Genomic DNA, 57,734 nt, shown 5'->3' on the forward strand with positions numbered 1-57,734 from the left:
CATAACTCCTCTATTATCAGAAAAGTGATTCCATAGCATATCTAACAAACAAACCACCTAATTACAATTGCCTGGGCGCAAGTATTCTGTTCTTCGTTGTCATTTCTTTCAGTATTGTACATACTTTAGGTACGTTATTATTCCCGTTCCAAAGACCTTGTTCATCTCGAACAATGACGCCCGAGCTATTTTATTGCAAAAGTAAATATACTCGTCCGTAGAGCAAGTTAAACTATAAGGGCTCTCGAAAAGCGCTATGGCGTAGTTATCCGATAGGTTTTGTTAACGTCAGTAAGCCTGTATCGCCCAGTTCATGCATACCTGTGATCTGCAGCAACATAAAGCTTCTATCCAACTTCTGGCACGGGCTTTGGAAACTGTTGGTTGTAACACGCCGATCACTTTTTACTACCCTATGTAGCATTGAATCAACAGATACCGGGACAGCTAAAGTTAGTTAGTGTTGATACAGAATTGCTAGCATACTTGGGTATGTGATAGTGCTCCATTCATGTGTATATGTACTAATTGTTGTATTATATATGTATGTGGGTTACAGTAGTACAGTCAATAATGAGAACGTTCGCTATATTGAAGCAAAGTGTGTATGATATCTTTCAAAATTTTAAATCCAAAATCATGCAACATATATACGTTATCAAAAGCTGCAGATCGAAAATACGATATGGACAAAGATTGCGTTTGTCGATTTTTAAGGATGAAACACAATGGGATCGCAACATAGCTCACTTATTAGTGGGAAATCAACACAATGAAGACAATGTGATATACTGCTGCCTGTATGCCCAAAGCTGTACTACTGTATGTAAATTTATATAAATGTTCCCTTGACATCTGATTACCTATCAACATTATAGGCTACTCCCACTTCTTTCTTTACTTAACTTACTCAACTACAACTACAGTACCCTTAGCCTCCTCCTCATACGTACATATTCAGTGCGATTTTAAGCCGCCATTAATCAACTTTCGTTGCTAACCACCTGCAACTTATGTATACGAGCTGGTCAATAGAAGATACCATTGTCAGTTCGGAGCTGAAATGGTATCGCGTCAGTGACCTGATCGATTATATATACACGGTACAAGAATAGTTATTTACCATTGACTACCAAGGCGAGAAGTTCAAGGCGCCTTTGTTGGAGCACTTGTCTCCTGCGACAGAACAGCGCAGATTCGAAAAAGGAGATACTCTGATATGTCTTCCCCAATTGATTTACACGGCAAGCCTAGTAGCAAAGACGGCCCAGGGGAAATATTCTACATTCGGCGCTGCTGCTGTTGATGAAGACGGTAACCATCTTAAAACAGTCTTGCTTGAACTTCTTGCACAAGCTCTCCAATATATCGAATCTTGGCAGGGCGTCTTTGACCGAACGGCTTTTGAAAAACGGTACAAACTTGACTGGATTGATGATGATGATGAGGCCTGTGATGTTGACTATCACGACGAAAGCGACGCCAAGCCAAAATTTTCAAAGCTATCTAGGAGTGGTGACGCATCGAAGGACCAGAGACGAAAAAATGGTGGTCAGCATATCGTGCCCATTGTAAAGCCCATTGAAGGAACGAAGCAAGAAGACAGAAAAGAAGAAAAACACAATGGTGAAACCAGAGCGGATTTCAACGATCCAGTCGAGTCGACAAGAATGGAAAAGGAAAATTCATCTACAACGAACAACCTCACACCCGACCAAGATAATCCGCCGGAAGATATGCAGCACTGTAGCAAAAGTACAGAATTTTGCACTGTATTGAAGTAAAAGGTTCCAATAAGAATCCAAATTAGCGATTCCTCATAATCTTTCTTAAATGGCTTGTTATGATACAATAGTACTCCTCGAGAGACACGAAAAATGGTGCACCGCCGAAATGGTGCACCGAGACTTGTGACAGCGATGTGACAGTGGTTCGAGGCGCACAGAAAAAGTGCACCGACAAAGTGCCAGAAAAGTGCACCCATCATTCCTTTTTCTCCTGCGATTTCTACCATTCGTATATGCATCTTATACGTTAATTTCTCTTCCAAATTTCACTTTAGCTCTGGCACTGTGTAAACCGAAATTTATGATATTTAGTAATATTTAATAAATTCTATTCTGCTATTTTCATATGACACTTGTGCCAATGTCTATGAAAAATTGTTTCTCGTTTTCGGTCAAGCGTCTTCTATGAAGATACCGCCATGTAGTCTTGTAATCTGCCTTAAGTCCAAGACGATGCCAACCTATCTCATGATAAGGTCTGACGGGTGGCCACTCCATATGTCGTGCTCTGGATGGAACGAGGTCGATTGCGTTGAAGTGATTTGAGCTAAGAAAAAGAGTTATTGGCTGCGGTTGCCGATTGGTTCCCTTTGGGATAGTAAAAGGCAAGTACAAAACACTGTTCCAATCCAAGCGATCATCATATACTGCAATCGGCACAGTATATGCATCTGCAGCAATTTGGGCATCTATTATCGCATTGAACCAATAATCCGAACTGCAAGTGTACTTCTGGTATTGTGCTGTTTCTGGTGTGATACCATATTCCATTCGTTTGATCGCATTTTGCATTATGACCTCACGTCCGTTCCATAGAGTATCGCGATAGAAATCATAGTTCGCAAAAAGCTGATCAAGAATTGCTTGTTTGACCTTAATATATTGATCTTGGTCACCATGAAGTTGGAGAGCAAGGGCACGATATCCACACCATCCGTCAGCTTTGATTTGCTTAATTCCCAACGAGCAATCGAGCGGGATCTCTCGATGGACGAAACTATTGAATTGAAATCAGTTATACTGCCAATCGCTTCCAATAATCTATTAATATTACCATGGTTCTCTTCGAAGACTTTTCCTGTTACTTGGCCATAAGTCCTCAGCTTGATTTTCCGTGTGTTTTCGTTTCTTCTGCTTGTTTTCAGTTTTCTTGTCCATCGTTTTCTCTGTTTTCTTCTCCGTCTTCATCTTTTCTTTGGTCTTGCTCATTGCAATTTTCTCCTTCACTTCTTGCTTCTTCTTTTCATTCTTCATCTCGCCACCCATGATATATTGCATCATTTCGTCTGACCCTGTCTCCAAGTTCTCAGCCATTGTCTCAATTTCTTTCAACGTGAACGGATCAACTTTCATATCCAAAAGGTGCAGGGCGCGTTCATCAATCTTATTCAAGATATCTTGCTGTGATACTGCTTTGATATCCTCTTTCGAAAGTCTTTTGGCGAAGGGCATGGTGCTCTTGTTGGAGGTTTTTTCTGCTTGTGATAGTGTCTTGCTTTCAGCTTGGTCGTCATAAAGAAAATGGTCCAGTTGTTGTTGATCGGTGGTAACATCATTAACAAGTTTACCGAAAACATCCGGAGCACGTCCATCATTGTCAAAGTTTTTCTTTGATCGTTTTCGAGTTTGTCGTGGTGCTCTGTTGTATGAAGCAGGCACCGCATTTTGTTCATAGTTTTTCAGTGTCAATTCATCTGAGCGGATATAATTCAACGTTTGTGGAAGCGCTAGAGATATAGGCAAGTTGTGTACAGTATCTCGGTATAAATCTCTATGGAACGCTTCCACTGCATTTGTGGTACGATAAGGGTGGCTGCGGAGGGCGTCATTCATGCTGGAGCGATGTCGAAAAATCATGCTGCTTATAGATGGTTGTAGCCACCATTTGAGCCATTTGAAAGTATGCTTGAAATTTGTCACCAGTTCCTTACAACTACGGCAAAATTCATCAGCATCTTCAGTTGTCCGAATGATGCAGGTCAGTTCACGAAATCGTTCGCTGGATTCGGGTAGAACGATGCTGTGATTGCTGTTGAGACGTTGAACGGATTGCATCCAGTGCATATAGCACCCTTTTAGGAACCGCATGCCGTCATCCTTACTGGTGTACTGTGTGTAGGCTTGCAGAAATCCATTCCTTTGTGCCAAAGAGAAATCCATCATCATACCGAGAAAGGAATTGTTGCCTTCAAACTTAACGTTGTACTCTGTGAAGAATGCAAAGAAGTATTGGGCAAAGTAGGTTTGTGAAAGGCCATCCAGGACAGCTTGGAAGATCACTGTGTGTTTTTTCAGCTCAGGAACATAGATCACTGTTGAGCAGAGATAGTATCCTTTCTCAAATGCCTTGAAAGTGACATCGGTAACAGCCGGAAAATCTTGAAAGTGAACATATTCTTTAAGAGTCGGTGACCGATACGCCAAAAAGAATGAGCCTGGCAGAACGTGGGCGTGGAGGAAGTACCCAGGGAACTCATTCATAATCTTGCCCAAGTCGCCGAGAAATTCACCTTTTCTTGGAATATCTCGTTCCTCGCGTACTTTGTTGATTTCATACTCGGCTCTGTCCCTCGTGCCAAGAATTGGGTTGATCTTAATGATCGATTCAACGATTTCCCCAGTTCGCTTGTTGTTGCCATGAATTGCTGCCTTGGGTGTCACCGTTGGATCACTTCGAATTCTCTCTGCCAGTGTTTCCTTCTCTACTTCCGATAGATGCTTCGCAGTATATTGTTCGTGGTCATGTGTGCCGATCTGCTTAACAGTGCATTTATTGCCGTCGAAATAGTAGAACGCCTCTGTTTTACAAGTGTCAACGTGCTCTAAATCGCCTCCGCAGCGCATACACCCAAGCTGGCATTGTTTATGAATTTGTTCAAAATCGCAGCGCGGGCGCAAATGTTTGCCATAGAATTTGCAGGCCTCTCTAGTGCAGCGGACGAAACCATTGCATTTCTTCTTGTAGCGATGGATATTGTGCTTTTGTTTTCGAGGACCATAAACCTTGCGCATAGACCATCCAATGTCCAAATTCAGTTTTACGTACCTGTCAAAAATCGAAAAGTTTTGAGTAAGTTTGATTGAGTGTCGTGAAGGACTAGATGCTTTGTCGAAAATAGTACTTTTCGCTTTTGGAGTCAAAATAGGCGGGAGCCTCCTCTTCATAGGAGTCCTTAACAAATCTTCTTCGAAAAAAGGTAATGTATTTGGACATTGTTATATTTTGAACAGTAGATTTTGCTTGGAATGTAGTTCAAAGCGTTCTTTCAGGAACCGAAGAGAAAAAAGCATATTTTCCGAGTCACAAATCTCGGTGCACCATTTCAGCGGTGCACCATTTTTAGTGACACCCGTACTCCTCTTTTTAGTTTCATTTCTGAAAAAAAAAGTCTTTGAGCGCTGACACTTCTTTTATCTGTTAAACAGTTTATAGCACATCATACACTTCTTTAGCTGATATTTTTTCTGGTAACAATATAACGATTTACACTGAGACGGCAAATTAAAAGACAGCAACGTCTGCAGTATTTTCTACATCCAAGAGATGTGACTATATGCAAGAAATCTTTTTAAGAAGAGCACGCACACAAAATACAGATTCAGGACATGATATAGACAATAAGAGAATGGCATTGAATAAGCATCAATCACTCTAGCAGGAATACTGCTCAATTAGATAGCATCGAACGTGTAGCATCCCAAAACAGTACAGCAGGTCAAAGCGACAGTACGATCTCGTCGAAAGAATCAATCATACACTCGGTTGCCTCTTTTTCAGGCACACGCAAGGAAACTCAGCTTTGCTCTTTTTTTTCTTTCTTCGACATAATATAAAAAGTATAGAATGGATAATATGGCATCACCGATTCCTCTGGACGTGGAAATGTTTCGTACCCTTGAAGCTCGTGCCAATGAATTGTCAAACAATCTGAGTCAAATGGTTCACCGTTTGCAAGTTGAAATGAAACAAGTAAGAAGAATAGTGTGGTTCTTCACAACTGTGTTCTTCTCGTTGGCGTCTCTCAATACAAGCACACCTCATACTAACAAGTGTGTATATTCGCTGTAAGATGTCAACTTCGACAACAGAATCTTGTAGCGTTTACAAGGAATCAGTACAACGATTATCTGAGCAAGTAGACGCTTGTACGGGGAAAACAGTTCAACTCATTGCTGAGTGTGACGAACTCGATAAGGACCTAGCTCAGCTACATATTATAGCCAAGCAAATGTAAGGTTCATTTTCCTCGCCGTTTATGATATGTCATGGGTACATCATAGTCACATAATACTCAAAATGTCGCATGCGGTTTGATGTCATATATAGCAAAACAATTGATAAAGCGTTGGATCGATTACAGCAAGCCATCTAGTAATGGTATACACTATATTTTTTCATTGCTGTCTTTTTTCTTGCATGTGAAGAGGAGGAAAAGGGCCGAAGAAGAAGGTGACGGGGATGGATTGAGAGCTATACACAACGACAAATTACAATAGAAAAATGTGATGACAAAGAAGGGAAGAACAAATAATGTCAAATGAAGGAACCGAAAACCGAGGGATGAGTCTCATCTACCGCTGCATTAACGAAGGCGGCATAAACACATGCACATTTTCATCCCAAGCACATGTCGCGACTTGTCCTTCCATGTACAGATTGTAATCCAATCCAAGCACAAATTCTGTATGCGCATCATGCACTTCCATCATATTGTTGCCGGGTGGTGCAGCCGTGTCCCAGAACCGCACGCTCATGTCATAACCTGCACTTGCCACAACGTTGGGTCTGTGAGGCGAATACTTGACGCGTCGTACAGCATACTCGTGACCAGCAAGGCATACCACTTCTCGGTTCGTTTGACGCATATCCCATATCTTCACCGTGCGGTCAACAGATCCAGTGACAAACATTTGATCCTGATACTTGTTCCAATCCACAGATAAAATCTCGTTCTGATGGGCGCGGATGGTTTGCGCAGACCGTGGTGCTTTGAGATCCCACAGTTTGACGGTTTGATCTCCAGAGCCTGACATGAGTAGCGTTGGATTACGTGGTGACCATGCTGTGCTGTATACACAGTGGGTATGTTCGGTAAATGTTTGAAGCGATCGTGGGGCTTGAGGATTCCACTATACATAATCACGGTTAAAATTTTCACATGCAATATATGCCCCGCACGCTTGGTTATAAACATGACGACATACGATTTTGACGGTATGATCCCAAGAGCCGCTTGCAAACACGTCTTTACTGATCAAGTTCCATTCTACCGAGAATACTTCGCGTTGATGTTCTTGCCAGTTTTGAATTGGAAAGTCCTAATAGTTTCTCCTTATAAGCAAGCTTACCCTCCCCAACATGTAATTCACGCATAATACGCAAACGCTCAAGACTTACCGAAAGCGTAACATCCCACATTTTTATGGATCCATCCCCACTCGACGTAACCAGTTGATTTTCGTTTATTTCACTCCATGCCAAATCAAAAAGGCCATCTTGCGTATCATATCTATGAAAAATTTCATGCACGTTTAGCCTTACTGCATGTCCATATGGGTGTATCAAACAAATATTACAACTTACACTCGTTCGGTTACTAAACCGTCAGGTCCACCCACAGCCATTAGCCATAACCGTCCATTACCAACGAGACCGAAATTAGACGCCGTTGCTACGGCAAGTTTGTTTTCAAAAAATGGACTCCATTGCACCTATAAAGCACACACACGCGGAGAGAGGACAACTCCGTTTTTAGTCATTGGAAATGCACACCCTCAAAAAAAACTATAGAAAAAGGCCAATTTACCGAGTAACCATTATAGCCTTCGGTTCTAAATTTTAAAAACATGTTTGTCAACCAATGAGGTTATATCAGGTGAAGGAAAAACAAAAGGCGTAGAGAGTAAGGAAAGAGGCAAAAGAATGACGGAAGTGGTGGCAAACGGATATGGAAACTTAAACCCCCTTTTTCGCCTGTTTTTTTGTGACTCCACAGCCGCCTTGGAGTAATTGTTGCTGACACAACTTTTTTTATGCAAACGTTCTTTCACACACATTTCATTCTACCTTTCTCCTTCTCAAAAACGTTGTGTGCTGACACCATTGTTTGATAGAAACTGTTACCATACGCTTTTCAATTACACGTCAGTTAATCGTATGAATTGTATCGACGAACACCTCCATGAGCCAAGAGTATGAGCACATCCTTCTCCACTATCCGCTGGCTCTAGGAAGCTACCGTACTATGGATGCTGCAACACAAATTCTCTGAGTGAATAATACACTGATTTGTTTTCCCAAGCACCAAAACAAAGATCGATTTGTTATACATTCGTGCAGCAAACCAGTTTCTAGTCTTGTCATGATACCACAATGCATGCTGATTCATGCTGCTGCTACATAGTTGCCTTGACTCGCTACAGTCTAGACTCCAACTTCACTAGGTATTTATTACCATGTCAAACTGGTTTGATGCACTCTTTTAATAATGTTGAATTGTAAATATTGGCAACAGTTATTAACTACTTGTTGATGGATCGTTACACAAGGTTCGTTTTCGTTGTGTGAATGAAATGCTATGTTGCCATGTCAAAAGGCATGTAGCCAAGTGTTTGATTGATAATCTAATTTTCCGGTTAAGTTTTATCGTTTCGAGCATTGAATAGATCAAAGCTAGCGTTTTCGAGTACATACTGTGCTTTTACTTGTTCGTGAGAGCTACTAATACGTAGAGAACAGCAGTCATTTCAACTGTACTGCGAACGAACAACATCCACTCCTTGATAAAAGCCGCATAGCATAGCTTTGTAAGCAACAGACCGTGTTTTAATCTGAATGTATAGTAGACTTCCCGATATATTGTATGTTAGACTTTGAAAGCAGAAGTTCAATGGGGGTGGTGTCCGGCCCTCAGGCCGAGCGACTCTACAGTGAGGTGCTTTACATCAAGAACCATGTCATGATAGTAAGACATGCTGGTAAAAGATGCCTAGACAAGGACATCATAGTAGAAACCGTCGTAACATAAAAAAAGCCAAGTAGTGTGCCTAACCGTCAATAAAGTTGATAATTTTTAATGATAGAAAGAAAAAGAAGGTTGACAGAAATGATGATCTCAAGCTGGCTATTTCAAGTATAGAATTTAAACTGGGATGATGTCACAGAAAAAGCCAAAAACACGGTCAAAACTTTTTCTTGTCGGAACGAAAAATCTCGGATATAGGCCCATTCTGAAAAAAAAAAATAAAGAGAAAAGCAGACGACAAAAACTTTCTCTCTTTATAAATATATACTATATATAAGCCATGGCCTCCGCACAGAACCTTGCCACGCCACCCCCGGGCCTGTACTCGCCACTGTCCGCATTCCCTCAGAAGGATCAGACTCCTGCTGGATCGCCTTACAATCCCTTGCACTGGCCCCGTTGGTTCTCGTACCACAAGAGCCGCCTTGGCTTACCAAACCCAGGCAAATTCGAACGTTTGCACGGTGAAGTCAAAGGTAATTAGTGCATATATTCTTATTAGACAAAAGAAGGAAAGAACGACGCGTTATATATGCTTACTAACCGCCCACTGGCTTCAATTCACTGTTTTTCTCTGCATAATAGAAACGTTTGTCACAAACTTCTTGTTCGACGGCGCACAGGCGAACATCATTAAGGAATTGTCGCCCCACTTCCATGTCCAGCACCAATTCTCGCTTGGATCGCAAGTTATGCCACCAATGTATAACTTCATGTCGGGTTACATGACGGAGAGAGTAAATATCGACGCATAATAACAAAGAAGAAGAAGGAAAAAAGAACATCAAGGTTATTAATAGTTTGTGTTTTTTTTAGACCATGGCTCAGGGTACGATGGATAATGATACCAACTTGAACGCGGTTATTCGACACATGTGGTCAATGAAATCGTTGACCAAGGTCGTTGCTCAGGTGCGAATTTACAGAAATTGATATGCGCACGGAATGTACGAGGGAGAAAGAGAGAACTTATGATGTAAGTTATCGGTTCATATAGATGACACACATGCCCGGCCACTCGATGCTTCAGGTTGAACACGACTACACCGGCGCGGATTTCAGCATCAACTTGAAGGCCATGAACCCCAACCCTATGGAGTTCACTGGTTTGTACGTTGCCTCGTACTTGCAATCGATCACACCCAAATTGGCACTCGGTACCGAAGTTGTGTTGCAGCGTCCTACACCCGACATGGAAGAGACTGCCATGTCGCTTGTCGGTAAGTACAGCGGCAAGGACTTTATTGCCACAGCACAGTTCCAGGGCTTGGGTGCTATCCAGGCCTCGTACTACCAGCGTATCAACGAAAAGGTCGACTTTGGTGTCGAAATCAACGCCTTGGTGCAGGGTCAGCGAAGAGAGGCTGTTGCTACCGTGGGTGGCAAGTTCGACTTCCGGCAAGCTACTTTCCGTGGCCAGATTGACACCACTGGTCGCGTCTCTGCTGTGTTGGAAGAAAAGATGGCTCCTGGCTTCTCGTTCTTGATCAGTGGTGACTTGGATCATATGAAGGTAAGGAAGAATGGGCTACAGCAAGAGTGGGACTTTTCGAGGAAGGATGAGATGGATATGAAGATGATACAGAGAGGGAAGGAGGGCTAAGCATGCATGTATTGTATATGTCCAATTCAATAGGGTCAAAGCAAGTTCGGTGTCGGTATCATGTTGTCTGCTTAGAAATAAAAAGTATAAAGTACCTTTCCTCTTCTCTTCTCTTTCTCTCTCTTTTCACCCAACCTCTACCCCCCTTTACACACTTCTACTACACAACAACAACAACAACAACATTCGACACACTCGCACTATATTTTTGTACAAAATGAGAAAAAGTTGTATATGCTTTCAGTTTTTTTTAAACCGCTACAGACAGAAACAAAAAAGAAAAATGAACCTTAGAGTTTCCTAGTACACTAAAGATTGATATATTATTTGTACTTCTGGTCCCTGTTCTTTTGAATCTAATTAGTTCCAGTGCGCATCGAAGGGTCTAAAAACGTATTTGTGCGTGTGGGCTTTTCATATAGCAACGCTGTTTTGTCATGGAAATTCCCATGGTAACCATGCTTAGTCAAACAGTACTGAAAACGGCTGTTTTATCGCAAGTTACTGCACATATAACCAACCCATAAGGATGCGTAATGAACCATTTACTGGGAGATAAAGCAATACAAGAAGCAGATGTAAAGGGATAGAAGATTGAATGCTTGCAGAGGGTTCTGCCGGGTATTCAAACCCTGTGGATGAAGCTCATTACTTAAGGTGAGAAACGATATGGCTGTGATTTAGATGATTTGTCAGTGTAAATTCTCAGTTGTCAGAATAAATAGGCGCCCGTATATGGATATCCTAATTCGGCAGTTCTTCTTCTTCTTCCATAAACGATCATGACTACTGTCTCGATTACAAACGATCGTGGCGAAACCATTGTTGGTATCCTAGAAAAGCGAGACGAATTTGACGTTGGTCGTAATCGCCCACGTATGGTTTTGATCGGACATGGTGTCTTGGGTATGTTATATATATATATAGATACGGAAATCGTTTCTCTCACCATTTTTGCTGATTTTTTGTTCCTGGAATTTGTCTAAAAGGTCACAAGAATTACTTATACCAACGATTGCTTGCACAGAAGCTCCCTTACTCTAACTTTCGTTTCGACTTTCGCGGTAACGGTGAAAGCACTGGTCAAGCTGGTTATGCCAATATCGCTGTATGCATATAACTTTTCCTGCTGCTGTCAAATAATCATATGCCGATACTCTTTACTCACTCACGCTCACTCGAATTGATACCGCGTATATAGGAAGACACTGAGGATTACCATACGGTAGCTAATTATTTTGAGAAGGAAGGCTACGAGATTTTCGCCGTTGTTGGTCATTCTCGAGGTAACAACGATAACTAGTTTTAGGGATAGTCAGCAGCAACAGTAATAGTAATAGTACTAGAAAAAGGAGGGAAAGGTCCGTTGGGCGGTGCTAGTCTTTTGGAAAGGGAAGAGGCGTTAGATGCACTACTTTGACGTAAAAAAATATAGGCTCAACTGCAGGCTTCAAATATGCAACTACGTGCGAAAAGCCATTGCCTCACTTTGTCAATGTATCCGGTCGTTATAAAATGAACGATAACCAGATCTATAAAAACCGACCCGAGATAGGCGAAGCTTTGGATCGTCAGGTACTGCCTTAACACCGTTCACATCAGCTTTTGATCAATTTAACTGATCTGTTGTGGATTCTGTTAGGGATATTTTGATTGGAAGGTCAGAAGACGTGATTCGTTTATTACGATCAAGGTGACACGAAAGGAAGTAGAGAAGTTCATTACCTGGGATAACTCGCATGGTAAGAATTTACAATCTAATTGATATCATTCAAGAAATTTAATGTGTAAATGTTTCGTCAATCTTAGTTGCTCGTATGCCCAAAACAACCTGCGTTCTCACGTGCCATGGTACCAACGACGAAGTAAGACCTCACAATTTCAATCTCATTACTGCTATTCTTTGAAGCTTTATACTTACAATCGAATATAGATCGTGCCCGTTTACAATGCCGCCATTTTCTCAAACATAATCGCCAACCACACATTAAAGCTCGTTCCTGGTGCAAACCATAACTTTATTGGTCAATATGAAGATGTTGTGCAAGTCATTTTGGAATACTTTGCTGAACACGAAAAGAATGCATATGAAAAAGGTATAATATATCGGGACAGTTGGCTGGATTTGGGATAATATATGGATCAAGGTGGTCGAGTATTGAGCATTTGATTACTAACATATACATGCTTGTTATTATAGCACGTTGCATGGGTCAGAGCGTGAGCTTATGTACCCCTCGATGGATTGACGTTCAAGGCGTAAAAAACTTTCGAGACATCGGTGGATGGCCCGTGCGCGACGGCAATGGCTATATTCGGGAGCGTTTCGTGTTCCGATGCGGCCAGTAAGTTTCTATTCTCTTCATTGTTTGTCCTATGTGCACGTGTTATCCCTTCCCTGTCTGATGTACTTACTGTAAAACAGCTTAGTGAATGCCACGCAAAAAGGCAAGGATGTCTTGAAACAATTAAACGTAGTTGCAGCCTTCGACTTCCGCTCTGATCCGGAACTGGAGCGACAGGGTATCATGCCGTAAGTATCCTGTTTCGCTATTGATCGATGAAGATTGGCAGAAATAACAATACTAATTCTGCCGTTTTTACAACCAAAGTGAAATAAACGATTTGACTCGTTACCCATCAGCAATTTTCAGCAAGGATGATTATTCGCCTGCTGCCTTGGCTACACGTTGGCAAGGTTACTTTGAAGGCGCTACCGGGTTTCCCAAAGGTAAAATAATAGTAGAGGAAACCCCCCAATTTGAAAGATTACACTTTACTGATTTGCGTCTTGCTTAAATAGTATACATGATCATTTTGGAAAAGGGTGGTCCTCAATTCCGCAAAATCTTTTTGCATATGCTCGAAAACCATTCTCGTCAATCTACAAAATCACTTATTATCCATTGTACTGCTGGCAAGGATCGCACTGGTGTATTCATCATGTTGCTACTCAGCTTATGCGGCGTGGATGATGAAATCATTGCTCAGGAATATGCCATGAGCAACCTTGGTTATTGGGGTAAATGTCATGTCTCTTAAGAGCAACAACGATTAGGACTCACCATTCAATGTGTATGTAGAAGCGGAAAGCGAACTGCAAGCCAAGGCCGACATGTTGGGTGTCACTGTCAAGGATATGCGTATGGTCATGTCTGCTCCGTATCTAGCAATGCGTGAGACGATCAATTGCTTGAAGGAGAAATATGGATCTACCGAGGAATATATAAAGACCATGTGTGGACTGAACAAGGAACAAATAGAAGCTCTGCGTGATTTGATGATCGTGCGTATTCCATTTGAGGAACGCCAGCTTTTCCGTCCAAAGATCTAAAGAAACATATTTCTTTTTTAAATAAACAAACGATATATTATACACACATTTCTAAATGAGTAATTGTTCGCATTTATACATGCAGATTATGAAATTTTTTAACACTAGAACATCTTTCAACTGTCACATGGATATTCAATTGGCTATATACCGAGCCAGGGAAGTTGTGAATTTGTCGTCAATTGTCGCAGTAGACGCTCCTGTACAGTACTGTTTGTAGGATGACCGCTTGAACGATCGCATCCGTTAAAATGTTGTAACATATATTGAGCTCCTGACATATAAAACCATTATATTTTATCAAAGCTCGTTTGAGCTGCTAGGTAACAAATTGCGCGAACGGAAAAAGCAGTGCTCTTTCGAACACTCTCTATGTAGGATAGTATCCATCACTATGACGAACATAATGTATCGATCCCATTTAATATAGAGTTGCCTTCTTCAATCGTGTACCAGTGCATCTCCTCGTTGTAGTTTTTTCCTGCTTGTTGATTTGATTCTTGTGTCACCTTCAACGGCGCGTTCTTTGTTTTCCTTGTACATGCTTTTATACTGGATGGCATCGTCAAGCCTATCGAAATAACATGGTAGATACGCAACGCAATACAAGGCTTCATCCGCCGATCTAGTCAGATTTACCCAGCTGCATGTAGGCAGGAAAGGCCTTAGTAGATATGACCAGTTACTGTGTGCCATTTCGAATGTCTTAACGTTTAGGTCTTCCGCAAGCTGTATTAATCCTTTCAACTCGCCTTGTCTTCTTTCTCCCGTTTCTAGCCAACATATTGAGGTCGCTTATTACTTATGCTATGTCAATTGGCTGGGATACATAATGGCAGAGTATATCCTTTTTTTTAATACAGCAAGTTCAATTAGTTATTCACGATAGATCCAAGTATTTGAAACATTGATCACTCATGCAAAGCTTAGCAACAAACGACACGCACCGGATGCACATCAAGTTGTTTGTAAGAAAAAGCGGATAGAATGTAACGATGCCAGAGAAAAAAATGTTTATTAAAAAAGAAAAGAGATTAAAACAAGACTTTTTACTGTTCAGCAGCAACAGTAGCGTTTCTCTTATCTTCGGCACGCTGCTTGCGGCGCTCACGAAGGGCCTTGTTCTTAGCACGGAGGACTTCAGCCTGTTCAGACAAGGTCTTGGCTCTCAACTTCTCGGCCTTGGCCTTGTGAATGTATTCCATCAACACACGCTTGTTCTTGAAGCCGTTACCCTTGGACTTGAGGTAAAGGTTGTGGTACAAATGCTTGTCGATCTTGCCGGCTTCTCTATACTTGCGCAAGAGACGGCGGAGGACACGCATGCGGCGCATCCAGAGGACCTGACGAGACATACGGGCGTTGGCAGTACCCTTTCTCTTACCATGGCCCATGTGACGACCAAGACGCTTGGCAGCGTTGCGCTCACGGACACGGAAACGCGACTGGCTGATCTCGGGCTTGCGGATGATCAAACCGTCCTTGACAAGCTTGCGGATGTTGGCGCCTATTGTCATATCATTGTTAAAAGAACAGAGAATACATACACTTCTTTGATGTTCAGAGAACCCATCCCCTCATCAAAAGCACTTTCCGTTTTTTTTTTTCCAAAAAAAAAAAATTCTCCACCGAAAATATATCAAAGTTGAAAGAAGAACTTACGCGAGTTGGCGTTGGAGATTTCGTTGACTTCATTGGGGTCGAGCCAAATCTTTCGCTTGCCGCAGTTGAGGACGGAGGATGCAAGACGTTTCTGGGAGCGCAAGTTAACCCTATTATATAACATACACACCTCCTAATCAGTAAACAGGCGATTTTGACATGCGCGCGTACAACAGGTTCCGAGTGCTCGTTATAACGGCTCCAGTGTTCCTTCTTTGTCTTTCTCCCTTCCTTATTTCCTTCCACGTTGTTAATCGTCCAACTTTTTAACTTGTTGCAATGTTTTAAGAAAACGGTTGCTGGTTATGGTGGGCAAAAATGTTGGAACGCAAAATTTTTTTCGTTGTTCGCATTCGTAAAGAAATGAGCCGAGTTGCTGTAAGAGGGTCGTCGCATAGGAGTGGAAGAAAAACAAAGAAGCAACAAGGCCAAACGATGGACGAAACGAAGCGTGTTTTCTTATTTGACTAATATCACTTCAACTCACATGGCGTAGGTGCTTGGTAGGGAGAAGAGGAAGTTCACTTAGGTACCGGCGGAACTGCAAAGTAAAAACTTTTCGAGTGAGACGGCAAAAGCCACTGAAATTTTTATGGTACAAGTACGTCGGACTATTAGGATCGCACACTCAAAAATCAATTGCTTACTTTTTCTCACTAGAACACAGAAGCTAGCAAATATCGATTGCTGTCATCAGCTGGTAATATATAGCAGTAATGCTACCGAAGGTCTCTATTTACTTTGCACCTGACTATACCAGATCTCTCAAGTTTGTATGCGCTAGGCTACGTGGATCAACAACTTTCAATAACGGCACTCTTGATCTGTTCTGTTATGAGCAATATAAGATGGTTTGTTACAGTTTATATATAAAAATCTTTGTTATATCACGAAGTGATTACAAAATCATGACCGTTTTATGGTCAGATATCATGTATAGCATATTCATTGTGTGCGCATTACACCATACCATACGTCAGATATCTAAGACTGCAATTCGATGCTATTGGAAACATTCAACAACATTTGAAAGCTTTCCAGAGCATTTAAAATCTTCCGGAAAACATGAATTTCTGGCTTATGATGTTATGAAGTTATTCAATAAATGATAAGATACGCAGGTAGACCAGCAATTAGTAGACATGCAAATATGCACATATGGGGTCCTAGTGATTTTGAGCTATAATCTCATCACCAAAAGCAGATTCCTATGATGGTGATGATGCTTGTATACCACTTGAAAAAGGTGGCTCCTGTCAGCTTTTTTTAAGCTGGTGCTGGCAATACAGCAAGCTTGTATGGTTGCAGTCGGAAAGAGATAAAAGACACGAGGGACGCTTCTCGACCTAATATAGTCAACGAAATGGCGATGAATAGCACATCAAGTTGAAATTCATCTGTCGAAGGATAAACTAAGTAAGAGCAAGGACGAATCCTCAAATCTCATTACTTAATAGTAGCAGTAGCAGCATGTTGAAGCAGCATAAGCGACAATAGCATTGGAAAAGGGCCATGGAGACTCCTCAAAGCCAGAAAGGCACACTAGCACGCTGCTATCTTGATAGCCTTATGAAATACTGAATGCACAAAGAAAATTTAACCCAAAATAAGTTACGGCAGCTGTCAAACCTGCTGTTTGTAATTTATTGTAAAAGTACAGAGTATCTGAACTAAGGTTATTGATAATGTTTGCGTGCTGTCCATATCCGACTATCATGCTCTTATATTATCTTGTTTGTAAACTAGTACAGTATATGTATATTGGTTCAGGAAGCTGTCCTTTGTGTATTATTGGGGCAAACTGATCACGATTTGTAGTTTAATCCTCTTTTCACTCCTTTGTCGCCTTCTCTTATGTGTACCAGATATCGCACAATACAAACTCGCTAAAAGCAAAGCAAAGCAATCAAGATGCATACATCAAAGTTGGAACCGTACTCTATGTCGTTATCGTCCTTGGTTTCCTTTAGTAACGACGATGACTAAAGATACATATTGTTGCAGAACCTATTTTCATCAGGGGAAGCATATTAACTGGAAACCGTTCTTATAAAATATAATTATATCACCTTCATTCAATCCTTATTATTTCATTATCTTGTTAATGCTACTACATACTGCTACTACTGCTACTACTGCTACGACACAACGCTCATCACCATCTCACTACTTTGTCGATCATATCCGTCAATAGTTTAGCAAAATAAGACAAGAATGAAGTGATGAACATCAAGGATTTTCCTCAAATTATGCTATCCCCAATTGATTATTGTTATCGCCTGCTCTCCCATCTAACTTGAGAAAATGAGAGAGAGAGAGAGAGAGAGAGAGAGAGAGAGAGAGAGAGAGAGAGAGAAATACCACAGTAATCGGCACACTATTTAAGCACACGTCAACAACTTTTAGATTTACGATTTCCAATTCCGTCCTGCATAGTCTTTTTAACACAAATACAACGGCAACACATGATCAATGACATGACGTTGTTGTGTACGTTTGTTGTTAATACATAAACTCTAAAACCGTTTTACTCTCTTCCTCTCTACTGAATTCCATAAAGGAGCCGAGAAAGTGCAGCAACTATTTAGTTATTCACGGTGACACTCATCGCCACAAATGAATGCAGAACGCTTTTATTTCGTTCCAGTTTTCAAGTTCATGCTGTGTAAAATAGCACTAATAACTAGTACATTGTGGTAAATGATGGGATCATGATCAAAGCTTTAGGGATCAAACAAATACGGCAAAAAAGAAGATTCTAATTCGTGCGTATCATATGTAGATTGTAGGAACCACAGATTTGGTTCATCGTTGGTTTTTGGATGTATAATACCAAATATCTTAGCGGAACTATTACGTTTGGTTTATGGATAGCTCGTTCTCACACATGGATAAACTTCCATTACACACGGTCTCTGTATAAAAGATTGACTATATTAGATTAGTAGCATCAAGGCGTGCGTTGACCAAAAGAATTACACGAAGAAAGGTGGGGTGCAGCACAAACACGATCGTGAGAGGGAAGAAATCCCCCGCCGGGATACCAAATAAGGTATCGAGCGAATGATCTAAATATTTGCGCATCTATGTGATTGACCGTACCTGAAAAAAAGCACACGCCAAAGTTATTAAGGAGTATCATAGTGGTTGGCAAATAGAACGGTCTTTCTTCGTAACAATAACAATTGTCATTAAGTACAAAACAATGAAAGTAACTTCTCAAAGCATATGGAAACACTTTTTAAAGGGGGTGAAAGAAGCAGCAGCATGGACGAACAGGGCGGCGATGAGAAAAAGAAAACCGGAGGGGTGACTAGCCAATGGCTCAGCTGCAGACAGATAGAAGACGATCGACTCTTTCTCTCTCCTCTCTTCTCGAGAAAGCGGGACAACCTGCCCCGTCCTTTGTATTTCTCTCCCCAGAATGTATAGAGTGTAGCGATGATGATATAATGATTTACAGCCGAAACACAAAGCGGGAACCCATGAGCCAAACGGATACGTTGACAATGATCAGGCGGGTGCGTACATGAGCGGTACGACGACAGAATAAGATATATAAAAATATTGTTGTATGTATGTCACATGATTATTGTCATTAAAGGCGCATTGTCGGTGGTGGTGGAAAAGAAAAAAAAAAGAGCGGGTAGGTCGTGATCAATTCACGCGATCAGGGTGTATGGTTTGCACATAACAGAGTTTGGGAGAAAACTGGAATGGTGCAACAGCAACAACGGTGTTTATAGAATTAGAATATTGGAAGAGAGATCGAGATAGGAGGAGGTAGATTATATTAGAGATGCTCCGCGGCCGATACATGAGAGCATATGGATGATAATATCTATATTAAAAAGTAATAAAAGTGCCGATAGCATCATCAACATCATCATCTGCCTTCTTTGTCATGAATATAATCAATGCTGCTCAATGTATGCGAGGAGCAGCAAAGGCGGGGTTGTGGAACGGGCGTCGTTGTAGTACATTCTGCATTGAATAGAGTAGTGGTTGCATAGCTACAGATGCAGTGCTGCAAACAAGACAAAGGCAGCGGATATGTGTGTATTAGTGTTTGGGGAACGAGTGCATCGATGGCGGTCAGGGGAGCATGGAGGTCCTCCCTTCACGCGCGGTCATCTGAAACAGCCAGCCGCCTGTTTCCGAGAGGGGGAGCCCTATGAACTCATGACAACGAGTCCCGATGGCCCTCGGTATCACAAACACATACAAGTAATCTCTCTTGATCTTTGTGTGTATCTTTCCTCTCTCCCTCTCTCCCTCTCTCCTTCTCTCTTCACTCTTTCTTACTCTTTGTTACCCGCTTTCTTCTCCTCTTACACACTTGCACGTATATAAACTACATCGTTCTATTGTATTTGGCTGTTTCTCTTTCTCTTACTGTCTCGCGCCCAAACAGCTGTCTGCACTATTTGTATTACCGTTACCGACTACAAACTGCCCTTTTAGTATTAGATACTACATTATACCTTTCTGAACTATTATCGAAATTTAAAGCAAGACAATGCGAGAATCCACTGCTTCGGGTGATACCAAAGTCCTTGGCTATCCTGCTACTACATCTACCACATCATCTCATCGCCATCATCATACTCGCATCACTGCCACTCCTCGGTATCCACATCAACAACAGCAACTCCATCGTAGCACGACAAATAATGCAGAAATTGTGTCACTGCCGTCAATGAACATTGAAATGCCCGAGAATATGATAACTCGCTCGAGCCCTTGTAATAGCATTAGCAGCAGCAGCATGAGCAGTAGCAGTAGTAGTAATGGCAGTGCCATAGCTATTACCGGTCATCATAACTTGCGATCCAACACATCCAGTCCGTCGTCCAAATCGTCGTCGTCGTCGTCTTCTTCTTCTCATGCATTCCAAGCCCAGTGGCTGTTCTTTAGCAATTCGCGCTGGATCCCATTGGACACCCAGAGCCACAGCAAGTTGGAACGGACGCTGCAGCTTGGCGGCGTTTTTGTAGACATACAAGACAGCCATTTCCCTGACGTGCAGCGCATTAGGGTCTTTCCCGGAGCCGATTACTTGTCGTATCTCGGAATCCGGTATCGCATTAGCCGTGTTCTGCTACCAGCACTGTGACATTATGGTTTCTGTCACTACTGCAACGGCTGCTGTCTGGGTTCTTCTTTACTACACGCTTATATATATACTTTACATACTCATTTACCCTCTTTAATATTGCCTTTTTTCTTTTCTTTTTTCTCACACACATGTCTTTTTTTTCTTCTTATAACTTGTCCCTCCTCCTGTTTCCGTTCGTTTTGCGTCGTTTAATATTTTATTATCGTATTCTTTTTCATTATATAGTATATGACATTCACAGTTTGTTTTGCTGACGAGTAGCAATACTGGCTATCATTATAATAAACATACTTGTAGAAAAAAAAAGAAGAAAGTTCTGCTTGACCTAGTTGAATATTTTAGTGCTGACAACAGCAGGAGCAGCAGCAACTGGGCTGAATGTACATTTATGTGCTTTTTTGTTGTTGTTGCGAGTGCGCGTGAACTGGGGAGAAGGCGAAGCGCACCAGCACCATTTCATCGCAAAAAAAAAGGATCATTTGTCAATGCTGACTTGAAAAGAGAGAATAGCCACACATGTGCTTTGTTTTGCACCACCATTTTCCCATTTATATCTCCACACACAAATAGTAATGTATGTAGTGCACACTGAGGGGGATGATCTTGCCATTCAATCCGCGTCTTTCTTCTAAAATATACCTCTCTCTTATCAGAGGATGCCCATATTGCTCCTAGTTATTACTCAAAGATAAGTAGCTTGTTCATGTTAACTGTTACTGTACGCAGAAGGTTTTCTCGGTTTGCCAAAAACAATTTAGTATTATTGCTACACTACAACAAGCTATCAGGCTATCCTTGATATTATAACGCACAACACTTCGGTACAGACTCTTACTACTTACACCGTGCTGTTCTGCTCCTAGCAAATATACGACATCACATGAGCCTATTTTAAAATAAAAAAAAGTCGACGCATGTGCCAGTAGAGCGTTGATAATCTCTATTTTTTTTTTGTTTTTTTTTGCTATCTGAAAGAATAATTTTGATTATGATGGCACGGGTATCTTTGGGATACATGTATCTGTATTGTCACTTCTGACTACTACAATCACAACAATCACTCATCCTGTGCTGTAAAAGTGTGATATAGACAGGGTGCGTGTGCGTGTGTGTATGCATGTACTACACCATGGCGTGGCACGATGGTGGATGGTACCACAAGGGAAAAAGAAACTCTAATAAACGCGTGCAATTATACTGTCAATTATCTCTTTGTTACCCCAATCTCAATCTGGACTCATGCTTCCTTTGGTCAACTACAATGGAGGATGACGAAAATGCTAATAACACCGCTGCCGAGTGCGTGCGTGCCTGCTTCCGTCAGCAGCGGAGAGATTTATCACAAAAAGTCACGAGGTCAGTTGCAGAATCCTAAACATTTTGTTCAAATGCAAATGATGCATAACATATAACCCCATTTCAAAAAAGACCCCTATTTTCAGCAGATAGTGTCGTTTTTTCATCGATTTTCTTGGGTGAATCCGAACGTGTAACGCAAAAGAAAAAGCGGTAGGTTTGATGTTTGAGGTAGTATTGTTACGTTGCTGTCGGTCAGATTATGTATTTCCCCGAACTACACCACCATCGTCACCCTATGACCCTATAACCTTGTTGAAATAAAGTAGTGATAAGTATCACATACAGTACTATAACAATATGATCTATTTCTGATCAAAGAAAAGGCTGTGTACTGACATGATATGGTGAGACCAAGATGTTATGCCAGCAGCATCTGACCCGTGAAGGGATGTTTACCTCGTCCGATAATCAACCAATCAACCGAGTGTATTCCATACAGATATTTATTAGCAACATATTGATAGAGGATAAAAACGACAGAGTCATCATCATAATCATCATTGTAACTTTCTAATTATACCTGAAACTGTTTATATTATTGATGGAAGAAGAAGATTGTACAATAAGATAGGCACATGGTTAGCAGAATGATCAACAACAATGATGCACTATCATAAAACACACGCTGCTCTTGGCAACTCTGTCCCGTCGTCCGGCCTTTTGATAGAGAACGTATAAGCAGAGTAATACTGCTTATAAGTTATTCTGTGCGTGTAGCAGTATCGATGATTCTGGTCCGGATTTAAAGACGGCGATGTTGTATTCCGATCGTCATTGAACAGGAGAAGTTTGCAAATCGAATGGTGATGATAAATACTCAATCGATATTATTGTAGGGTAGTTTTTTTCTTGTTATCACGGCAGCCAACTTGCCGCTTTTATCAAAGGCACGGGTGGTGGCTGTCTGACATGATGGGTGAACTGTGCTACAATAAGTAGATGTATTTACGCGCAGTCGCTTCCACATAAATAACGCATTACACCCATGATAAGCATACTTCCCAGTAACATGCGCCTCGCATAATCTATAAGCGCAACAGTATGTACCAGGGAAGTTTTTGACTGTTGTTAGTACCGTTCTCTCCCATTCCATCTATAGTACTTGTCAGAAACTTAATGTCAATGATGCACAAGGGCAGTCTCTTGTTTTTTTTTAAAACTTATCAAGTAAATCATATGCTGTCACCATAGTAAATATATCAACACTCAAGCATCCCACTACTGTTTTGTTCCTCCGAGGTCACGGCTTGGATTCGTTGTCGTTGGCGATATGCATTGTATCCCTGTTTAGCTGCTTACACATCATACAGTTGTAACGCCTCCGGTGATTATATCATCTAGAGTTCTTGCAGTAGTAATACGTATTATTGTGACGGGACCGCTACAACGAGCGACCCGTAGCGACGTTAGCCGCTCAACCTCTTTGAGGTGTTCAAGAACGTCAACATCGATTCTGTCATATACGTAAACAATCTATACACTTAAAATACCATCAAGAGATTAATGGTAGACGTAGTCGACTTTCAAACAAAAAGGAAGAGGTTCCTTTTCACACATCTACAGTAAAATCACATTTTTAACCTGTTCTATTGTGGTGATGTTATCTACTCATACTGTATACGCATGCATTTATTTTCCCAAAAGAAATGAATGACAATAGAGATTCTCAAAGTTTGCCATCGCTATATTCCATTACATGTTTGTACCGGGCCGCGGCGATTCATCATCAAGTGCTAAGCCAACATTGCATCAGGCAAGCGATTTTGTTTTTTTATAAACAATGAAGTAAAGCAATGAGTGTTGTGAAAGAGCTCTGAGTAAAATTAGTCTATTTACTAACAATATTTCCTAAGCTAATTTCTGGAAGATACGGAGAGAAGGGATGTAGTTCTTTTTTGTCGACAAGAAGCATTGCATACATTGCATATGGGTTGCAAGGAATACCAGCAACACATGGCGAACATCTAACATGATGGATATCCCCATCTAATGGTTATGTAACTAGTAGAATTATACTGTATTTGCTATCATACAGTACATGCGCTATAGATATCCACAGCATTATATATTTTATTTACTGCTAGAATTGCTATATCTCGCACGTTTCTGCACTATATAACTGAAGAGGCTTCCTCCGAATATTTAAGCTATACCTCCTCTAAAGAGCAAAGCTACATAGAAGATACGACCAGCTTCTTTTCAGGCGATACGCAAAAGTCATTGGGCAATACATAAGGACACTCATAAGAGTAATGTAGCATATGGTACTGATAAGAAGATTGTCATAAAGTTTGTCTATAGTACATGATATATCGTAACAACAAACTAAGATCGTCTGCTTTATAATTTGTGTTAGGAGTATCTAATCCAGTATATCGCCAATGCAAAAACCGCCGCATGCAACCAAAGAAAAACATATTGTAAAGAAGACAAGCGTCCATTTACGCCGAATTTGCCAAATTTTGCTACAAAGGATAGATGCCTCTATTTCTCCAACATCATTGTAGAACTGATTTATTTTTCTCGTATGTCAACTCATTATCGAACTCAAGTTAATTAGTTTCCATAAAGTTTACCGATGCTTAATGCAAAAAACGGGCTTATCAGATCAATCGGACTTTTATCCTTCGATCTGTGTGTGAAAGAAATAAATAATATGGCACCATCTATGGCAACATCGTTTTCTTCCAGCAAAAATGTCAGCCGACGATGAAGAAGCCAACCTAATTACTGAACAGAGACAAACACCTTCAAAGTCGGAACAATGCAAGACCGTACTGATTTGGATTTGGCGAGTGATTATTTTTGCCATTACGGGTTCTTCCAGTGTGGCCGTTACCAGATCAATTATGCAACACATTCTCGGAATGACCTCGCCAGGTTGGTTTCGGTTAAATGGATGTCGTCTACATTTGCAGTTGCTAACTTTTTTTTTCTCTGGGGACACGCGTGAATGCGTGTTTATTTTTATCAGATAATTGGGTATATTATGCATTGTTCTTTGTATTGGAACTGATAGTTTACACGGTCATGATTGTTGTCATTGGATCTTGTCTCGGCCAATGGCGGTTTTTCTGTCTCGTTGCTTGTAGGATGTGGGGTTGGCTGCTGCCTGCGCAAATTCGAGAAACGCTTCTTATTCGACTTCAATCAGATTAAAGACAGCTTTGAAAGGCATATCTCACGTCGCTTTTGGTTAATTTCGGCAATCTCCTCCTTTCCCTAAAACCCACCACTATTTGTAGATCCTATATTCCTTCTTTCCTCTTTTTCGTTACCCGCGACAAAATGTTTATACCGTATCATTCTTTCTTTCATCTATTTGTTGGGCTTCAGCAGTAGTCGAAGGATTAAAAAAAAAGACGCGTACTGAGCACGTTGCTTAAAGATTCTTAGTGATTGGTATACGCGCGCGCTGTTCTACGCGTATGCGTGCAATAACTAAAGTACGTGGTCAGATATCATACGTGCGCCTTTGAAGTTCATTTTTAATTTGGAAGAACAATCGGTGGTATAGTATACCACTTTCTCGCTTAGTATATGCACAAGGCAGTAACAATGAAATAATAACCTTTTGAGCCCGTCTATTTGCAAGGGATCGAATGCTGCCAACTTTGAGTCTACATACTCTTCATCAAACCTTTATACAAATTAAAAACAACAAGGCTCTTCTCATTATATAGCCATATTAAACAACAGCAACATCGCACAGCTATAAACATAATTATTATCTACGAAAGAACCCTGTATATACATATTGAGCTTTAGCAATGTATGTCGTGTTATATAATTACAGTACTATCATACCGTTTATTAAAAAAGAAAATCTCATCAAGAAACATGCTATATCTTAAACTTTTTAACATAATCTTGCACTAGCATTAAAACTTCAAAATAGCTATCGCACATACAGTACATCGATTGTTCTTTTCAAAAGACAAATGCGAAAATTAACTGTTGTTCTTTAAAACATGACCGTGGTAAGTTTATAGACGACGCTGCATTGTCAGCACTTAATATAAGTTGTACATGGATCAACAAATATGAGCGCTATATTGAATTGTCATAAGAAATTGTAACTGTTCCACATAGGTGCAAAAATAGAGGAAGATGATGATAGTTTAAGCATAATAGTTGAAAAGAGCAGAAGACGTCGAGGGAGCTCCGTATCATTTATATGATACGATGCATTTCTCTTTTGTTTCTCTTATGCAATAAAGTCGACGCTCAAATGTCATTAAATTGACTAGAAACACGTTCTTCGTCTGTGCATTTTTTTTCTAAATGCCACAAATACAGTATTAAGTGTCGAAGGAAAAAAACGTAGTTTTGCCACGTGTGTACATCAACCTAAACTATGATATGAAACGCAATAACGGCTCTATGTATCATAGTATCAGAAATTCTAAGGCTTGATTATTTGTATGTACTTTATGAAATATATAGTGACATAGCAACGCATACTATAATGTCGGCGACAATGATGGTTTTTGGTAGTAGTATCAATGTATTGCACCATGCTTTTTATTCTGATCAACATTAGTAGTTGTCTTGTGATTATGAACCGAAATATGTATGAATAGTAAGCGTGTCTATATACATACATACTTGCTGGTTGTATGTATAACTACAGTACAGTTGTTTCAAGAATAGAAAGAACGAGCATGTCCCATTATATAAACTGGTTAATTTGATAGCTTCTTAAAATGTTGTATTCGCCTATAGATGTTTAGTGCACATGTTCTTTTTGGTAAGTCGTCGCGACGATGTCAGTTGTAAGTTCAGGAAGTATATTTCTCCACAAGAGTGATGGCTTCGGAGTTGGTGTTCTTGGGAATAAGCATCTATGAAACGCCACATCCTTCCTTAAAATCGTCTAATTAATGTAGGTACTTTGTTTGGAGGCGAAACAGTATACAAGAACTTTGGTAAGTTTTCTTTTGAAGCTTTGAAAATGTGTTTTTTTCTCTTTGCGTTTTCTCTTGTGCTCTTCTGGCGCTTTCTAAGTGGTGGCATCTGGTGGAAGGAAAAGGGTGTGGTCCATCTCATAGCTCTTGCGAGCGACAGTGTATATAGGCATTAGATTCTAGCCAAATTGGGCAATTTTACGTGAATATTGTTTACCGAAATGTGCATCAATTTTCCCCTTCGCCTGCAAAATTCTGCCAAACCAGCCGACTTTGACGACTATCCTCTCCTTCCCAAAACATTTTTAGAGAAGTTAGCCAATTGAAGTAGACTAAATATGCTTAAAAAACAATTGATCTGGTTGCTTTTGTGGTATCTTTTTTTGATGGATGCTGATAGCTTTCAATTTTGGGGAAAATTTCGGCAATTATAGACGAAATACACCATATTTATGCTCAAAGTAAAGTCTAATCGTGGTCGTAGAATCTTCCATTAAATAGTGAATGGTGCATAAGGAATTTTACAGCCGGTATATAGTCTGTACCTTTACCTGTATGTCGGTCGCTGCTGCTACAGAAATATAAATTCACATATCATAAATCATCTACATGTATGTTGATCGATACCTCATGTTACAACACAGACGCATTAATAGTCCCACACCAGCATCTATATAACTCGCCATTCATTCCAATGATACTCGGTATACATAGACAATTAGAATTCTATCAAAAGAAAACGTTGGATATGCGTGCTCTCGTCACGCAGTGATTATACGCGGCGGCAGTACTAGTGATTCCAGTTCTTTGCATTTGCATTTGCATGCATTAATATCTATAAGAAAATTTTATAGTATCTGAAATAACGCCTTGGCCATCAACATTTCTTGCTCTCATGTGGCGTCGAAATAGAAAGATCGGCAGGTTGTCTGATTGCCTACAGCAGGTATACATAGCAGCAACACTTATCATCAACACATGATGACTATCAAAAGTAGGGTTGGCTTGCATTTGCAGCATGTAAATAAAAAGAAAACGTCAACGCCATTTAAAGTGGCATGCGGTTATCTTGGGATTGTTTATTGGTGTCAATATGTGCGTTAGTCGGGAGGAGAGAAAGCATTGGGATTTTTAGCCCACGTATGTATTTACTAGATCTTCTTGTTTCCATAATCTTGCTGGATGATGGACCTGTTATAAGGTATATGAAGAACTGATCGACTTGATACTTTAAAATCAAAAACGTACACACACTCGCCCTTTTTCGGCTATGCAGACTAGCAATAGCATAGCTTGGTTCGGCAAAGGACGTACGTGGTGAGTTTTTTCTCTATCTTCCTTGGCAGCTCTTTCTCTCTATCTCTCACGGATACACTATTTATGCACACTTCCCCCTGCTTCTGTTTTTTCCCTCATCAGGCGATTCGTTAAACAATTTATCCATACAGTCAAATTCTGCGACGCAGTTGAAAAAAGCAATGTCACGCGATCCAAGCAGTATCATACCTTCCATTCGCTCCCTTTTGATTTTTATTATTTTGACAGATATATAGTAAATGGGAATTATTATCGGCGTGGAGGAAATAAAGATGCTGTAAATATACACACTATTCGTATCGAAACTCGTGTATCATATGTAGAATAATCGTGACTGTAGGTGCCAAAGCCGTGATGATAACATATATGTATATGCTCGCTGACGATCCATCTCGTTCTCCGCACGGTTACCACTGTAAGAGAAGACCGGAAACAAAGAAAAAAAAAGACTTTTTTATTATTATTATTTTTCAGAGATTTGGATGTAATGACGAATAATACGGATCTCAGCACTGCTGAAAAAGTGCTTACAGAAGCAAGTGTTCTGAGCAAAGAACAAAATAAAGGGATAAAACAGAATATATAGATAGAAGGCGTTGCACGTTGTGCATATGTTTTTTACGTAAAAATGATGGAAGAGAGATGATGATATATTGCTTTGGGGAACAGATGTGAGTGAGTGATGAGTGAGGGAAGTATACAAAGGGAAAAAAAAGACACACAAATGGAGCGACAGTCGTGGTCTTCCATTTAAAGTACAACTACTACTGCTATGCTAATTAATTGTGTATGGACATCTATATGAGATACCAAGTAATGGGGCCGACACCCTGCTTGAACTCGCCAACGACTCTTTCAAATACGTATGGCGTAAGATCCTGCATTCAGCAAAAATAAAGTAACGAGAGAGATTTGAGTGATACGCTCTGAGGATGTGAACGAATGTTATGGTCTTACCAAGTCGCCGTAGTCACAACCAGGACATGCTTATCAAAGAAAAATATGAATTGCTTCAATAGTTATTATATGCCTCTTAGAGTACAAGTGATATTATGAAAAGAGTGTAAACGATGCCTACCATCATTGATTTCAAGGTCCATCGAACCTGCTTCGCCTTCAACACGGATCTTTTTTCCGCACCATGAACTTACGGCGTCCATATTGCCGTATTGTGCGTGGTTCAATGCAACAATGCGCGAATTTTTGTTTTCTTTTTTTCCACAAGCGCCGTAGGGCCCACCTTCTTTTGCTGGAAAGAAAAACGTGCCTGTTCCGTGATACTGTTTGCCGTCACCACCTCGTTTTGTAATAGGTGCGGCATGTGCTACGATATTGACAGTGATGAAGGGTGCTGTTACTGCGATCAAGAGTAAAAGTAACGCAAAGGTATTTCGCATCATCGTTATCCGCCGTTGTTACAAGAAGAAGAATGTGTATTGAAGGAAATTGTAAAGTTTGCTGTTCACTTTCTCTTCTGCCACCAGTAGAGAATTCACACCTTTATATACTGTATGCACGAAGCATAGATAGCCAAACCCCCTTGCACCGTTTGGCTTCCGCCCTACCCCTTTCTGCGTCTGGCGCTTAGTATAAGACTTGTTCTGTTGTGTGAGATGGATAGGATCTTTGTACTGATGGCTATGATTTTCCGTTTCCTTTTGCTTATCTTTACAGAGAGTCTTTCTTTGTAATCCGAGAAAGATGCTCACCGGAGAAATGCTGTTTAGTAGTAAAAAAATGTGCCTTGCAAATGATACTTGCTGCGAACGTCAAAGGATGGGTTGAGTCCTGTGCCGTTTTCTTAGTCCGCCCCTTTTCACGGAGATGCCGGACCAGCCAAATGTGGTTACTACACCCGACACACATAGGAAGAAAAAGAGAAGGCGATCTTCCTCATACATTTTTGTCTATAGTAGCCATTGCTGTTTCTGGATCGCTTCCACTCGCTATTATGTGTATGTATGTGTTTCTTTTTGCAAGGGGGCCGGATAAGCAAGAACGGATTCCTGTGTTTCAGATTATGATTCCCTTCTCTCATTGTCCTAGCGCTTCTCCTCACTCCTTTCAAAATTCATTTAAAAAAAGTAAAACTGACGTAGGGGTTTGTCAAGCAAATGATAAAGTACATGGAGATGAGAAGCAGCATTTTTCACTTTGGACCGTATCATTACCAGAATCAAGGGGTGGCGGATTTTTGTACTTCAGCGGCAAAGTCGGCGGCGGGCAGCAGCACAAAAAAAGAGGTCACAACATCATGCAAAAAGCTAAAATAAGACGTTCCATTCGTCGAGAAATAGGTCCGATTCAAGATGACAAGAATACACCTTTATTGCCATACATACTAGCACATTCGCATCCGCTATGTTGTAATACTTGTCGGTGGCTAGGATGATGTTGTAGTAGCTTTTACGCTTTCACTCGCTTAGCGAATAATACGGCCACTCTAACATCGACGCATCTGTCAGTTACATCCTACAACAAAGGTCGTATCCTACTTGTAGACACTGTTAACGGATTAGGAAACGATGATAGTAACTTTTCTTTGTGCTCACGGCGATGAGCCCCTATTTCCAAGATGTAAACATAAAAACACAGCAAAGTTAAAATAGTCCACATGAACGTAATAAGTAACTTGCTACCATGAACACTGTAACTCTTTACAAGTTCGCTATCACGTTGTACCACTATAGTATAGCTATAATCATGGATCTACTACTTATAAATGACGATGGGCTAGCAACTAGCATTCCTCACTAGAGCCTCACTCATACGTAATACAATAATAGCATGGTGCATATTGTACTATACGCGGGGGGGGGTGCACACACAGAAAGGACATATTGAATAAGGCAGACAAACAAGCACCGCAAGCAGCAACCGTGCAACATATTTTCCATGTCCGTTTCCTTTTGGTCACAGCACTGATCACAGCACAAGTCTTGGTAACGAGCCGTCATTTGCCATTGCGTAATGGTAACAAAGTGGTTTACGAGCCCGCCGAGATAGCGCTTTCAATTCAAAGCATCTCTATCTTCCATGGACTTCTTTATGTCACTCTCTTTACACTCATACCTATTATATAACTTTTGTACAGTCACAGCGAGATGACCTAGTAGAACTCTTTGTCTGCCATTCGCTGATAATCTTTCGCCAACTATCGTATGCTGAAGGATCGTTCAAGAGTGAGATTAATTCATGTGCCCTTGAGAGTATGTTTCTTTTCTTGCCTTTTAAGAACTGCTTTTGCTATTTTCCTATCAAACGTATTACCTATCAAACGTATTAAAGTTTCTCTCGTTCTTTTTTAATTTAAATGGTGGAGGATACTCTTTTCTTTCTTAAAAAGCGGTGGCGACGCAACGCTATATGATAGACAATTATAGAGGTGGCAACATCTAAACGCCTCCTGTATATGTCCGTAACTTGTTATAAGCGCACTTGGAAACAATGCCCTTGCTCTAAACCGATCGCCGCGGTTTTTGTGTTGCTGCATTAATCCAACAGAAGGGGGTGGGAAGTTAATCTTTTTATTTACTTGTCAATTTTTACTGCTATTCTACACACGATGGCGATGAACAATAACAGGAGTGGAATTACTGCTACTACTACCACTACTGCTAATACAGACGATCTCGACCTCTCCTCCCAGCTTGATTCCGTGTCCTTTTCTACACCCGAAGAAAGATTATTGAAACAACTCGATTCCAGTGCTCGGATCAACTCAGTATTTCAACGTCCAAAACAGCAACCACAATCGACAGCACCAGTAAATACATCTGAGTGGAATACGCCGCTTCGTCAATTAGATTCTGCAAATAATAATATTATTACAACGAGTGCTGGCCATGGTGATGACGGATGGGGCGATCTACCACCTGCCTATACGGCCATATCGCACAACTCAACGTTTGGCTTTAATTCGATTATTGAAGCCGACCCTTCGTCGCCTGCTACTGCTAGCGCTAACACCGCTGTCAATCCAAACTCGGGCTTTGCACGGTTTCGCAATGCGCCTGTATCATTCACAAGCACGCTACAACAGGATATGCAAAGCAACAAGAACGACGGAACAACAAAGTGAACAAGATAATCAAGCATCAAAACGAAAAAATATACCCACCACCTCTTCAACCCTTGGCTTACTTCTGACAAGACACTCAAACCATGCTTATTTTATCCTTTTTTACCTACGAGAAGAGAATAAAATAGCGACTTTCATTTTCTTGATATGCTGTATCGCACTGATGCCGTCAATATGAGTCATGTACGATACTGTTGCGCAGTAAAGCTGTTGTGCTGCGTACTCGACAAGAGTATTATAAATAAGTGTAGTCATTCCCGAATTTTTATATTTCTATCTTTAATACTCAACACACACCCACTTGTACGCGCCCGCACGTCTACACAATGGATTCAATCCCGACGATTCAACTTGCTAATGATCACACTGCGATTGAAACCTTGCTTGAGATCCAACGCAACGATCCAAAAAAGAAAAAACTACGGTCCAAGGAGTTTGTGATTGACGACGGCAAGATGACTTGGCGCAGTTGGACCATGCGCGAGCAAATTTACAAAAAGAAGAATAATGGACTGTCGACACAGGCACGCGGATTGTTTACGACGACTGTAGGAAGCCAACATGTCGTTGCTGTACGCGGATACGACAAGTTCTTTAATGTGCTTGAAGTAGAATCCACTCAGGTATCCTTTTGGATTGAAGAGGAGGGTCGGGAGAAGTTACTTTATTAGACAAATATAGTGGCAGGTGCTTTTTCATGTATGTATGAGACGAAAAGAGGGCGTTGATTACTAAAGTGTATATATGCATATAGTGGCCAGATCTGATGTCGAAAACACGAGGACCTTATGAAGTTACAGCTAAGGAAAATGGATGCATTATTTTCATCACGGCCCTATCAAAAACAAAGCTCGTCGTCACGTCAAAGCACTCGCTTCCTGATCCGCAAGACGACCCTACTGCTCACGGTGGTGTTGGATACCGGTGGATGATCAAGCATTTGGAGAGCGTCAGCAAGACTGAAGCCGATCTAGCAAGTTGGATATATGACAAGAAATTGACCTTGGTAGCAGAGGTAAGCTATACAAAGCCAATGCGAAAAAATAACGGGAATAAGCTTCTAATAAGACGTCATAAATATATATAATAAAACGACAGCTATGTGATGATCAATTCGAAGAACATGTCTTGGCATACAATGAAAAGGAAAGCGGCCTGTACCTCCATGGCATCAACTACAACACAACACTCCTCCACACTTTGCCCAGCGCAACGGTTCAACAGGTAGCCGAACATTTTGGCTTCCATCGCACTGAATTTGTCAAACTCGAAACCATGGAACAAGTCCGGAAGCTGTCCGACGAGATTGAAGAAACAGGCGAGTTTCAAGGCAGACCCATCGAAGGCGTGGTCATCCGTTGCAAGCGGGACGAGAAGGATTTCTTTTTCAAAATCAAAAATGACCATTATCTCTTGTTCCGAGAGTATCGAGAAATCACCAAAGCGCTGCTTGATGTTGATAAGGATACCAATCAAGTTAGCGTCAAGGCAGACGTCAAGCCGCGCTGCGAGTATGAAAAGTCAATTTACTATGTGTCTTGGGTCAGAGAACGGATCGTGGACCACCCAGAATGGTTCCAGGATTATAAAAAGAACAAGGGCATTATTGATGTGCGGGAACGCTTCGAGCGGTTCTGGCAAACGGCGGATTTGAAGCAATTAAAGGGGGATCCAGTGTGTGGCATTGCTCAAGCGAAACGGTGACGATTATATCAACACATACATAATTTTTGTTCCTCTGTACTAATTATTATGTTTATATCGTAGTGAAACTTTTACACAATCTTGTAAATGCCTTGGGATATATATAAATTTCTGACTCTTTAAGCGGATGCTTTTGATATGATTCACTAGTATAAATGTTTATCCAGTTTTCGCCGTCATTATAAAAACCATATTCGTCAATTTCAGCAGCTACTGGTGCGTCTCCTTTGCTTCGATCATCTTCTGGTTCTCCAGGGCTCACACAGTCATCAACATCTTTTGCATCACCAAATAAATATACTGGAATCCTTGATTTGCTTTGATCACCACGAACAGGTGAGTACCATGTCGGTCTCTCTCACTCTGTTTTGGTATTGCCTGGTAACGGGGATTTAGGTCGACCAAACTGTTTACCTATTGATCGTCGTCTGTTTTCTAACTCGTCGATTGCAGCCTTGATATCATTGGCATGTCCTTCCATCTGTGTCTAGAATAATAGCAAACAATAAATGAGTACATACATATCCAGCCATATTTATTTTGCGTTGCATTTTAGAAATATTTAAAACAAATGACTTCAAAGCAATAAACGTGTCCATTAGAGATTCCAAACCAGATGTACTTGTAGGAAATCCAAACTTGTATTGGGGTATCGCAACATAAAGTCCCTTTCGTATTAAATGCAGTGACGAGATTTGGCCTTGAAGACCACAAATCTGAATGATCCAACCGCTCGCCCTCTCTGCCGTAGCGTCCTCCAATGTACAACCCAGAATGCCATCAAGAACGTCCTTCCCTTCACGTAAGAGCTTTCCCAGATCATGAAAAAGTTTCGGTGCTGCTGGTTCCATCGATGCTTCCCCAGCACCAACATCATATTCAACCTTTTCAGTATCGTATATGAAACGTAAGTCGATCTTGAATGCGCGAATTTTATCAGCGTCGTACAGCTCGCCTTTACTCGTGGTGCTAATAGGATTAATGCTTTCCCCACTAGCAATAAAATCAGTGATCAGTTAACCAAATGACGGTTCCTATTTTCAGTTTACGGTAATGTACCTTTGAGTCGGACTACGCCATTTATTGACAAGATTGCTTCAATGATCGGGCCCCATATTTTCAATAAATAGTCATATTCTGTCCAACGTGATACTAAAGTGCTGGTGAAATAAGAATGCTGCTTGTCAAACACGTCGATACTATGTAGAGATCAAAAATATTTTATCAATTCAGAACTTCAGTTATCAGCTCAACAAACGCACAGAAAGTAGTATTAACACATACAAAACTTCCATGACACTGATAATCTTGTATAAATGATTATTCTTTGTTCCGCTTTTCCATTTTGCCAAAAAACTTCTTGCAGCCGTAAGATCGTTGTTGTTTTTGGCCAGCTACACGTATATAAATATATAAATGACAGTTAACAAAGGTTGTAATGATATATTTATATAAACAAAAAAAAAGATATTTGACATACAGCAGATACCAATTTCCAATTTTTCGTGACTTCCAATGGCATTCTATAACTTGCTACTTGAAGTTTCGACAGTAATAAGTCAGATGTTGTATCAAGGGCGTGCTCAGCAAACCATTTAGCTTGACCAGTATTTGATTGATCGACAAGGTCAAGGATCGAAGATAAACCAGAGCTATACAAAAATATGCTATGATTAGTATATGAGTTCTAAACGTATTTGCAAATAAATAGTAAAGTTAATCCTACCTCATCAGTTTACGATCTGCTTCTGATAATTTTGTGCCTTGTTGATAAGTGTCATGAAGATCGATCGCACGTCTCTTGATCACTGTTCCAATTGAAGGATGATCGGGATGCTCTGTTGCGTCGTCAGCATAAAGATTATCATGTTCACGCTAAAATAGTTACATTAGAATATCGAAATGTCGTTATATACGCTTTCATTTAATTAGTAAGTTACCTTTCTCGTGAGCTCAGAACTTGATACTGATATTGGTGTTGTTGCTACTGGCGATGATGATGATGATGATGATGTACCAACTAGTTCTGCGTCAAGTTCAGCAGCATATCGTTTACTTTCGATCAAAGATAGGCAATGGGCATTTTGATACGCGCTTCGTCTTGTCAAACAGTTTAGCCGAGCAGAATCAAAGGCGGATTTGAATTCGTTCTTAAATGCTGTGGTTTTAATGAAAGTTGAAAGTTCTTCACAGTATGCTTGTAATGCGAGATGATTACGTCGTTTGTACTGGATTTGAAAAAAAGAATCTTTTAAGCACGTTAGTGCTCCTTTGGCATCAGTTGCTGTCGTTTTATGATGTGCGACAAATGCTTCAGCTAGTTTTTCCACATCCGACCCATCTTGTGCTTCAAGGGAGGATAAACAAGGGTCGAATCCGATTTTTGGTTGTGTGTGTTCATAATGTTGCTGCTTTAATAGCAGCATAAACTGAAACAGAACCTGCGGCTGCAGCTCCATAAGCTGCAAGATTAGTTGTCGAAGGATCAAGACCAACTTGTACTTTTAATCCTTCTTTAAGGATTTGAGTTAAAACATTTGCAAGAGAATTTACCTTTTCTTGATCAATATTATTTTCATCATTTCCAGCACAATATACAATAGATAAACTATCAGAATAATAATTTAAACAAATATATTTAAAAACTAAAGTAAATGATAAAATAATAAATACAAAAGAAAAATATTTTAAGAATTTTAAAATAGAGCTTAATAATTTTTTAAAGTTTAAATTGATATTACTATTTCTTTTTAAACTAAACAATATTACTGCTAAACTAATATCAATATTATCATTTAATAATAAGATGTCTGTTAATTCTTTAATATTCATTACATGTTCAGTTATTGTACCTGCTTCATTTTCTACGAAAGCACTAGCTACTAAAAGAATTAAAGAAGGTGGTAATAACTAGAATGAAATATTATTTAATCGAGGGAAAGCCATCAATTTTATTATCAATTCTCTGTTTAAAGAGAATTTTCTCAATATTTCTATTGAGTTTAGACTATGTCATCAATTGTCAATCCTTACAGGAGCAAATGTTGGGCACTCGTGTCTGGATTATTGCTAGTGCAGCTCACTGATTAGTCGTTGAACTTTCTTAAAACAAATTTGCATATATAGATAAATCTATATACGAATGCACTGATTTAAGCATAGCTGCAAATTATCTTTCATAATAAATACTTTATGGCCATTTTTAACCAAACGGCCCTGATAAAGATTTAGCTGAGCTTTAATACCCAATATCCCGGGCCACGCAGCGGCCCTGAATTCAGCCAGCGATGCCGGGGCGAGTTCTTAAAATAATTTATTATGGGAAGACCTCCTTGTAATTCACCCAATGCAAATCCACACCTCACGATGTGGCAGGACTATATTTATATAATGTATATTTTATAATAATTTTTAATACTCTGACAATTTTTCTAAATGATCCCAGTTATAATATGTTCGTTTTCTATTCATTCCTGCTTTAATTATTTTAATATTATCTCGTCCTTGTTCAGTAAGATGTTTTCGAGATAACATTAGATTAACACAAAATTTAAAATCTAAATAATTTAGTAGTTTACTACTAAATAGAGGATAAGTGTCTAGGGTTGCCCTCATTTCGCTCCGAACAGAGAACCCAAAATAGTTTTGTAGAAATTTAAAGTCCTCTCTACTTGGATCGAGATAAAGGCGCAACGCGCCAAGAAACTTCCTTTTCTGTACACACCCTGAGGTGTTGCATAAATAACAACGCGATTGCGAATAATAGCTGATAGTGGAATATTGTTCATTTTTTGATAAAAGCAGATAAAATAGATGAAAAATACTGGTGTATTTTTCTTTCAATCTTTTATTATTCATGAAGTGACAGTTTCCTTTTATATCAATCCGAGCGAGCTACCATGGAGGCGTTTCCATCGGAGAAGCTGTTACCAAAATTGGAGGCCTCCAAGAAGCCCTCTTTTGGAAGGAAAACGGAAAATTTATTTTCCATTACTACATTAGGGTATGGTGTTCTCTGTTCGGAGCGAAATGAGAGCAACCTAGATAATTAATCAATGTTTTTAATTTAGCAGGGCTAGTTGCTGAAACAGTGTAGTACTCGATACCTTCATTATGAAGAGAAGTATTTAGTTCTACATTTTAATAACTAGCAATAGATTTCATTACAGAGTAATAAGATAATTCAGTACTTGGATCAGTTATTCGTTGCTCAATTCGTAATCGAGTCTCTACTCGATTTTTTCCTTTCCCATTATATGATTTCTCTCGAACTTTTACATCAAATGATCCATCTGCATCAATAAATCCAGATAGCCAAGCATTATTAATAATTGGACTAGTATCTACATCATTACAAACAATTGGTTCTGTACTAAAATAATTAGTATTAATCCATTGAATTAATTTATTAAATTGATGTACTTTAGAAGTCCGTAAATAACCATTCATCAGATAAATAACATTTTGTAGTCCATTAATACTACTAACTGTTAATATATAAGCATGATTTTCTGATTTATTTGAATAGTTCCTCCAATTAATTTTTGTAAAGCAAGTACAAGAGGATAATCTTTATTATGAAAGGTAATATATAAATGAGGTGTATACCGCTTACCACTTGGAGTATGAGTCGTTTTAGGAATCCAAATAGATCCATCACCTTCTCATAATCCAGCTAGATAGGCACCAAATTTTTTATTAATCTTGGGCCCTACGGTCCTAAAGTTAACTGACTCAGGACTTTTGGCCTTGAAATAATTTAGAGAAACAAGAGTTTAAATAGAAGAATACAAGCATTATATTTTGTATAATCAGGCGCCCCGATCATTAAAGGAACAAACCAGTTCAGTAACCCCATATCTTTCGATATGGACTAGACTATATCTTCACCCTTTTATGGTTAAAGGGGCATCACGTATAGTCTCTGAGGATCCTACTCCACCGCGTTCTGCAGTGTTTGGTTTCCTCTGATTGCCCTATTGTTTCATACTTAATAATTTCACCCGTGCTTAAGAAGTTAAGCACTAGGTTATTAAGTCTTTAGGGGTTTCCAGCAAATAGTAATGTTATAATCATTATAATTACTCATAATGACGGCAACTTATATTTCAATTTATTGATTATAAAAATCATTTAAATGATCCCAGTTCTAGGTTGTTCTTTTTGTATTCATATTGTTTTTAGCTTCAAGACACATTAAAGCACTACTTCTAATTAAATGTTTTTTATCTAATTTCAAATGTAGTACTTTAGACCATTCTAAATAATTTAATTGTTTTGAAGAAAACATTGGATATTTTTTAAAATAGTTATCAACTAATAAATTAGTTGCATTACTTGAGTATTAACAGTATAACTAAAATATTCTTTTTTATTAATTATTCTTTGTCTAGATAATAGATCAGTATGTAAAAATTTAGCAATTAGTTCTATGATATTTCTATATGAATCTAATTCACCATGATTATTTTGTTGGAATTTCTAATCTATAGAACATTTAATTCTTTGAATAGTTTTAGATTCTTTATTTTCAATTAAACTAACTTGAAAATAAGCATCTGCATCACTAAAACCAGCGAACCAACTATTACTATTTAAACTACTTAAATCTAATTCAGAATATTCAAAAATATTTCCATTAACATTTTTATTATTTAACCAATCAATAAGTCTATTAAGAGCTTCAATTTTAGGAGTTCTTATTTTTCCATAGATTAAATTAGTTAATTTTAATAATCCCGCTTGATTCTGAATTTCGTATAATACATAATTACCTTTTTTAGGTTTCTGAATGAATCCACAACCTAATACTTGTTGTAGTTTTTCAGCCAAAGGTAAATCAGATAAAGAGAATACGATTCTAATAACAGGATGTGTTAATCTCCCTTTGTCAGTTCTTTTTTTAGTGGGTACAATAATTGAACCATCACCTTCGATAAGTCCTGCTAAATAATAACCTAATTGATTATCATTTTGATTAACATTGTTAGTAGAATAATTTTTAGTAGAATTATATAAGAGAATTTTTAGTCCCGCCGGGGGCCTCGACCCCAAAGGGATCTCGGCCCCAGGCTAAAGTTTGAATAAATAGAGACATCAAGTTAACCGAGATTTGTTTTAAAACCAATTTCATTGAAACATGGCTTTTACCGAATCCTCCAATTAAACCTGGCATAACCATGGTGAGATAAGATATCAATTCCTAAGTATATCTCATACTTATTTTGTTATAAATTAATAAAAAATAAATATAATCCTAATAATAGACTAAGAGTTTGAGAACCAATTAAAAACACTAGAAGAAAACTATTTTGAGCTAATAAATACTTAGAATAATATTGGAATAAATTTTGTACCCATTTAGGAAAGTTTTTAATATTTTTTTCTCCATAATTTTGAAAAAATAAATTAAAACTTAATAAGATACCTACAAATAATCCAATAAAAGCGAAGCATGCAAATGAAAATCCTGCACTTTGAAGAATATTATTAAAATTATTGTTTAAATAATCAGTTTCTAAAATTGAACTAATTACACAGTCTGAAGAATTAGTATTTGGGTCTACTGATACATTATTCTCTTTGAAAAATGTATCTGTAGTTTCCATTAACGTATTATCTTCTTCATTTTGTGAAACACTATTTGACTTATTATTTACTTCATCATTTTGTGAAACATTATCTAGTTCGGATGAATTAAATGTAGTTGAATCTTTATAAATTAATGGGTCATTATCATTTTCTGCAGTAGAATTTTTGATAGATTCTGTTACAATATTATCGTTAGAATTTTTTGGATCCCAGTGATCATGTTTAGAAGGTAAATTAGCTTTAGATTTTTCTACTTCTAATTTTTCCATCTCAATTCTTTCATTAGATTCGATTTTTGCCATTTCGATTCTTTCGTTAGATTCAAGTGTTTCTTTATGCATTTTCTCATTTGATTTGTTAGTTGCTTCACCGTTATAAACAGTGGCTGCTCCTGTTGCAAGACCGGCAGATCCGGCTCCCATCAGGATAGCCCTAACAATTGCATCTTTACCAGGCATAATGGGTTATGGTAGTAGCAGCTAAAATTTTAATCCGTTTTACCTTTGAACTTGTTAGCACTTATTTTCTTAGCATTCACTTGAATAAATGAATGTTTTAGTATTCACTTAAATAAATTATTTTTAGCTTTAGAGTTCCACTAGTTATTTTTATTTTTGTTTAAAACATAGTCATATTATAATATTAAAAATGTTTTTTTTTTATAAGATTTATGAGATATCAGGAGATCAATATCTCCCTCCAAGAACCGTACGTGCGACTTTCACCGCATACGGCTCCTCATTCTACTTGTCTACTTTCTTTTCAAATCATTTAGTTTCAATCCATCATATAATCCGCTATGGATTTTATCATGACAAACTCTACAAACTGGGATTTGTTTTCTGTTCATAGCTTTCATTGTGGCAGTGAATCCTTTAGGTTTTCCTCCCAGAGATTTAACATGATGCATCTCTACTCTTGTTGTAGAAGAACAGATGATAGATTCCTTATGTAAAAGACTCTTCGATCTTAACCCGAAGTAAACTACTTCTAGTGGATCTGGAGGGTTAACTAAGAATTTCCGCAGTGGAAGATATGAGTTAAGAATTCTCAGACTAATTTGTTTCTCTTTAGATCCTTCTCGATCGATTACTCGAATATTATTTCCAAAGTATCTGATATTAACGCGTTTTGGTTTTTGTTGCCCCCACCAATACTCCCTCTATATGAGCAATCTACAGCAGCTGACAATCAAGCTCAACAAATCTCGCTTTCCTACAATACAACAGCTACTACTGTTATCGTCACCAGTGATACACATGAACGCATTTCGTTACATCTTCCTCCTCCACAACAACAAATATATAATACAAATACTATACAGGCACTCAACAGTATACGGCATTCTGCTACTCCTCGGCAACGTGGTAATCCGCGAAGGCAACAAGTAAGCTCGAGACGGTGACAGCAGCCCTATCTACAAGTACGCCAGATCGCGCCAGTACCCAATGCTCTACCGTTTGCTTCACTTGATAGTAATTTTTGTGGATTACCCAAAGGAAGAACAAGAAAACCGCAAGTAGATTATATACCACTCTAGGCTCTCAATATATATAAATAGCTACCGGTTTTCTTTATCTTATAATTCAAAAGCAATTGATTCGTTATCATCTGTTAACGACCACATCGATCAACAGCTTTTCCTTGATCTCTCTCACTCACTCACTCTCACTCTCTCTCTCTCTATCGTTCATATAGATATATATCCATTTATTAGCTTCTGAGGATAGAGTATAGTCTACTCTTTATATATTCTTGATCAACGTGATGCTTATGCATAGTAGATGCATATGGATATATTTCTGTGAATGACATCCAAATCAGTTCACATGGAGAATCGGCGCTCTCCATATATACTTCCCAAAATCAAAGGAATTAATTCAGCTAAGCCCAGATATGTCCAAAGCGCCTTCATTATTATCAAGTTTTTATCGTAGTGAATCTTTTACACAATTTTGTAAATGCCTTGGGATATATTTAAATTTCTGACTCTTTAAGCGGATGCTTTTGATATGATTCACTAGTATAAATGTTTATCCAGTTTTCGCTGTCATTATAAAAACCATATTCGTCAATTTTAGCAGCTACTGGTGCGTCTCCTTTGCTTCGATCATCTTCTGGTTCTCCAGGGCTCACACAGTCATCAACATCTTTTGCATCACCAAATAAATATACTGGAATCCTTGATTTGCTTTGATCACCACGAACAGGTGAGTACCATGTCGGTCTCTCCCACTCTGTTTTGGTATTGCCTGGTAACGGGGATTTAGGTCGACCAAACTGTTTACCTATTGATCGTCGTCTGTTTTGTAACTCGTCGATTGCAGCCTTGATATCATTGGCATGTCCTTCCATCTGTGTCTAGAATAATAGCAAACAATAAATGAGTACATACATATCCAGCCATATTTATTTTGTGTTGCATTTTAGAAATATTTACAACAAATGACTTCAAAGCAATAAACATGTCCATTAGAGATTCCAAACCAGATATACTTGTAGGAAAATCAAACTTATATATGGTGCACACACCTTATAATCCACAATTTTGAAATTTGTTTCAATTTCGAGTTTTCAGATTCCGCTTCTATATATGGTAGTTTTTGATCATCAATGCCTACTTTCTGATGGGAGCTTGCAATTTTGGTTATGAATATCCTCACTTCTTCATCTTCTGCCCAGGCATCCTCTCCCTTTACTTATATGCTTCTATATAATAAAACCATCTTTTGTAATATCTATGAATCTTTATGGGGTTATTGGGGGAAAAGCTTAGTCTAAAGCAATAGGAAGGTGTTTCTGAAGGCCAGCAGAGGAGTTGTCGCACATTCCTCATATGCAGCTGCAATTGCTCCATTATAGTGACGAAGTTACCGATTTCTGTTCAATTGTGCTTTTTAGCAGCTTTCTTTTGATCTTTAGGATGAGGTATAGTGGATAAATTGTGTGGAATATACATGAGAAGGCAAAGCAAACATGAACCTAAGTTAGTAGCCAGTCGTAAGTGGCTTTGGACCGCTTAAATATTTTACCCATCAGGCTAAACTTGATTTCCGCTTGCTTAAGTATAATCCTATATGTTTCAATTTGCTATCCCTCAGCCAGAAGTGACCAACTTCAGAAGCCTATAACTTTTTTTAAAGAAGCAAGAACTCAAATCTAATCCACAAATATTGTTTTTAAAGGTCTAAAAAACATAAGTAGCCGCTTCTTTTTTTATTTTAAGGTGACATTAAAAAGTAGTAGATTCAAAGATTACCCAAAAATTTGCGGATTATAAGGTGCTTGCACCATAAGGGTATCGCAACATAAAGTCCCTTTCGTATTAAATGCAGTGACGAGATTTGTCCTTGAAGACCACAAATCTGAATGATCCAACCGCTCGCCCTCTCTGCCGTAGCGTCCTCCAATATACAACCCAGAATGCCATCAAGAACGTCCTTCCCTTCACGTAAGAGCTTTCCCAGATCATGAAAAAGTTTCGGTGCTGCTGGTTCCATCGATGCTTCCCCAGCACCAACATCATATTCATCCTTTCAGTATCGTATATGAACCGTAAGTCGATCTTGAATGCGCGAATTTTATCAGTGTCGTACAGCTCGCCTTTATTCGTGGTGCTAATAAGATTAATGCTTTCCCTACTAGCAATAAAATCAGTGATTAGTTAACCAAATGACGGTTCCTATTTTCAGTTTACGGTAATGTACCTTTTGAGTCGGACTACGCCATTTATTGACAAGATTGCTTCAATGATCTTCAATGATCGGGCCCCATATTTTCAATAAGTAGTCATATTCTGTCCAACGTGATACTAAAGTGCTGGTGAAATAAGAATGCTGCTTGTCAAACACGTCGATACTATGTAGAGATCAAAAATATTTTTTCAATTCAGAACTTCAGTTATCAGCTCAACAAACTCCCAGAAAGTAGTATTAACACATACAAAACTTCCATGACACTGATAATCTTGTATAAATGATTATTCTTTGTTCCACTTTTCCATTTTGCCAAAAAACTTCTTGCAGCCGTAAGATCGTTGTTGTTTTTGGCCAGCTACACGTATATAAATATATAAATGACAGTTAACAAAGGTTGTAATGATATATTTATATAAACAAAAAAAAAGATATTTGACATACAGCAGATACCAATTTCCAATTTTTCGTGACTTCCAATGGCATTCTATAACTTGCTACTTGAAGTTTCGACAGTAATAAGTCAGATGTTGTATTAAGGGCGTGCTCAGCAAACCATTTAGCTTGACCAGTATTTGATTGATCGACAAGGTCAAGGATCGAAGATAAACCAGAGCTATACAAAAATATGCTATGATTAGTATATGAGTTCTAAACGTATTTGCAAATAAATAGTAAAGTTAATCCTACCTCATCAGTTTACGATCTGCTTCTGATAATTTTGTGCCTTGTTGATAAGTGTCATGAAGATCGATCGCACGTCTCTTGATCACTGTTCCAATTGAAGGATGATCGGGATGCTCTGTTGCGTCGTCAGCATATAGATTATCATGTTCACGCTGAAATAGTTACATTAGAATATCGAAATGTCGTTATATACGCTTTCATTTAATTAGTAAGTTACCTTTCTCGTGAGCTCAGAACTTGATACTGATATTGGTGTTGTTGCTACTGGCGATGATGATGATGATGATGATGTACCAACTAGTTCTGCGTCAAGTTCAGCAGCATATCGTTTACTTTCGATCAAAGATAGGCATTGGGCATTTTGATACGCGCTTCATCTTGTCAAACAGTTTAGCCGAGCAGAATCAAAGGCGGATTTGAATTCGTTCTTAAATGCTGTGGTTTTAATAAAAGTTGAAAGTTCTTCACAGTATGCTTGTAATGCGAGATGATTACGTCGTTTGTACCGGATTTGAAAAAAAGAATCTTTTAAGCACGTTAGTGCTCCTTTGGCATCAGTTGCTGTCGTTTTATGATGTGCGACAAATGCTTCAGCTAGTTTTTCCGCATCCGACCCATCTTGTGCTTCAAGGGAGGATAAACAAGGGTCGAATCCGATTTTTGGTTGTGTGTGTTCATAATGTTGCTGCTTTAATAGCAACATAAACTGAAACAGAACCAGATGCAGCTGCAGCTCCATAAGCTGCAAGATTAGTTGTCGAAGGATCAAGACCAACTTGTACTTTTAATCCTTCTTTAAGAATTTGAGTTAAAACATTTGCAAGAGAATTTACCTTTTCTTGATCAATATTATTTTCATCATTTCCAGCACAATATACAATAGATAAACTATCAGAATAATAATTTAAACAAATATATTTAAAAACTAAAGTAAATGATAAAATAATAAATACAAAAGAAAAATATTTTAAGAATTTTAAAATAGAGCTTAATAATTTTTTAAAGTTTAAATTGATATTACTATTTCTTTTTAAACTAAACAACATTACTGCTAAACTAATATCAATATTATTATTTAATAATAAGATGTCTGTTAATTCTTTAATATTCATTACATATTCAGTTATTGTACCTGCTCCATTTTCTACGAAAGCACTAGCTACTAAAAGAATTAAAGAAGGTGGTAATATGGTGTATACTGACTTGAATCGATAATATATTTGAAATACCGACCCAAAAAAGAAAGTGTATCAGAGTTGTCCAAAGTAAATTTTCTGAGATTCTGACCAGCAAGATGTGTTTAATAGCATATTATAAGCATTTCTTACTCGTTACTTTATGAAAAAAGGTGTTTTGGAGAGCTCTGATAGCCATCAAAGTTTTGTCGGAATATGAAAATTTACTATATAGACCTAAGATTTCGACAAGGTGGGAGGGGTAGATCAGTGAGGTGATGTAGGCTATTACAGTCTTTGTAACATTGCATCAGTCATGGTTACACAAACACGTTATCCTCATTATCATACTGCTTTTTCACAAGGGTTGTATTTCCTTCATTGATACTCGCTCATTGTAGTGAAGCTACACTACTTTGAGATTGATCCAAATAACTCAACCCACTCCGTCATCTTCATAACCATTAAAATGCAGTAGAGAGAACACCACACACATGGATGAATCAAATATTACATAATTAGCACCATATTGATAATCTCTCAAACATGGATCACAATCGAGAATGACTTAGGATTAACTATTATCAATACTTCGTTGCAATATAATATCGATAATCTCTCAAACATGAATCAGAATCGAGGATAACTCAGTACCAACCATTGTCAGTACTTCGTTTCAATATATATTATCTGAGATGAGCGAAGTGTACCTGTCAAAGAGCGGATATCATATGTCGATACTACAACCGTTGCTGGCGTTATATCCAAGCATACAAGGATATGAAAGACGATCGTGAAGCTGTCAAGATCGTAGAGAAATTTACTTCTAGAAGTTACAAATCCAACCACAGAATTATTGCAAGTGATTAGTTAGTATTTTTACCTCTGTTATTTCTGACTTTCATAAATAAATGAGTATAGCTATCGATCATATAATTCCCTGACTAGTGCAAACATAGAGTATGATATATGAAGAAACATATCGGGTGTTTCAGGTGTTAATTTAGCTGTGGTGTTTCAAAAATTCTCAATTTTCGACAGCTCACAGTTAAAGTCAGTATGCACTATAATATTACTCCAATGTTTCATTTATCCCTTTTACTTAGTAAAACCAGTCAACTTTGAGCCCTTATAGCTCACCTAAAAAATAAAATTATGGAACAACAATGCATAATACTTAATCCAAATAAGCATAAAAATGCATTTTGTGCATCTCTATTTCAATAAACTTGATGTGGGGGAAGAAATAAGCCCTCAAAGTTGATGTAAAAGTTTTGGTGGTTATAGATGAAATACACCATATGACGTTCAAGTTGAATATTGCCATCGATAGCGATAAACATACAATTCTAAGCGACGAATGTAATGCTTGTCAGTTTTATGTAATAAAATACAATACTTCTTTAAATGATGCTCTCTTACTGGATGACACGTAGGACATCCATATTCTTCTTTTGCCCATTCATTTTTCGATACCAGTTCTTCTTCTACTAGTGTGGTAGTCTCTAAATACTTAAAGAACGTATGTCCAAAATTTTTATGCAACGTTTCATCCTTCTATAAACGCATCGTAATTAATTGCAATTAGAGTGCCGTTTGAACCAATGTATGATTGTTCCTCGTGCGTCACTTACATGGAAATCATGAACGTGAGATACGGTGCTTCCAAATGCTTGGACAGCTGTGTGTCCAAAACCTCGAAGCGTGGCGTAAAACTCCAAAACACAGAGGTGAAACGCCATTTCTGGCTGCGCAGGTGTTGCTGCAAGCAAATGATGCCTCATAAGATATACTGGTTCATACGGATAGCATTTTTTGCAATGTATGAGCGTTTTCTTTAGTATATCTACATATCGGAACGATTATTTAGTTGTGATGAATAGATAATGTCGAGCATATACTGATCATATTCACTCTGTACCAGTCATGTATACGCAATCAACATTACGTGTCACCATCTTAGGGTTGGCACATCCTTTACATGGTTCCACCATGGTATTGAGGTTTCTTGCTTTGTACTGTGGACCTTCGCCCTCAAAACAGATAATATAAGCTTATATAAGCTTTGGCATTAGTTCGCCCCAGGCTTCATTGGCTCTCTCTACGCGGCCTTGATTGGTACGTGGGGGTGGCGAAGTGAGAGGAATATTCAAGTCACTGTCGTCATAACCGTCATACTCCTCTGCATAATCATCCCACGCACTTGCTAAACGACATTACTGTTAATTTTAGATGTTACAATGGATGGTATAAACATGCATCATACCATCTTGACTTGTCGTAGCTATAGAAGAGGTCTCAGTGCGAGGTCGTTTTTCAGCGCTCGCATATGCAGTTTGCACATCGTCTAGTTGTGCGAGTCACTTTCTCACCGGAACAAGAACTGGCTTCCCTTTCTTAAACACTGCGTCACCGTTTTTGTTTCTTTTCTGCTCGTACCTAGTGCTGAAATTCTCGGGTCGGATTTCATGATCCTTATATCTGATAGTATATTGGGATCTTTTAGGTGTCATTGCGATAAGGGAAGAGGATCAGATGATAAAAAAGTAAAAAGTGGAAAAGAAGCAAGAAAAAGGGTGTAGCATACAGTTTTCTGACAAGCTATTTAAAGGCTGAGAGGAACAAAAAACTCATTTATTCTGTATCATCTACCTCGTGAATCAATAACTTATTCTTTTCATCTCTCTCACAAAACTCAATTGCTAATTGACCTACAAACTTACCATCTCCGAGCAGTTTGACAACTTCGTCCTTTAGCCCTTTATGAAGTTGGGCTAATTGACCATCCCGTAATAAAACCGGTCTGAGAGCATTCGGATGGTACTGGCCTTTTTCATCCTTTCCGAAATCGAACCCAACCAATCGAAGCCGCTTTTTCTCGTTGTAATAATGGGCGGTAAGCCCGGCATCATCGGCAGTCCGCTTGAGTTTCCTTTTACGTCTTTTCCTCTAAAAAATGTTAAATGCTCACCACATCAATAAGGGACTGATGTTTTAACAATTCTATTTCGCATCATTATGCTAACACTCTCCATCGTGGCATTTGAGCAACGGCCAGATTTGGCGCTTCTTGCACCAATCTCATGTCTCATCGACTCTATATCAACAATGACAGCATCAAAATAAAACATCACTGCTTGCAAACAGGTGCATATCTTACTGGAACGTTCTTCATGCTCTATATAGAAGTATAATGGACTTCAGTGAGTATTATTTACACAGGTGGGGATTGTTCTGATATTCACCTCTACATTTGGATTGAAACGTTGAGAACATAGCGCCTATCGCCAAGGCGTGACGTGAAGCACCTAGAAACAGAGTAAAGTTCATTGTATGCTTAGAATAATCACATCTTTATATACCTGAATTATGGTACGCCATTTCGTTGTCCCAGTCTTCTGGATGATCGCTATTGAGTGTTACAGCTGCGTCCGTATCGAGCTTCTCCTTCATTTGGTGCAGCAATGCACAAAGTTCATCCTTTAACGATTTCGCCAGTTTTGCACAGTCATCAGGATTACTCGGCTTCTCTGATCTTTTTTGGTTTTCATCCTTCACCCTCTGCTGAAGATATGCTTTCGCGCCCTCACTACAGTACTTGAAGTGATCCTTTGAAGTTTGATCCTTGGTGTTGGTACACTCAAAGTTTGCTGGAAGTCCCAACTCTATGATTGTAGTAAAAACTATTATAACAATGCATGGTGTCAGCATATCTTTACTGACCGCTTTTTTCGTCAGGAGTTCCCCTCGAAGCCCAACACCACGAAAATATTCCACTCAGAGAGCTCCCTTTCGAAAATCTTATATGGAAGAGTAGTTAAATGGTCAAAGTGGTTCGAAGATTCAGTCGTTGACATTGTGAGATGAGTGCCAATATGTTCTGCGTAAGTCAGTGCTAAATAGAGGGAAGAGAGTAGTGCAAAGCTAATTGAAAGTTAGCAAAATTAGTGATTAACGCTGGTTCTAAAAACTGTTGACTTTTGCAAATAAAAGGATTTAGTGGGCAATTTTTAGCAGGGTAATCTGCGTGCATGCAGTGGTGCGTTGATAGAGTAAGCTCGCTGTAGGCAAAGTCCCATGGAAAATCTGGAAAAAATGTTCCTGGTGGTATCTCGATTAAATAATATTTCATTCTGGTTATTACCACCTTCTTTGATTCTTTTAGTAGCTAGTGCTTTCGTAGAAAATGGAGCAGGTACAATAACTGAATATGTAATGAATATTAAAGAATTAACAGACATCTTATTATTAAATAATAATATTGATATTAGTTTATAGTGCCCGCCACCTAGAAATGTAAATTTTTGGACCAATTTTCAATGTTTTATTTCAACTAGTTTCACTTATACAACCTACTTTTTTGGCTTCATAGAACGATAGAGAGAGGCTCAAAGAATAATTCTATGAAACGTTTTTGTATACATACGAGCAAAAAAAATTGAGAAATAAAGTGTTGAAGCTGGTGTCGATTTCAAAATTTAGCAGAGGATTTTGTCAGAATGTCCACCCTACTATACACTATAGTATATGACATTGAATCGGCGATTTCTATATTAAGAAGGTAGTGTAACATTAGTGGTAAGCATTGGTGCAATATATACCTCAGCCTTCCAATCAACATTGACTGTAATGGTGCCAGGTAAATTATAAGTAGGATGACAGTTTTATTGTTCCTTCTTTTTCCAAAACATTCTATACAATGGGGAGACTCAACAAGTACCAGAAGAACCTTAAAATTGTGCAAGATTCAAAGAACACAATTAAGTAAATCTCTTGTGCGTTCAAAGAGAACTGTCAGTTTCTAATAATCATATAAGAAGAATCATGCGAGAGTAGTTGTTTATTTAAGTCATCCTCTGAGAAAGGACTCACTAGATGAAAAGCAGAAAAAATATAAGTCCCACTATCGATGAATAAATATCACTTAAATAAAAATGGAAATTTATAAAGGCAGAATCTTAAATTTTTGAAATATCCACTTGTTGTTTCTAGGTAGCGGGCACCATAGCAGTAATGTTGTTTAGATTAAAAAGAAATAGTAATATCAATTTAAACTTTAAAAAATTATTAAGCTCTATTTTAAAATTCTTAAAATATTTTTCTTTTGTATTTATTATTTTATCATTTACTTTAGTTTTTAAATATATTTGTTTAAATTATTATTCTGATAGTTTATCTATTGTATATTGTGCTGGAAATGATGAAAATAATATTGATCAAGAAAAGGTAAATTCTCTTGCAAATGTTTTAACTCAAATTCTTATAGAAGGATTAAAAGTACAAGTTGGTCTTGATCCTTCGACAACTAATCTTGCAGCTTATGGAGCTGCAGCTGCATCTGGTTCTGTTTCAGTTTATGCTGCTATTAAAGCAGCAACATTATGAACACACACAACCAAAAATCGGATTCGACCCTTGTTTATCCTCCCTTGAAGCACAAGATGGGTCGGATGCGGGAAAACTAGCTGAAGCATTTGTCGCACATCATAAAACGACAGCAACTGATGCCAAAGGAGTACTAACGTCCTTAAAAGATTCTTTTTTTCAAATCCGGTACAAACGACGTAATCATCTCGCATTACAAGCATACTGTGAAGAACTTTCAACTTTCATTAAAACCACAGCATTTAAGAACGAATTCAAATCCGCCTTTGATTCTGCTCGGCTAAACTGTTTGACAAGACGAAGCGCGTATCAAAATGCCCAACGCCTATCTTTGATCGAAAGTAAACGATATGCTGCTGAACTTGACGCAGAACTAGTTGGTACATCATCATCATCATCATCATCGCCAGTAGCAACAACACCAATATCAGTATCAAGTTCTGAGCTCACGAGAAAGGTAACTTACTAATTAAATGAAAGCGTATATAACGACATTTCGATATTCTAATGTAACTATTTTAGCGTGAACATGATAATCTTTATGCTGACGACGCAACAGAGCATCCCGATCATCCTTCAATTGGAACAGTGATCAAGAGACGTGCGATCGATCTTCATGACACTTATCAACAAGGCACAAAATTATCAGAAGCAGATCGTAAACTGATGAGGTAGGATTAACTTTACTATTTATTTGCAAATACGTTTAGAACTCATATACTAATCATAGCATATTTTTGTATAGCTCTGGTTTATCTTCGATCCTTGACCTTGTCGATCAATCAAATACTGGTCAAGCTAAATGGTTTGCTGAGCACGCCCTTGATACAACATCTGACTTATTACTGTCGAAACTTCAAGTAGCAAGTTATAGAATGCCATTGGAAGTCACGAAAAATTGGAAATTGGTATCTGCTGTATGTCAAATATCTTTTTTTTTGTTTATATAAATATATCATTACAACCTTTGTTAACTGTCATTTATATATTTATATACGTGTAGCTGGCCAAAAACAACAACGATCTTACGGCTGCAAGAAGTTTTTTGGCAAAATGGAAAAGCGGAACAAAGAATAATCATTTATACAAGATTATCAGTGTCATGGAAGTTTTGTATGTGTTAATACTACTTTCTGTGCGTTTGTTGAGCTGATAACTAAGTTCTGAATTGATAAAATATTTTTGATCTCTACATAGTATCGACGTGTTTGACAAGCAGCATTCTTATTTCACCAGCACTTTAGTATCACGTTGGACAGAATATGACTATTTATTGAAAATATGGGGCCCGATCATTGAAGCAATCTTGTCAATAAATGGCGTAGTCCGACTCAAAGGTACATTACCGTAAACTGAAAATAGGAACCGTCATTTGGTTAACTGATCACTGATTTTATTGCTAGTAGGGAAAGCATTAATCCTATTAGCACCACGAGTAAAGGCGAGCTGTACGACGCTGATAAAATTCGCGCATTCAAGATCGACTTACGTTTCATATACGATACTGAAAAGGATGAATATGATGTTGGTGCTGGGGAAGCATCGATGGAACCAGCAGCACCGAAACTTTTTCATGATCTGGGAAAGCTCTTACGTGAAGGGAAGGACGTTCTTGATGGCATTCTGGGTTGTACATTGGAGGACGCTACGGCAGAGAGGGCGAGCGGTTGGATCATTCAGATTTGTGGTCTTCAAGGCCAAATCTCGTCACTGCATTTAATACGAAAGGGACTTTATGTTGCGATACCCTTATGGTGCAAGCACCTTATAATCCGCAAATTTTTGGGTAATCTTTGAATCCCTACTACTTTTTAATGTCACCTTAAAATAAAAAAAGAAGCGGCTACTTATGTTTTTTAGACCTTTAATAACAATATTTGTGGATTAGATTTGAGTTCTTGCTTCTTTAAAAAAAGTTATAGGCTTCTGAAGTTGGTCACTTCTGGCTGAGGGATAGCAAATTGAAACATATAGGATTATACTTAAGCAAGCGGAAATCAAGTTTAGCCTGATGGGTAAAATATTTAAGCGGTCCAAAGCCACTTACGACTGGCTACTAACTTAGGTTCATGTTTGCTTTGCCTTCTCATGCATATTCCACACAATTTATCCACTATACCTCGTCCTAAAGATCAAAAGAAAGCTGCTAAAAAGCACAATTGAACAGAAATCGGTAACTTCGTCACTATAATGGAGCAATTGCAGCTGCATATGAGGAATGTGCGACAACTCCTCTGCTGGCCTTCAGAAACACCTTCCTATTGCTTTAGACTAAGCTTTTCCCCCAATAACCCCATAAAGATTCATAGATATTACAAAAGATGGTTTTATTATATAGAAGCATATAAGTAAAGGGAGAGGATGCCTGGGCAGAAGATGAAGAAGTGAGGATATTCATAACCAAAATTGCAAGCTCCCATCAGAAAGTAGGCATTGATGATCAAAAACTACCATATATAGAAGCGGAATCTGAAAACTCGAAATTGAAACAAATTTCAAAATTGTGGATTATAAGGTGTGTGCACCATACATAACCCGCATATCCATTAGGATCATCGAGGGAGGGAAAGGTATGTAGTGAAAGTTTGGGTTCTGTTTGTCGAGCATGTCGTGTTGGTCTGGATATGTTGACGATGCACAAGTGAATCGAGGTATTGGAGATGCAGCTTGACGTAGCGTAGTGTGTAGAAATCTCGAAGAGTTGCTTGAACTTGGTTGATGCCCATTCCACTTTGCACGGCAGTACGAAGTAGATCACCCACCAGTTTTGACACTGCACTACGATGGGTACTATTAGCAGGAAGCTCTGCTTACAAGTGCTCGGGCAGCTGACGAAGTAGTATGTGGTCGTCGTGCGCGTTCATGATAACATTGCAAGCCTTGTTGCTGCAGCGGTATCTCAGAGACATTAAATAGAAGCATCTTCTATAAAGTTAGTGCTTTTCTTAGCAATATAAATGTTGTACTGATACCTATCAATATCTACAACGCGTCGAGCATAAGGATCCTTGTTAAATCCTTTGGACTGCAATTCGGCTTTAGCTTCACAAGTGCATATCAATGGCTTTGATACAAAATGATGTGGAAGCCAGAGAAAAATGCAAGGTAAATAGAGCTTTTTGGGATTTGCTGTGTGGTGTCGTATATAAACAAATAAGTACAGTGATACAGAAAGACGTTCTTTATTATGAGAAGGTGAAAGAAGAACTAACGAATAACGATTACTATCATAACGTCTTATTTTGTGTAAGAGTTTCGAATCCCGTTAAATAGGGTAGATAATATAAGAAGAGTAAATAAATCTGGATGAAATGCTATATTTTAAGCAGAAATGATGAAGTTGGGGTGTGGGAGTTCAACAACCAGGAATTATACGTCTAGAACCACAAAAGATGATCCTTTTACTAGGATAAGGAAAAAGGTAAAGTTAAGTGAAAGAGAAGCTAAAGAACTGGACTGAACTCTTTATTATCGAATCAACTAACTGTCTATTTATAGTAATTCTAATGCATTATGGTACCCGCCACCTAGAAATGTAAATTTTTGGACCAATTTTCAATGTTTTATTTCAACTAGTTTCACTTATACAACCTACTTTTTTGGCTTCATAGAACGATAGAGAGAGGCTCAAAGAATAATTCTATGAAACGTTTTTGTATACATACGAGCAAAAAAAATTGAGAAATAAAGTGTTGAAGTTGGTGTCGATTTCAAAATTTAGCAGAGGATTTTGTCAGAATGTCCACCCTACTATACACTATAGTATATGACATTGAATCGGCGATTTTTATATTAAGAAGGTAGTGTAACATTAGTGGTAAGCATTTGTGCAATATATACCTCAGCCTTCCAATCAACATTGACTGTAATGGTGCCAGGTAAATTATAAGTAGGATGACAGTTTTATTGTTCCTTCTTTTTCCAAAACATTCTATACAATGGGGAGACTCAACAAGTACTAGAAGAACCTTAAAATTGTGCAAGAGTCAAAGAACACAATTAAGTAAATTTCTTGTGCGTTCAAAGAGAACTGTTAGTTTCTAATAATCATGTAAGAAGAATCATGCGAGAGTAGTTTGTTTATTTAAGTCATCCTCTGAGAAAGGACTCACTGGATGAAAAGCAGAAAAAATATATGTCCCACTAGCAAATTTTCGATGAATAAATATCACTTAACTAAAAATGGAAGTTTATAAAGGCGGAATCTTAAATTTTTGAAATGTCCACTTGTTGTTTCTAGGTGGCAGGCACCATAGCAATAACTAATCTAATTAGTTCGTTCGCCACTGCGCAAAATACAGAAGAATCAGGTAGTACTGGATTACTCTATTCCTTTTCAACTTGAAGTAGTTGCTCGCTCTGCTCTATCCTTAATACCCAAGCTCATCGACATAGCAGCAAACGATTAATCTTCACTCAAATTTATAGACAGTTTTTCTTATATGTATCGTTTTCATATTCACTCATTCATTACCTCCCTCTTTTATTCGTGGCTCGCCCCTTGCCTAGCTACGCGTGACCGCTTAATAAAAATCGGCTATATTTAGGGCAGATCTATTTGCACCCCCCTCATGCACCCCCCCAGTCACTGCCCAGCCCAGATTTTTAATTTGCACCCCCCTCCTACTGGAACACCTTTATTATGCAGAGAAGGAGTTATGAAAAAATCATTGCTATTTTTGACGAGTCTTTTTCATTCATAAAGCCCGTACTATTAATCATTCCAAGCAACGACAGGAACATTCAAGACACTCATCGAGTGATTCCTTTTAAAAACAGCTCTAAAATAGGCCGTGTGTGGGCGGGTAGTTAATTTTTATGCAACGAGACTAATAGTCTTAGCAACGATTTCAACTGGGATGAACAAAAGGAAAATTGTTTTGCTTTCTTTTGCTTAAAAGGTTCATAGTTGACAAGACTAGGATAAATGTGCAAGTATTCAATGATTTCATCGTGGCTGACAAAGAGGCAATCGGAAGTCACTATGTAAAGTCTAGAGATGGTAAATTAACAAAAGAAACCTGATTCCTGTTTATTTTTTCATACACTTTGGCTTCTTTGGCTAGTATTACGGCGGCTCCCTTGCAGACTAATAAACATTGTGTTGGACGAAAAAAAGTAGCCAGAGTGGTGTGATTTGAAGGCGATTGACTATTGTGTGGGTGGGCTTTATATGTTCGCTGGTGCAGTAACAGACTATGTGTGAAGAGGAGCATCTTTTATGTGATCGTCGTTTCTCATTTTTTCATCTTAAAATGACGAAGCAAATATCGATGATGAAACTGATGACTGCAACTGGTATTAAATGTCATTACACTCGAAACATTGTGTACACACTAAATACTGTACATTTGACGAACTATGCGAGTGTATCTCTGTTTTTCCCTTGGCTATTACCTAGATGGCAAGATGAACTCCAACATTGAACAGACACCATATGGATGGTCCGACATATTTAAGGAACTAAAGAGTCTAGTAGAATGCGCAAGGGATTAATCTTTTTTGCATACACACACACGCTGGCAGACTACTGCTCATGCTGATATGGTGCAACCGATTTTAAATAGACAAAATTTTTAGATTTTTTTGGAATCTATCTAGTCAATGGGAACAAAAAAAATCAAAAAACCAATTCACAAGTCTAATAGAGTGACATATGTAGTTTAAAACTTGTGTTTTAGATTCTTTTTAAAAGTAGATCTCGAGGAGCAGATAGCATTTGAAGTTGGGGACTTTTGGGGACTTTAAGCAGGGAAGGCTGAAATTTTGTTATATTTTCAAAGACCGTTAAGCCGTTTGTGTCACCTAAAATATCAGCAATGTTACACAAGCTTCATGGTATTCTGATATACATAGCTAATTATATTCATGATTGTTCCTTGTTCTTCCTCTGCCTTCTTTTGTATCATTTATCATGCCTAAACGTAAAGGAAAAGCTACTGCTGCCATGAAAAAGGCGCGCTTAAATGGAAAATTTGCTCCTGAGATTAGATTATATATGCTGTACTACACATCATCATTTGCTGAATTAGATATATTCATTATATATAGAGTGTCGTTACTATCGTAGCTACAGTACCTGATGTACCTGAACCCGAAAGTGTCCCAGCTATGGCTGCAGAAAATACCATCGAAGAGGTTAATCAGCTGGATGACGTGCAGTCATCCATTTTGACCTATGGAGAAGATGTCGACGATTGGATGCTGTGTGGCTTTTCAGAAGATGAACTGAAGGCAATTTTGTGGCGTAGTCTTCTCTCTTGGAAGCCCAACAGTGACAGCTATCTTAGAAGATCGCATAGG

The 57,734-nt window shown here is 38.6% G+C and overlaps 19 protein-coding genes across 19 annotated transcripts; 11 read left to right on the forward strand and 8 right to left on the reverse strand.

Annotated features, from left to right (window-relative positions):
- Positions 1-1,013: 1,013 nt before the first annotated feature.
- Positions 1,014-1,850, forward strand: BDB00DRAFT_914639 (uncharacterized protein; the record flags this gene model as incomplete). The annotated part of the gene is given in 2 exon segments (XM_053128690.1): positions 1,014-1,103; positions 1,116-1,850. 2 exon segments carry the CDS (start codon positions 1,014-1,016, stop codon positions 1,782-1,784), a joined length of 759 nt encoding a protein of 252 aa, XP_052977354.1. The 3' UTR covers positions 1,785-1,850.
- A 3,790-nt stretch (positions 1,851-5,640) lies between these two features.
- On the forward strand, positions 5,641-6,160 carry BDB00DRAFT_874629 (uncharacterized protein; the record flags this gene model as incomplete). Its single annotated transcript, XM_053127244.1, has 3 exons — positions 5,641-5,757; positions 5,858-6,018; positions 6,115-6,160. The coding sequence occupies 3 exons, from the start codon at positions 5,641-5,643 to the stop codon at positions 6,158-6,160; spliced, it is 324 nt and encodes a 107-aa protein (XP_052977355.1).
- Positions 6,161-6,321: 161 nt separating this feature from the next.
- Positions 6,322-7,805, reverse strand: BDB00DRAFT_513297 (WD40-repeat-containing domain protein). Its single transcript, XM_053117672.1, has 5 exons — positions 7,595-7,805; positions 7,372-7,499; positions 7,186-7,297; positions 6,993-7,106; positions 6,322-6,917 (listed from the first exon to the last, which is right to left on the reverse strand). The coding sequence occupies exons 1-5, from the start codon at positions 7,634-7,636 to the stop codon at positions 6,360-6,362; spliced, it is 954 nt and encodes a 317-aa protein (XP_052977356.1). The 5' UTR covers positions 7,637-7,805; the 3' UTR covers positions 6,322-6,359.
- Positions 7,806-8,888: 1,083 nt separating this feature from the next.
- On the forward strand, positions 8,889-10,662 carry BDB00DRAFT_834484 (eukaryotic porin/Tom40). Its single transcript, XM_053124331.1, has 5 exons — positions 8,889-9,288; positions 9,398-9,549; positions 9,629-9,724; positions 9,810-10,325; positions 10,449-10,662. Exons 1-5 carry the CDS (start codon positions 9,093-9,095, stop codon positions 10,488-10,490), a joined length of 1,002 nt encoding a protein of 333 aa, XP_052977357.1. The 5' UTR covers positions 8,889-9,092; the 3' UTR covers positions 10,491-10,662.
- Positions 10,663-10,812: 150 nt separating this feature from the next.
- BDB00DRAFT_513377 (uncharacterized protein) lies at positions 10,813-12,036 on the forward strand. The gene is made up of 5 exons (XM_053117673.1): positions 10,813-11,072; positions 11,141-11,321; positions 11,405-11,523; positions 11,617-11,701; positions 11,851-12,036. The coding sequence occupies exons 2-5, from the start codon at positions 11,198-11,200 to the stop codon at positions 12,000-12,002; spliced, it is 480 nt and encodes a 159-aa protein (XP_052977358.1). The 5' UTR covers positions 10,813-11,072; positions 11,141-11,197; the 3' UTR covers positions 12,003-12,036.
- Positions 12,037-12,623: 587 nt separating this feature from the next.
- BDB00DRAFT_767569 (protein-tyrosine phosphatase-like protein) lies at positions 12,624-13,749 on the forward strand (the record flags this gene model as incomplete). Its single annotated transcript, XM_053119679.1, has 5 exons — positions 12,624-12,760; positions 12,841-12,948; positions 13,028-13,146; positions 13,219-13,437; positions 13,499-13,749. 5 exons carry the CDS (start codon positions 12,624-12,626, stop codon positions 13,747-13,749), a joined length of 834 nt encoding a protein of 277 aa, XP_052977359.1.
- Positions 13,750-14,798: 1,049 nt separating this feature from the next.
- On the reverse strand, positions 14,799-15,535 carry BDB00DRAFT_767651 (60S ribosomal protein L19-B; the record flags this gene model as incomplete). The annotated part of the gene is made up of 2 exons (XM_053119686.1): positions 14,799-15,256; positions 15,412-15,535. The coding sequence occupies 2 exons, from the start codon at positions 15,533-15,535 to the stop codon at positions 14,799-14,801; spliced, it is 582 nt and encodes a 193-aa protein (XP_052977360.1).
- Positions 15,536-19,678: 4,143 nt separating this feature from the next.
- On the forward strand, positions 19,679-20,977 carry BDB00DRAFT_834492 (uncharacterized protein). Its single transcript, XM_053124332.1, has one exon. The coding sequence runs from the start codon at positions 19,931-19,933 to the stop codon at positions 20,525-20,527; it is 597 nt and encodes a 198-aa protein (XP_052977361.1). The 5' UTR covers positions 19,679-19,930; the 3' UTR covers positions 20,528-20,977.
- Positions 20,978-24,488: 3,511 nt separating this feature from the next.
- Positions 24,489-25,432, forward strand: BDB00DRAFT_834493 (uncharacterized protein). Its single transcript, XM_053124333.1, has 2 exons — positions 24,489-24,769; positions 24,864-25,432. Exons 1-2 carry the CDS (start codon positions 24,586-24,588, stop codon positions 25,046-25,048), a joined length of 369 nt encoding a protein of 122 aa, XP_052977362.1. The 5' UTR covers positions 24,489-24,585; the 3' UTR covers positions 25,049-25,432.
- Positions 25,433-28,910: 3,478 nt separating this feature from the next.
- BDB00DRAFT_959996 (uncharacterized protein) lies at positions 28,911-29,555 on the reverse strand (the record flags this gene model as incomplete). The annotated part of the gene is made up of 3 exons (XM_053129704.1): positions 29,192-29,555; positions 29,071-29,099; positions 28,911-28,991 (listed from the first exon to the last, which is right to left on the reverse strand). The coding sequence occupies exons 1-3, from the start codon at positions 29,511-29,513 to the stop codon at positions 28,911-28,913; spliced, it is 432 nt and encodes a 143-aa protein (XP_052977363.1). The 5' UTR covers positions 29,514-29,555.
- A 1,882-nt stretch (positions 29,556-31,437) lies between these two features.
- Positions 31,438-32,423, forward strand: BDB00DRAFT_513601 (uncharacterized protein). Its single transcript, XM_053117674.1, has one exon. It carries the CDS (start codon positions 31,679-31,681, stop codon positions 32,192-32,194), a length of 516 nt encoding a protein of 171 aa, XP_052977364.1. The 5' UTR covers positions 31,438-31,678; the 3' UTR covers positions 32,195-32,423.
- Positions 32,424-32,520: 97 nt separating this feature from the next.
- BDB00DRAFT_789771 (RNA ligase-domain-containing protein) lies at positions 32,521-33,898 on the forward strand (the record flags this gene model as incomplete). The annotated part of the gene is made up of 3 exons (XM_053120898.1): positions 32,521-32,817; positions 32,949-33,209; positions 33,293-33,898. 3 exons carry the CDS (start codon positions 32,521-32,523, stop codon positions 33,896-33,898), a joined length of 1,164 nt encoding a protein of 387 aa, XP_052977365.1.
- Positions 33,899-34,500: 602 nt separating this feature from the next.
- On the reverse strand, positions 34,501-34,836 carry BDB00DRAFT_746114 (uncharacterized protein; the record flags this gene model as incomplete). The annotated part of the gene is made up of 1 exon (XM_053118542.1): positions 34,501-34,836. A coding segment is annotated over one exon (336 nt), but the record flags the coding sequence as incomplete, so codon positions are not given.
- Positions 34,837-37,309: 2,473 nt separating this feature from the next.
- BDB00DRAFT_767595 (Dod COI i3 grp IB protein) lies at positions 37,310-39,895 on the reverse strand (the record flags this gene model as incomplete). The annotated part of the gene is given in 4 exon segments (XM_053119681.1): positions 37,310-37,497; positions 37,939-38,031; positions 38,047-38,241; positions 39,502-39,895. Coding segments are annotated over 4 exon segments (870 nt in total), but the record flags the coding sequence as incomplete, so codon positions are not given.
- A 2,571-nt stretch (positions 39,896-42,466) lies between these two features.
- BDB00DRAFT_874639 (uncharacterized protein) lies at positions 42,467-42,844 on the reverse strand (the record flags this gene model as incomplete). Its single annotated transcript, XM_053127245.1, has 1 exon — positions 42,467-42,844. One exon carries the CDS (start codon positions 42,842-42,844, stop codon positions 42,467-42,469), a length of 378 nt encoding a protein of 125 aa, XP_052977368.1.
- Positions 42,845-44,235: 1,391 nt separating this feature from the next.
- BDB00DRAFT_874640 (uncharacterized protein) lies at positions 44,236-45,610 on the reverse strand (the record flags this gene model as incomplete). The annotated part of the gene is made up of 6 exons (XM_053127246.1): positions 44,236-44,347; positions 44,433-44,542; positions 44,629-44,800; positions 44,875-45,023; positions 45,089-45,168; positions 45,259-45,610. 6 exons carry the CDS (start codon positions 45,608-45,610, stop codon positions 44,236-44,238), a joined length of 975 nt encoding a protein of 324 aa, XP_052977369.1.
- Positions 45,611-47,266: 1,656 nt separating this feature from the next.
- BDB00DRAFT_874641 (uncharacterized protein) lies at positions 47,267-49,499 on the reverse strand (the record flags this gene model as incomplete). The annotated part of the gene is made up of 10 exons (XM_053127247.1): positions 47,267-47,395; positions 47,469-47,603; positions 47,681-47,838; positions 47,968-48,079; positions 48,152-48,228; positions 48,313-48,393; positions 48,770-48,995; positions 49,073-49,143; positions 49,207-49,224; positions 49,409-49,499. 10 exons carry the CDS (start codon positions 49,497-49,499, stop codon positions 47,267-47,269), a joined length of 1,098 nt encoding a protein of 365 aa, XP_052977370.1.
- Positions 49,500-50,133: 634 nt separating this feature from the next.
- Positions 50,134-50,324, forward strand: BDB00DRAFT_914657 (uncharacterized protein; the record flags this gene model as incomplete). Its single annotated transcript, XM_053128691.1, has 1 exon — positions 50,134-50,324. Exon 1 carries the CDS (start codon positions 50,142-50,144, stop codon positions 50,322-50,324), a length of 183 nt encoding a protein of 60 aa, XP_052977371.1. The 5' UTR covers positions 50,134-50,141.
- Positions 50,325-51,366: 1,042 nt separating this feature from the next.
- Positions 51,367-53,228, forward strand: BDB00DRAFT_874642 (uncharacterized protein; the record flags this gene model as incomplete). The annotated part of the gene is made up of 6 exons (XM_053127248.1): positions 51,367-51,888; positions 51,954-52,102; positions 52,177-52,348; positions 52,435-52,544; positions 52,629-52,778; positions 52,859-53,228. The coding sequence occupies 6 exons, from the start codon at positions 51,367-51,369 to the stop codon at positions 53,226-53,228; spliced, it is 1,473 nt and encodes a 490-aa protein (XP_052977372.1).
- Between the last annotated feature and the right edge of the window lie 4,506 nt (positions 53,229-57,734).

This window comes from Zychaea mexicana (assembly GCF_025766255.1).
Source record: "Zychaea mexicana strain RSA 1403 chromosome Unknown BDB00scaffold_62, whole genome shotgun sequence".
Classification (NCBI taxonomy): Eukaryota; Fungi; Mucoromycota; class Mucoromycetes; order Mucorales; family Lichtheimiaceae; genus Zychaea; species Zychaea mexicana.

Excerpts from the sequence above, each read along its gene's own strand:
- BDB00DRAFT_513297 (XM_053117672.1), bottom strand. The coding sequence starts at position 7,636 with ATGTTTTTAAAATTTAGAACCGAAGGCTATAATGGTTACTCG. Across the intron at positions 7,107-7,185 it reads TGTGGGATGTTACGCTTTCG|GACTTTCCAATTCAAAACTG; the intron begins GTAAGTCTTGAG and ends AGAAACTATTAG. Across the intron at positions 6,918-6,992 it reads GGGATCATACCGTCAAAATC|TGGAATCCTCAAGCCCCACG; the intron begins GTATGTCGTCAT and ends GATTATGTATAG.
- BDB00DRAFT_513377 (XM_053117673.1), top strand. The coding sequence starts at position 11,198 with ATGACTACTGTCTCGATTACAAACGATCGTGGCGAAACCATTGTTGGT. Across the intron at positions 11,322-11,404 it reads GATCGGACATGGTGTCTTGG|GTCACAAGAATTACTTATAC; the intron begins GTATGTTATATA and ends TTTGTCTAAAAG. Across the intron at positions 11,524-11,616 it reads CTGGTTATGCCAATATCGCT|GAAGACACTGAGGATTACCA; the intron begins GTATGCATATAA and ends CCGCGTATATAG.
- BDB00DRAFT_834484 (XM_053124331.1), top strand. The coding sequence starts at position 9,093 with ATGGCCTCCGCACAGAACCTTGCCACGCCACCCCCGGGCCTGTACTCG. Across the intron at positions 9,289-9,397 it reads TTTGCACGGTGAAGTCAAAG|AAACGTTTGTCACAAACTTC; the intron begins GTAATTAGTGCA and ends TCTGCATAATAG. Across the intron at positions 9,550-9,628 it reads CGGGTTACATGACGGAGAGA|ACCATGGCTCAGGGTACGAT; the intron begins GTAAATATCGAC and ends TGTTTTTTTTAG.
- BDB00DRAFT_834493 (XM_053124333.1), top strand. The coding sequence starts at position 24,586 with ATGTCAGCCGACGATGAAGAAGCCAACCTAATTACTGAACAGAGACAA. Across the intron at positions 24,770-24,863 it reads TCTCGGAATGACCTCGCCAG|ATAATTGGGTATATTATGCA; the intron begins GTTGGTTTCGGT and ends TATTTTTATCAG.
- BDB00DRAFT_834492 (XM_053124332.1), top strand. The coding sequence starts at position 19,931 with ATGCGAGAATCCACTGCTTCGGGTGATACCAAAGTCCTTGGCTATCCT.
- BDB00DRAFT_513601 (XM_053117674.1), top strand. The coding sequence starts at position 31,679 with ATGGCGATGAACAATAACAGGAGTGGAATTACTGCTACTACTACCACT.